Source organism: Lytechinus variegatus, chromosome 4 (genome assembly GCF_018143015.1).
Source record: "Lytechinus variegatus isolate NC3 chromosome 4, Lvar_3.0, whole genome shotgun sequence".
Taxonomy (NCBI): Eukaryota; Metazoa; Echinodermata; class Echinoidea; order Temnopleuroida; family Toxopneustidae; genus Lytechinus; species Lytechinus variegatus.
The window spans coordinates 36,740,389-36,803,237 of NC_054743.1; the positions used below are offsets into that span (position 1 = coordinate 36,740,389).

General features: G+C 37.3%; 3 protein-coding genes and 4 non-coding genes across 9 annotated transcripts; all 7 read left to right on the top strand.

Annotated features, from left to right (window-relative positions):
* Positions 1–6,233: 6,233 nt before the first annotated feature.
* LOC121413971 (acidic repeat-containing protein-like) lies at positions 6,234–7,193 on the top strand (the record flags this gene model as incomplete). The annotated part of the gene is made up of 2 exons (XM_041606999.1): positions 6,234–6,974; positions 7,137–7,193. Coding segments are annotated over 2 exons (798 nt in total), but the record flags the coding sequence as incomplete, so codon positions are not given.
* A 4,376-nt stretch (positions 7,194–11,569) lies between these two features.
* LOC121413964 (frizzled-4-like) lies at positions 11,570–17,326 on the top strand. The gene has a single exon (XM_041606988.1). The coding sequence runs from the start codon at positions 13,176–13,178 to the stop codon at positions 14,913–14,915; it is 1,740 nt and encodes a 579-aa protein (XP_041462922.1). The 5' UTR covers positions 11,570–13,175; the 3' UTR covers positions 14,916–17,326.
* Positions 17,327–25,210: 7,884 nt separating this feature from the next.
* On the top strand, positions 25,211–25,292 carry TRNAS-UGA. The gene has a single exon. It is a non-coding gene; the product is annotated as a tRNA-Ser (tRNA).
* A 272-nt stretch (positions 25,293–25,564) lies between these two features.
* TRNAS-UGA lies at positions 25,565–25,646 on the top strand. The gene has a single exon. It is a non-coding gene; the product is annotated as a tRNA-Ser (tRNA).
* Positions 25,647–30,558: 4,912 nt separating this feature from the next.
* Positions 30,559–30,640, top strand: TRNAS-UGA. The gene has a single exon. It is a non-coding gene; the product is annotated as a tRNA-Ser (tRNA).
* A 263-nt stretch (positions 30,641–30,903) lies between these two features.
* TRNAS-UGA lies at positions 30,904–30,985 on the top strand. The gene has a single exon. It is a non-coding gene; the product is annotated as a tRNA-Ser (tRNA).
* Positions 30,986–45,762: 14,777 nt separating this feature from the next.
* LOC121412679 (transmembrane protein 135-like) lies at positions 45,763–62,649 on the top strand. Of its 3 annotated transcripts, none has more exons than XM_041605454.1 (6): positions 45,763–45,926; positions 53,271–53,413; positions 55,726–55,815; positions 57,278–57,311; positions 58,221–58,286; positions 62,529–62,647. In XM_041605454.1, exons 1-6 carry the CDS (start codon positions 45,783–45,785, stop codon positions 62,577–62,579), a joined length of 528 nt encoding a protein of 175 aa, XP_041461388.1. In that variant the 5' UTR covers positions 45,763–45,782; the 3' UTR covers positions 62,580–62,647. The 3 variants fall into 3 exon arrangements, with proteins under 3 accessions (XP_041461388.1, XP_041461389.1, XP_041461390.1); XM_041605455.1 differs by lacking the exon at positions 53,271–53,413 and adding an exon at positions 54,273–54,400 and having other exon boundaries at positions 62,529–62,646; XM_041605456.1 differs by lacking the exons at positions 45,763–45,926; positions 53,271–53,413 and adding exons at positions 52,178–52,588; positions 54,273–54,400 and having other exon boundaries at positions 62,529–62,649.
* The last annotated feature ends 200 nt before the right edge of the window (positions 62,650–62,849 follow it).

Consider the following 62,849-nt stretch of genomic DNA (forward strand, 5'->3'; position numbering starts at 1 on the left):
TCAGATTTTGATGAAAATTCAGCGTTTACCTCGGTGAAATTTACTGTAATATGGTTTACTCTATTCTATTTATATGCTTACATAATCTTCCGGTATATGAATAAATTCAATTCGAATAACAAATTCTTTTCTTCCATTTCATTACATTTTTCGTAAAAAACATAAATTCATAAATAAAACAATTTGTTATGAAAAATATAAATATATACATGTTGGGTTTAAGAAGAAGGCGTATACCCTAAAAGCTGAGGCTTGTGGCGGGATACGACTAGACAAAAATACAATAAATATCAATCATACGATTTGGAGTGCTTGGTTTAATTTTATCCGGATTACAAGATGGCCATGATATATAACTAACATATCTTGGAATGGCCAATCCATGATATCAGCACACTAGTCAATGGTACCTACATATATAATACAGTGAATTGATATATGTAATGTATATCACAAGGGGAAGAGCCTGCATGGGATCTGAAGAAAGATCCAAGTCTCAATATTTGGTCTGATTCTTGGTTCCTTTATGTCGGGGGTACTATACAAACCAATAGGCATACAATAGCAGATCGTGCACCAAGGTGTATGCCACGAGTAAACGTTCCTCTTTGAAAAAAGTGACAGAAAAATACAGGGCGGGGGGAGGGGGTAGTGAGAGACAGGGAAAGAGTTAGGACAGACAGAGAAAGAACGGATACAACGCAAATATATGGAAGTTGTACATCCAGCGAATCGTAAATTCCCTGGTACTTCCATGATCGTCAAAGTGTTTTTATTTTAATTAGCAATCAGATCTTTCAAACAAAAGTTTTGAATAAGATGATTTCTAATTCATATTTACTAAATTTAGTATGTCCTTTTTTGAGTTTTTTCATGTCATTGCGAAACAAAACATGGCTTCAATTTCCATTGAATACGGTGTGTGATTGCTTAGTTTCTCCTATGGTGGCCCTGAAGGGACATCGCAAATAGACCAAATCGCGAATATTCACGACGAAATTGGCAACGAAATTCATGACGTCGCCAATTTCGTCGCCAATTTGAATATTGACGACGAAATTCACGACATCGTGAATTTCGTCGCCAATTTTGTCGTGAATATTCGCGATTTGGTCTACTTGCGATGTCCCTTCATGGCCACCATATTCTCCTTCATCATGTTCATAGTGAGAAGATGGAAGAACGTTCACACGACTCGCAAGATACAGATGCTGTACTTGGGCATCGTGCACACTGGCGAATCATATATTGGTCCAGATCCAGTGTGAATGTTCTTGAGATTCCACCGAGCCCCGGTCGGTGTCCCGAGTGACCACGCCCTACTCCCTTACACCCCAACACCAGACCAAGGCTCAAATCCGGGAGGAAAACAACATGTTTGCATTGGAATATAAAGAAAATTTTATTCCCTCGTCGGAACTTTTGCCAATATTCTGTTTTGTTCTATGTTTATCCCCACTGCTTACTCAGTCCCTAATCTGAGCCAGGAGCGAAGGGATTACCATTCAAACTTCTTCCGGTTGAGGAAAGGCTGCCCAAGAAGGTCTGGAAAAGATGAACATTTCTGAACCCCTAACCCCCCCCCACCCTCCCCTCCCCCAAAACGGAGAGATGAAAGTTTAAAGATTTTGCATCTTGGTCTGTTTTGGAACAACATGCTTTTTGCCTGTAATACACTATTAGCTTTTACATATAAAACTCAGATAGAAACCATTAAGTTACCATGGCAACAGAAACATTAACCCCCCCCTCCCCCCTCTTTCCAAATATTATCAGTTTTATGTCTGATAAAGTAAAAACAAGGATGAAGCGCCAATAGAATGACGGGGGCAGGAAAGTACGACTTACTTACAAATCAAACTTAGTTTGATTTGTATTAAAAAGGGGGAAATTACATAGTTAAGTAACCAAAAGTGAATCAATCACTTAAACATATACTCTGTGTATGACATGACTTTAAAAAATCAAATGGAAAAAAGGTAGTTAAAGCCTTGCTTTGCGTGTGATTTGATGAATAATTAATTATTCATTGATATATTCATAGTCAATTCAAAAGCTGCATCATTCTTTAAATGGTTATCAATCAAACAATTAACGAAGAAGCTACTACAATCATTGACAAAGAAATTACCTGATATTTTATTTCTACTGACCCCAAATATAGTTGCGGGTAAACGGTATACCAGTAACTTTGAACGAGGCGAAGACGGGACAGACAAACTGGCAACAATGAAGGTGGATTAATTTTATTCTCGAGTCAAGGCGCCAACATGTACTTTGCTGATTATTATTTTTTGTTTGCTGTCGTTGTTTATTTTTTTTGGAAACCTATTCAGGGAACCATTGCAAAAACGAATTATGCAAAAATGTGAGCTTCTGACTGTCGTAATCACCCAAGAACGGTTGAACTTTTCAAACTATTTAAACCTTGATGTAGTTATTTTACATTTATATTATTAACATGATTCAGTGAATACCCATTGATCATGTTTTTGTTTGTTTTTCGTTTTTTTTATCTCTTTCTTTTTTTGCAAAGAGAACAAATTAACAACAGGAACCGGGGATCCGACTTCGTATCGAAAGTAACAATCTGCCTGACACCCTGTCAACTTGTTTGTATGTGGAACGGGGGTCACGTGAGGTATTCCTGACATATCAAGTCCTCGGTGTCTACTCAAAAGACAGATTAAAGCTGCACTTCATATCTACTGGTTAATCCATGGAGATACATGTATAGATAATCCCATGATTTTTTTTATCTGAAATGCGGATACTCGTTAAAGAGAATACTGACGTTTACATGTTTTAAGTTGGTTTGAATAAAAGTATAAAAATAACAAACATGCATTAATGATCACAGTTAGATGGTTTTGTGAAATTTTTAAAACGTAATTCGCTGCACGATCAATAATCTTTTTTTTGTTGTTGTTGTTGTCATTCTCCCCACCCCTTATATTAATATCGATGGCGATATTCCAAGGCTGAATAGTCCAAATTGGTTCCGAGTATTTTGCGCAGATTTCACCACGACCACGGCAATTCCTGAAGTAGTATTGAACCTTTAATTTGAACTGCATGAGATATATCATCAGGTCTAATTGAGATATAACACTATACGCGTGAAGATGGCATACCTGACATAGGTTTCGTGACATCTAGCATTGTAACGTAACATATAGCATTACATGCACCAATGACTCACGATTCTCCTCTCTTGATGTAGATAAGAAGAGATGAGTGAGATGGGGTGTAAGAGAGAAGGGAGGAGAGAGAGATATGGAGAGGGGTAGGTAGATGAGTGGGGCTGACTTGTCATTGAAAGAATGTATCTCTTAATATTGGTAAAATAATTCTTGTTAATCAGTGGGGATATTTGAAATCTCCATTTCTCAGCGATCAATAATCGTCTCATCTGTCCGAAAAAGATGTGGATCATTGGGGGATGCGCGCAGTGAATTTTAGAAATTATACAGAAATTCGCCAGAAAACATGCGTGAAATGTTAAATGATCTTAAAGATATTCAATACAGAAAGCTTGATTCATTAAAATTCAGATTGATATCAATATTGTAACTAAGCATGGACATAAGCTTTACCCTCTAGACCTCCATCCAATGTTGCAATTCTGAGATCCGTTTCACAGAGAGTTGCAGCCATCTCAGCAATTACCATGGTAACCATGCGGTGGCTCAGCATGCAACCAGTCCATGGAAGTTACAATATCATAGCAAATTTTCAATAGTTTTATGTAAGTTTTGAGCGACTGAAACCTTTGGAACAAGTTCGCTTTTGTGGAAACAGAAAACTCAAAGAAGAGGATCAAAGCAAGTTTGAGAAAAATTGGACAAATAATGAGAAGATATGAGCATTTGAATATTGTGATCACTAATGCTATGGAGATCCTCCTATTGGCAATGCGACAGATATTTTTGATGTCACATCACATATGAACAACTTTCCCATTTATGGACTATAAAATACCCCCAAAATGTTTTTTTTTCTTAGGGTAAAACAAACTCTTTATCCGTAAAGTATTCTTTGAAAATCTGTATTACATGCCCTCCTTTAGAAAGAATAAATAATCTACTGATAGACGTGATAAAAGAGACATTTTAAGTGAAATATATAGAAAGGTAATGGGAAAGTTGTTCACATGTGACATCACTCATCTTTGTCGCATTGCCAATAGAAGGACCTACATTACAATAATGTTCTAAACTCCAAATGCTCACTGCTCTCTTATTATTCATTCAATTTTTCTAAAACTTTTGTTCATCTCCTTCTTTCATTTTTCTGTTTTTGCACAAGCTATTCTGTTTCAAGGGTTTCATTTTTCTTTAAGAACGACTGGCGATCCTTTCTTGTGATAAATGGTACTGTATACTTGTGACGATTTAGCGCCCAAGAAAATATCGCTAGTGCGTTCAAAGTCGCTAGTAACTAATATGAACATCAGATATGAAGCACCTACCAGGTCCAGATATTCCCTGATGGAACAGGGAACCTTTATGATTTATGATCCGTTTTGACAGAAATGATTCTGAATGAAGACGACGTCCAATATCTGTTTGTAAAGGGTTCTATCTTATGAATGTTACGAGGCGCGACGTGACACGCACCATCATACCCTAAAGATGAAATTAATCTTGAACTGGATGAACCAACGCCTCTCAGTTCAAATCCACCAAACCCACGCTTTTTTGGCGGACAATAATGTGATACGAAGGTTTTACCTTTCCATAATCTGCATCACATATCTTCTTTTTTTTAACCGTCGAACAATTATGACGAATGATTTCCCCGGTGTTGACCATCATGCCCGTTTTGTTGTATCATGCGCCTTCAAAGAACATGGACCAACCTCAGGCCTACCTACAACATTTCTCAGTTCAAATCCACCAAGCCCATTTTTTATTGGGGGGGGGGGCGGACAATAATGAGATACGAATGTTCGTACCTGAAATCTCCATCACATATTTTTGACCGTCGAACAGTTATGACGAATGCTTTACCCGGAGTATTTCACTTGACAATCATGCCTATGTTGTCATTTTCACATCTCTAGTAGGTCCATGGTCACATACACCAACTACACGAACTCCAAACCGAACGATGGCGTGGATGGTATGTCATTGAAAATACTTTTGATCGTTCTAGAGTCGATTGCTTGGTGTGAGTGGGTGAAGCTCTACCTGACCTCAGTCATCATGGTCATAATCATAACATTCAATTTTACACATTTAAATTAGGACTATACCGATCAAACTATAAAAGACAGTGTATCGATTGTTGAGGGGGGGGGGGAGTTCCATTCCAAATAAATATTCATCATATATAGGGGACATCGCGGTAACAGGTAGATGACGATATTTTCTCTATGTCACAAATCATGTATTTGACGGCATTTTTCTCTATGTCGTAAATTAACTATTATACGACAGAGACATCTTTTATACTCTATATATTTTTTGTTTCGTTGTTATTCTTCCAACCACTCCCCCCCCAAAAAAAAAGAGAACACACACACATATGGGCGGTCGCCCTAGCCTTTTCTAGTGGCGCCACCCTGTCTACATGGTCTAGAGTGATTCTTTTACATTATCATTACCAAAACATGATTCTGCTAAACCCAATCCTAACAAAAGAATGTTTTTGTTTACTCTCTCTCCCACACCTCCCGCTCCCCTCCCCCTGTTTCTCCCTTCACCATCTTTCTCTTTTCCCTCCCCCTTTCTGCCCCTGGCTTTCACCTGAAGTCAATGTGCAGACCCTCGTCGAAATTGAAAATCATTGAGCGATAGACCCTCCCGCCTGGGGATTGAAGGCAGCGATCCTTTCATTATGACTGGGATCAGACTGTCACTATCAAGTTCAACCCTTCAAAAAGGCAGTTCTTAAGTTATTTCTGGAATGAAAATGACGGATAAACCGCCCTGTCTCGTGCTCTTGAACATGTCTTAACGGTTCCAAACATACATGGACCATGGATGGCGAAAGAAAAGCATAAACAATTAATGTGATGGTCACTATCTTGAGTCGAAGGGCCGAAGGAAGGAGGGGGGGGGGGGGGGAGACGATATTGATGTTGATTATGATGACGATGGCTATAACGACGACGACGACGATGATGATGATGGCAATGGTGGTCGATGAAGATGACGAAGAAGAGGATGATAAGAGTGATAGATGGTGATGATGATTGTGAGGAGGAGGAGGATGGTAATGATGATGATGATGATGATGATGATGATGATGATGGTGATAATGATGATTGTAAGGAGGATGATTATGGTAATGATGATGATGATGATGATTGTAAGGAGGAGGAGGATGGTGGTGATGACGATGATGATGGTGATGATGATGATGGTGATGATGATTGTAAGGAGGATGATGGTGATGATGATGATGATGATGGTGATGATGATGATGATGATGATGATGATGGTGATGATGATGATGATGATGATGGTGATGATGATGGTGGTGATGATGATGATGATGATGATGATGATGATGGTGATGATGATGATGATGGTGATGATGATGATGATGGTGATGATGATTGTAAGGAGGAGGATGATGGTAATGATGATGATGATGATGATTGTAAGGAGGAGGAGGATGGTGGTGGTGATGATGATGATGATGATGATGATGATGATGATGATGATGGTGATGATGATTGTAAGGAGGAGGATGATGGTAATGATGGTGATGATGATGATGATGGTGGTGGTGGTGATGATGATGATGATGGTGATGATGATGATGATGATGATGATGGTGATGATGATGATGATGGTGATGATGATGATGATGATGATGGTGATGATGATTGTAAGGAGGAGGATGATGGTAATGATGATAATGATGATGATGATGATGATGTTGATCTTGATGGCAGGGAGGGTAGTGATGACGGTGACGATGATGATGGTGATGATGATGATGATGATGATGATGATGATGATGCTGCTGTTGTTGATGATGATGATGTTGATCTTGATGGCAGGGAGGGTAGTGATGACGGTGACGATGATAATGATGATGGTGGTGGTGATGATGATGATGATGATGATGACGATCTCGATGGCAGCAAGGGTAGTGATGACGGTGGCGATGATGATGGTGAGGATGATGATGTTGATGATGATGATGATGATGATGACGATGACGACGACGACGATGATGATGATGGTGGTGGTGGTGGTGATGAGAAGATGATGATTAAGATGATGATGAAGATGAAACGAAGATAGTAATAAAGGTGGTAATGAAGACGATGGCGGTGAATGCCTTTTAGAGACATTCAGACCACTTATTTTCCTACCATTTGATTATGATCATTATAATTGGATGGGTAAAACTATTACCCCTGACTGGAGACGACATGACTGATAAAAGTTTATTCATCATACTTCCGACTATTACATTTAATTTCTGAGATCTCTGATTGTTGTTGCTTTAAATAACATGCACGAGGTGTTCGCAAAATATACATGTATTTGTAGTCCTAGATGATAGAACAGGTAAATAATATTTATAAGGTTTCATAATTATGGATACGAATAATAAAAGAGAGGTCTTTCAAGTTCGTCAAGCACGGTACCGGTGCCATTCATGGCTCCAGTGCAATGAACTAAGGTCCATTTTGATCAGAAAAAAGGAATGAAGTCTAAAAATTCACAGAAATAGAGATACCTGTTAATAATTAAGTGGTCAACGAATCAAAAACTGCTTGCTTAATATAACCGCTGTAAGTTTTATCATCTCCATTTAGATTCATCTGTATTGTTTTTACCACTTTTGCTCACTATTAGAAAATAAGCCAATTAGGATTAATTCCACGAATAATTCTCTACATCTTATTTCGCAAATGAGCATCATGTTTCTGTATGAGATTGTTTAACGAAACATCATAATTCTTCATGATAAACACACAAAGCATAAATAAAATACTTATGAAATGGTACTTGACACGTTCGAGGCGAATTGACTATGATATGTGATATCTATTATTTGACATATCAATTATTTTTCTTCAATGACATGTAGTCGAAGCGAACATCTTCATTTATATTGGCATACACGATATTTTTAGTTTTAAAAAAAGGTCTTGTATACCATATGCTGCACCCAGATGATGAATAGATCATAATAAAAATCCATAATTCATTGTTCGAAATAGACATGAAATTAAATACTCTGGAAATTTGCTTTGCCCAATTGATCGTGGGCCCGGCAGCCACCGTGCAGCGCCAGATCGACGAGGCTCTATCCCTTTAATTGTTGAACGCCAAACAGGGTAATCACAATCACAATAAAACAGAATTATACATTTTAAAAATCATGTATTCGATACATCTGCATCACGAGTAATTTTAATGTAACTTTTTATAAAACAATACCTGGAAAATATGACCTTTAAAGTTCTCTATCTCTTCTACAAAACCATAATCATTATTTCGCTATCATTATCTGACACATGGCAATCATTTCATTCTTTATTATTTACAAAGCAACATTTTTAGTCACCTCTTCAATAAAGAAAGGTTCAAACGTCTGTGTCAAAACCACAAATGAACTTACCGTTTTTGCTTCGATTTGACAAACACCACGTCACCTTTCCCTTGCCATTATGGTGTTCTCAAAACCTTAACACGGAATCACTCTGGCCCTTTCTATAAATAAGTGGATGAACTTGGACGACCCCCTCCATAATGGTGATTAAACAGTCCTTTGTCAAGCAAAGCCCAAGCTATAAGAATAATACATTTCGCTACATGTGGATCTCTCGTTTTATTTCATCGTTAAATTTCTAGCAGATCATTTTATCATTTTGCTGAAAGAACACCAAAAAACCTAACCACCTTTGATTTCACGAATCGCAGAAAAAAAATGCAATTGTCCGCATTCTATCAGTTCTTTTTTTTCTTTTACAAATCTAATTCTATCATGCTTCTGCATGATAGCTATTTAGTTTTATCAATCACTTCACCGAGAATTAAGGTATTTTCTGGAGAAAAATACAGACCTACAATTTTCACGAATTCAATTTCCAAATGTGCTTTTGCCTATTATTATCATTAGAAGTAGCATTGTTTAAAACATATATTCAATGTGCACACTCGCACATCGTCTGATTATTTGTTTGTCTCCAAATTTTCTCTTAAAACTATTTCGAACAAGGGGTAAGTTCTTTCCAAGATTGAATGTACTAGTCGTGCATGACCTTTCTACCTGACATACTTAAACTCTAACATCCTCTGACACAATAATACGACTATGGGGTTTACCTTCCTTCCCTCCGGTTATGGAGCTAAATATGGATGTGGGATGATGGGAGAGAGAGGGCAAAGACCAGATGAACGAACTCGAGGAGATGGAGAAAGAGGATAGTAGGAGGGAAGAATTTTGATAGGAGAGAGGGGGAGAGGGGGAGAGGGGAGGACGGGAGGGGTCGAGGGGACTATTTTTAGTTTCATTATTCAATAATTCATTTAATGTTGTATTATATTTTATAGTCTTGTAAGACTCTCTTTATGGCATGATTAGCCTATAGTTGCAAAAATGTCATTATATCAGATATTTTCAGTTTTCACCAAGAGTTGCATGGGCTCACTCCCTTTATTTCTTCCCAATTTTGTACACATTTTCATGCTCTCTTTTTAAGGTATTTTTACATCATTATCTTTATTACTAAATCATAATTTATTATTTCATTGTGATTATCACAATCTATCATCATCATCAACATCATCATCATCATCATCATCAACATCATCATCATCATCAACATCATCATCATCATCACCACCATCATCATCATCGTCATCATCATCAACATCATCATCATCATCACCACCATCATCATCGTCGTCATCATCAACATCATCATCGTCGTCGTCTTCATCATCATCACCACCGCCATCATCATCATCATCATCATCATAATCATCGTCATCATCATCACCACCACCACTATTTATTTGATAATTTCTAGTTTTTGGATAGTTGATGTGCATAATTATGCATATTGTGATATTGTTATTTTCAATATATATATATATATATATATATATACACATGAGAAAATGAATTGCTAAGAAAGTGTCTCGGACCTTGTAGTGAAATTATATGAGGTCCATGAACTTTAAGAAAAGACTAATGCCACCCCCCCCATCCATCAGCGCCCATAGGCAATAATTCCTTTCATAGCTTATCCTCATTTCATCTACTACATCATACAAGCAATCTAAACTGGAAACAATAACACACAAACCTATGGCCATTGTGTGACCTACAATGGATTCCATGGGCACAAATTGTTCCCGAATAATTCGTCACGGTTTGGGGATTAACAGTTCCCAATTTTCCACGCCTTTCCTATTTCAGGAACGACATTTCATGCAGAATTGCACCCTTTTTTCTTCCCTTTTCCTTTCTCAGTCTTTTATGTTTTGCAAACAAGCCGTGACTTTTGAAAATGGTGAACAAACTTCCGCAAGAAAATGCGATTTTGAAACAACAGAAATGCATACATGAATTATGATGTGAAGTGACTAAGTGCGTACAGTTTGACTTCTCTATGCCATAAACGCAAAGAATGACAAGAAAATTAATCAATGCAACAACAATGGAAAATAGTAAACGAAGACAGCTATTTTATTTTATTTTTGTTTACATGAAGTACAACGGTGACTCTTAACTTTGATCTGAAAAGGCCCTCCCTTACGTTATTGTCTTTGTTGTTTCTGTTGTTTTTCGGAAAATTGTTTTTAACGACTGGAAAACAAGTAAGTGAATCATTATGATTGTAATTCCAAAACTCTACGCAGAAATAAATACTCATTTACATGTTACTGAAAGTGATTTGGTAAGGATTGAAGCAAAATATTCGACTAATACCAACCGAACACTTTTGTGTAATGTTTCATATTCCAGCCTCCATCTCCCCATTCTTCTAGGCTAGTTGTTATTTGCATTCCTTTAAATGCCACTAAATAATTCAGCTGATCCTTTCTACGCCTAATCACATTGATTTGTTTCAATTGTGTATACTGGGATTATAAACCTAATTTTCGATTTCTTTCTATTTTCTCTTTGCTGTCCATTTTCAGTTTTGTCTCTTTTTGGTCACGGTAAGCCGCATCTTCTGTCAGGGGCATCCGACCACTTCACAACTTCCTTAATATGTGTTTTCAGACCCTGTTAGTGAGCGTAGACTAGATATGAAATGTTATATGATTCTAAAATCTATAAGATAGCAAATTTGTGAGACGACAAATATTGTCAGATGATTTCGTGGTAGAAAAATTATGTTGAATTCATCTTCGCTTTGCAATATAGTTTTGTATGGATTTATTTTCCTGACACCCGTCTCAAATAACCAAACAGCGTCTGAATGACTAAAGAATAATGATAACTGGGGACCAAGGGGTATGCGCTTTGACCAATCACGACGCGTTTCTAGTAAGTGCCAATCACGGATTAGTCGGTTGGCATATCATGGGCGGAGCTTCACGCACGAGCAAAACAATGAGTAGCGGTCGTCTGCTAGCCGTAACGTGCAGCATTTGATGCGATTTGACGCCGCTAAAAAAGGGAAAGCCAGATAAATGTTGAAAGGCACTTTACTACAAAATTACGTCTATTGTGTAGGAGACTTTTGTGGCAAGACCATCGTAATTTGCTGGATGGTTTCTAAACGAGTTCCCGCTGATGCTCACTTGGGAGAGCGAGAGGGGCAGACATTAATACTTGAGGAGAATTATCATAGAGAAACGGCAAGAGGAAATTTGTGATTCTATATTTCCAACGCACTTTGGATGAAACAATTTCTGCTGTGCTGTCGCATTCCAGAAGGTGCATATCCTTGGGATATAGCCAGGCGGACCGCTGCCCGTGTGTGACTAGCTAACAAAGGTGGAGAAGGAGAAAAGGGCTTTACTTGATTCGTGATATGCACCACATGTTGTGTCAATATTCGTTGATTACACGGGAGAATCTGTGGCGACGAGATTATGCGAAAAGTGCAAGAGCAAATGTTGTCATCCTAGCCCTTTTTTTCTGCTCGCCACTAATAACATTATCACACACTCTTCAGTATTGTGAGTGGTGCCGCATGTGGACTGACTGACTTGCCGTATGTTTACGCTCTAATGAGAACAAGTACCGGATTATTAATAAAGCATAGCAGGTTCTCTTTACGCTGTTCTGATGGATTAATAATAACTTCTGGTTGCTAAAAGCTAACACAATATTCGCTTATCGTTCGCTCTGTTGATACTCTTCTCTTGCGAATGTGTTTTGGGGACAAAAGCGACTTGGACGGAGGGTTTTAGCTCGGATCAAAGGTCTACACGTGTTAGCATTGTGTCCTCCTTTACCCCAAGCTCCATAAGCCTAGCATCGATTAGCCTTCCCTTCAACATCTGTGCTTTGGAAAACCCAACCCCTTATCCACATCTCCTAGGCCTAGATGATCAAGAATATAAACCTTGTGATTGGATTTGTAAATTGATTTTACCGTGTGCTTTACGGCGATTTAGACGAGTCTACCGTGGATCTTATTGGTGTGAAATGTGTGATTGGAGAGCTCAATAGCCCGAAAGGCGCCGTGATTACCAGGGGATTGCGAGCGGGAGCCCGACTTCACTCAGCGGAGGACTAGCCGTATGGAACCCCAGTAGGATTACCAACGGAATATAGTTTTTGTGCACGAGTTCACCCCCATATCTTCTTGTATCACCTGTCTTTTCCGACTGAGCATGGCCTAAATCCAACAGCAATGTGCAGTTAATTACGTTATGTAGCCTTCATGAGCCGCGCCTCTTCGCCGCAGCTGAAACCATACGGAGCGAAGAAAAACACTGAAGAAGGGAGGGAATTGTGCTCAGGGGTAACTTTTTCCTTCTCTCTCTCTCGAGCTCTCAGCCAGATCTACCTCTCCATAAAAAAAACTTCAGGGATTCAACTTTCATGTGTCTTTGTATTCAAAGGATGCGTGTAGTGAACTCGGTTTACGCCGACGACGTTAGATATCCATAAAACGGAGCGAATTTTGTTACCAAGTTTATTCATCACCAGTGTGAGTTCACTTTTTTTAAGTGGAAGGTTTACATTAGCTTCTGATTTGTGATCCTGTCATAAGATAAACATCTTTCGCCATCATGTGGAGAACAGAGATTAAAAACATACAATGTGCATCAGGAGGTCACATTAAAGGTCACAGACATTGTTTCAATCAACATCCGAAATGTTGGAGGAAGACCATGAGCTATGGAGGCACGTTATTACACACATGTGTTGTGATGTTGATGGCGATGGTTTTAGTACCAACCGGTGGTTTATCTCAACCAATACCAGATGTAGACTTTGATGAGTTCGACCCTCAAACTGCGCAGTGCGAACCGATTACCATCAAACTATGTAAAGGAGTGGGTTACAACATGACGCGGATGCCTAATCTTGTGGGTCACGAACTTCAACAAGATGCCGAACTTCAACTTCAAACTTTTACCCCTCTAATCCAGTATGGTTGTTCTCCGTACCTTCGTTTCTTCCTCTGTTCCGTCTACGCACCGTACTGTACGGATAAAATTGATGTTCCGATTAGTGTTTGTCGACCGCTGTGTGAACGCGTCCGAGCCAGTTGCAATCCTGTACTGAGCAAGTTTGGATTCAAGTGGGCAGAAGCTTTGAATTGTTCACAGTTTCTTGAGCGAAGTGACGGAAATGATATTTGTATGGGACCACCACCAGGTGAAGGGGACACGAACGGCATAAGTAACCCCGACGGCGACGTCGTAACCGCGATCGTACCGCAGGAGCCAGGCGAACCGGACTGTCAACACCACCGCGAACCTCTGAAATGGCATTACGTGAAGCGTTACGAAAAATGTGCGTTGCGTTGTGACGCAGACTTTCTGTTCAGCCAGAGCGAGAAAAAGTTTACCGAAATATGGATGGCCATTTGGGCTGGATTGTGTTTCTTGACCACCACGATGACAGTGCTGACATTCGCCATAGACACAGTACGTTTCAGGTACCCAGAGCGACCTATCATATTTCTATCCATTTGCTATAATGTATTCAGTATCGCGTACATCGTCCGGTTAATCGCCGGTCGTTCGGTCATCGCCTGTGATGATGACGGTGTGGCCGAATTCTTAATCCAGGAGGGCTTGGAGAACACCGGATGCGCCGTGACGTTCCTCATCTTGTACTTCTTCGGTATGGCAAGCTCTATCTGGTGGGTCATCCTAGCCTTCACCTGGTTCCTCGCTGCGGGACTAAAGTGGGGTCACGAGGCCATCCAAATGAACAGCAGTTACTTCCATGTCGCAGCATGGGGAATCCCCTTCGTCAAAACCGTCATCATCCTCGTCATGCGCGTCGTCGATGCCGACGAACTCACGGGAATGTGTTTCGTGGGTAATTCAAGTCTGGAGGCACTCACCGGGTTCGTCATCGCGCCGTTGTTCACATACCTCGCCGTTGGGACCCTCTTCCTCCTCGGGGGATTCATTTCGTTGTTCAAGATTCGATCCGTCATGAAAAACGACGGCACCAAGACTGATAAGTTAGAGCGACTCATGGTCAAAATAGGACTCTTCTCTGTACTCTATACCGTTCCTGCAACGATCGTGGTAGCGTGTTTCTTTTATGAGCATTCGAACAGGATTGTTTGGATGGATGGTGAAGCTTCACCTAACATTGAGGTGTTCATGCTTAAGTTATTCATGTCGCTCGTAGTTGGTATAACAAGCGGGATGTGGATTATGTCGGCGAAGACGATGCGATCGTGGAGGCGATTTCTGGAAAGAATGGCCCCTGCTTTAGTGTGTTGTGCGCCATTGGGCGACGAAAAGAACGGACGTCATAGAAACGGCGACGAAACGGCGGTATAATCCAAGGCCATTAAGATGGTCGTGGCGATTTCGAACACAAGTCAAATGATGTTTTTTTTATATTATTAATCATATATAACTGAAAATAGTATACATTCAATGCCATGTACATGTATAACACTATCACCTGTACATGTAACTGACAAATCTGCGACAAAATCTGAAGAGAAATCTATGAACGCTGAAAACGTTACAGGTACAATTGACGTGATGTATGGTATTATCATTATGTATTTTGAAAACTTCTTTATTCAAGCAACTCCAAAGATGTAAAGTGAAGTACAGTACGCACATCGAATTCCCACTTCACGTTTTTTAAATATTATCGGGAAAGGACCGTGCTGGTTGTTACAGTACATGTATCTTTTATTATGACTGAATTTTTCATGTGTTTTCTATGTTTCATTGTTATCTGTATTTTGCCCATCTTCGTCTTATTAGAATGTATGAAGACGGCAAAACCTTGCTTCCAAACTTGATAGCCACCAATGAATGTTGGCAGCCTGCATGTATAACAAAGGCGAAGTGTATTGATATGGTATACATGTTTATAGAAATATTCTGTCAGAGCTTATCTATAGTTGTGTATCTGCGTTATGTTTCATGAAACAGGTAAATACTACCAGTACATGTGTCGAATTAACAATGTACATTTCTAAGATGAGATATTTAGAAAGCGAATTGAATTATGTCTTCCTATCAAAATAGTTATTGATTCTATTGTCAGATACTAAAAATATAAGTAATTTCGTATTCATCCCAAAAGAGGCGAACAGATACTGTCATAATTTAAGTCCCACGTATATTTCAGAAAAGTGTTCTCTGATGTCTGACCAAGGAGATGTATCTCCTTGGTCTGACCCGAAATGAGAGTGTTTATTCTACTCTTGAAAGTTCGAGAGAAGTTGCGATTTTTTATGACAACAATCAGAATACGATGACGGTTGATTGTCCTGGTGTAACAAAAGTAAATTTAAAGCGATTTTACGAGCTGTGAATTGGTGCTATTTTGACGATCGAACGCTTTTAGAAAGTGTTTCCTTTGGGGAAATTTGATGACGAAAACATGAAGGCCAAGACGGCTGCCTCGTTAGTCTCTGAATTCAGACCTGGCTAATGCCTGACAAGTTGGCGTGATATTCCACTGCAGCTTTTGCTCTAGTTATGTCAGGGTAAAATAACGTTTTAGCTGTGAAATCATACACTGTAAAAACGCTATTTAACTTTTAAGCATGCTGTTTAAGGCGTCCCTCTTAGAACTATTGTTTAAACTTTTTAAAAAGTGTTTTAAACTTTTAAACAACTGTTTAAACTTAAAAAATTAAAGAATTTATTGTTTAAGTGCACAGGTTTAAACAATGTGCTATATTTTTTACTGTGTAATGGAAGTATCTTCACAATATTGTTAAAAGGGCATGTAAAACGTAAAATCGATTAATCATTATGAAATGAAAATGATTTGAGAAAGAAAAATGAACTGAAAATGAGAGTCCATATTTGATTCAATAGGTTCGAAACAGAAATCGCAAAGATATTCCTACTCACTTTCAGCTATAATATATGGGGGAATGAAGCAAATACTATATACCCCTTTTGAATTTCCATGTGTATTCCTACAAAAACAATCTGTCATTTTTATGACTGTCTGATCTTCGTTTATTCTTAGCTCATAAGGCTGCCGGTAGTTAATTACACACAGCGGATCCATGCTCAATGACAAGGAGTTATTAATTGATCAATTTTTTTCTTCTAAATTCTACGTTTTTCGTCGGATCGGAGTTATTTATTAATGAGCGCAGTGTTTCAATGGCAAATGTCTGTTGAGTAGATGCATGTCATGCATGTGTATAAGACCATTTCATACACATGTGAGCGAAGGGTGGGTTGTCTATTTAAATTCTTCCATGAACTTTGGACATTTCAATCATCATTCCCCCCCCCCCCCCGGATTCGCCAGTGCCCTCTTCAATCATCTTAACGTATTATGACGTCATGAGCCGTGTAGTAAACACCAGAAACGTGTTAATCATTGTTTATATCTCAATTAAAACGGATCTACCACGCAGCCTGAAATTCACAGGCCGACAAATTAATGAATTTGATAATACATGTGTCATGGGCCTTCTGATATTTGACAAAGTTGTACGCATAATGAACTGAATATGCAATAAGTGTTCTGCTTATGTCACGTCCAATCTCCTTACTATGTTATCATGTTGAAACAACGATTATTTTTTGCTGCGCCAATATCATTCTAAAACAAACTTATTTCACATTAATTTTGAACTTCGTTGTTAGATCATTGCTGTTCAGTGTAACTTGCTTTGTTACCGGGAGATTTTTTATCATCCGTAAGGATTTAAGGGATTAACAGAATTGAATAATCCTTGATTCCAAATTACAAGTAACCTACAAATTAGACCGAAATATTTGGATGTGACCTTACACTCATTGCATTAGGTCTACACGATGAGCGTACGGCGCAATTTCTATTAAGAAAATCATTCGAACTTTGAAATGTTTTCACTGTATTTTTAATCCGATTGGATTTAACCGAAGGTACAGTGTTCATTTTACAGTTATTTCACGCTTGTGTACCCCTTTAATTTCATGATAACCACACCTGATCCAGAAACGAGTGGCTCATTGCAAGGAGCTTGCTTATTGTTTTGTTTTGATTTATTTGAAAAATAAGTTGTTTTTTAAAGGAAATATAATCATCGTAGAAATATACTATGCGGATTATTTTGATAGCAATGATATGATTATGATAGCCTCATCATGTTTGTCATTACAACTTTTAGTAGACTCACATAACTTAAAAAGTAAGGAATCACTTTTGAATCTGGTTGAGTATTAAAACAAAGGTCTGAATGTATGAGACTAGACGTGAAGAGGTCGTGTTCCTCACCGAGGGGCTGTGAGACTGGAGAAGGAGTGAATTGCATTTCTTGAATGTAAAAATCTTCCTTACTCCTTCACGATGGGGGTAATACCAGTACCCCGCCCAGGGCGTCGGCAGCAGTGGTAGGGGTATTGGTTACACCCCCTTTTCAGGAGCTATAGAAGTAAAACCCAGCATGATGCGATGATTTCTCCTCCATCCCATCATCTTTCTCGTCTTCACTGTGCTCTTATAACAGACAATACCAATAAAAGCCAGTTGAAGTGAAGGAGGTACTATAGGCCTACATTCTGAAAGATAAAGTGCTAAAATCAGCACTTGGAGATAAGAGCTCGTGTATATAGTGACTACACTTCTTAAAACTGCAAGTGACGTGCTATATTGAGCACCCAAGGTTCTGTAGCACCCCGACCCAAGGTGCTTTTCACCTTCCCAAGTGCAAGAAATCAACATCACGAAATGCAGTCACACGCTATACGAGCCCTGAAAGTGTTAGATTTAGCACTTTTCTTTTCAGATGTTAATTTGAAACATTAAAATGGTTGCCACGGAATGACTCGATAGGAGCACCTTTTGAGCTGCCCCTTTAATAGTGGTGTTGGTGCACTCTGGTGCAGAAAGGTGCAATATTTGTTACAAGATGCGCCTAGTGTGGTATCAATAAAGGTGCTTAGCTGAACCATGCATTTTTCTTGTACCTTTTTTTTACCTCCTATAACTAATTGGTTCTCATATCAATGTCATTTTGGTGAAGATGGGAAAGATGAATTAGGATGAGTCACTGGATACTATTATCCGATATAGTAAGGAGTAGATTAGAGCCTATAGGAGGACAATGACTGATGTTTTCGCGCCTCTATCATACACTGTATACATCATGCATGTATATGCATAACTGTCCACGTATAATACCCTACGAATACTTTCAATATTTAATCAGTGAATACATACATATGATGAGCACCCACTCATACAGCATTTCTATGAATTATCGAAAACAATTTCATCGCCGTCAAAACTGTGAAATGTTGTTACGACGTCGTACAATGTTTGAAGGTGGCTGTCGGAAATGAGTGCTGAATTACCAATCGAAATCTTTCATCTCTTGGCATAAAAACAAAAAGGAAATATGTATGAGTCATGTATTGCATATCATGGTGGCTAATTTGTTTTATTTACTGGTATGGTATTGTTTACGGTCCGATGAAACTTTGTGAGTACAATTGTCCGGCGCTGAAACATGTTTATTTCCCCAATACGTTGTGCATGCTCTTGTCCTCGTATAGGCACAATATCATGTTTTAAATTTTGTTGAATCATTTTATTTTGAATGGACGGGGGAACTTATGATTTGCAAAAAATTTGTTGAATATCTCACACATGGGGCAAAATTTACTTTATTGTACTATTGACTGAGTATATAGGTAGATTTATTTCAAAGCTGTGATCGCTTATTTTTTGTTATTTAAATCAATTAATCCGGCGATACTAATCAAGTAGGAACAACAAGGACAAATATACAATCATAATTCTTGAATCATTGTGCTTTATGATATTCCAGATATTCACAAATGTCCCCTTATTATGTAATCTGATTCGTCCCTTGAGTGCGGTCACAGGGAAAAGTTCCATCAAAACATGAAATGAATATTATCTTTTTGGTCTGTTTTTAACCTTGTTTAATTGTTCCGTTATTTGGCGTCATGTGCGATAATGATATGTGATTGTTATTGCAGTTTCAAGGGACATAGTTGCCATCCAAATTACAATGTAGAACCGAACGCAAATCTTTCTCTTTTTTTGAAAAGGTTTAATATAAACATATTTTACGAACAGTTTATATACATATTTTTTGCTTGTTTTGTTATGAAGTCATTGGTTTATCAGTGACCATTTCGCCTTACTATAATCTGTGTGGACAGATTTTCAGACTGTTGATATTATTTATGTAAAATTATGAGTTATGATATAAAAGTACTGACTATTATTATTATCATCCTCATGAACAGTACCACCAATCCTATGTATCAATTGTCTTTGTTCTATGCCAATGAATAAAATATGCATATTAAATAATATGTTTAATTGAGTACAAAATGTAGATTTGAAAGTGTATATGTTCTGCATATCTTAATGGGGGTATCTGGCTGAAAATGATATGATTTGAAGGTTTATTTTCATTTGGTCCAATGCCAATTCGTCCAATTGCCAACTCGCCTAATATCATTTGGTCTATGATCATCGGTTCGTCCAATATCTACATGGTATAATTGCCAGTTTGTCCACTCATTTTTTTTGTCTAATAATCAGCTGGTCCAATAGCCCCTTAGTCAATATCCCATTTGGTCTAATTAGATTAAGTGTTAATTTGGCAAAATTATTGAAAATAAAACGAGTATTAGACCAACTGAGACGAAATGGTCACAATAGACCAACTGGCGATTAGACGAAGTGATGATTGGACCCAATCGTTGTAAGGCGAAATGTTGATGGACAGACTGGCATGAGACTAAATGAAGGTATACCATGTTGTGAGTGGACGAATTGGCAATTTACGAATTGGCAATTTACCGATTTGAACAAGCTATGCGTAAAATATGACAAACAAAACATCAAAGATTTCATCAAATCAGAGGAGTAACGAAGTTATGAAATTTGAAAGTTTTTGCATTATTTTGGTTAAATAGTTCCATGCTTGTCTTATGATGTTATATCCCTAGTATTTTGCATTTCATTATATTACATAATGAAATTTTTAAAAAGAAGAAGTGACAACAGATTTACAGTGTAAAAATGTGTAAGATAATGATCGTTACAACTTTTTTTTTGTTACAACGGAGACATAATTATGACAAACGGTCATACGCATATTGTGAAAATATTAAATGATTTGATGATAAGGAAGAGGAGAGTGCGGCCATGCCATCATGACACATGCGTATAACTGTCTTAACATAATAATGCAATACTATAGTTCATGAATCAATAACTTTGTTATTTGTTATCAGATTTTGATGAAATTTTCAGCATTTTGCACGATGAATTTTTCTCTATTGGGACATCATATTTCCAGCCATTGATACCCAGAGTAGTGGAATCGTGGGTCCACTATACTGCATTAGCTCCATGCACAGGAATGGTGATACATAGGGTTACCCAGGTTCATAAAAAATCACTTGTGCCCCACCCTCTTTCATTTTGTCCGATCTATTGTATAAAAAAAGCACTACTGGGGTACAGATGGGGGGGGGTCTTTTCACGACCAAGAATAAAAAAGAAAGAGAGAAGGGTGAAATATGATACTATTTTCTGATTATTTTATCAAAATCTATCACACAATTTTATTCTTGTAATTTAAGTGTCAAAATTTGGTCGCTTGCTTCACTTGCTCGCAACTTTGTGTATAGATTTTACGCAATACGCCTTATCTAGCGCCCCTCAAAATTGTTGGCTCATTACGCCACTGGGATTCGGGATGGTGGTGTGTGGGGTGGGTTAGTATGAATGATAAATAACACCCAAGCCTGTGTGAATCAATTTCATCTAATTTTTACGGTTTCACTGTGTTCAGTCTACACCACCATAATCATCAATTTTATAAACTGTGTAATCGCTGTCCTTGATAAAATCTGCACCGGGATACTAATTGCGTCGGGCCAGGGTCCCACCTATTTATTCTCTTGTCGGGTTTCCTTTGGTTCGACCAAGAAACCACTTGATTCAAATTGATGTTTAAAAGAGGTGTTTGCAGTAAGGGGATCGGACAACTTAAAATAATCTTGTAAAAAGATTTGGTCCAAAAATCGCCCAACGTGTTTCAAACTTAGCCATCTACATATAAGCATTCATAGGTTTGTATATAACTGAGCACAAATACCTACTCCCTGAAAGACGGTTTTCTAATATGATTAGAATTCGAAGGAACATAGAATGTATGTTGGATCAAAAAATAAACTTTACTCAGAAAAATTATCAAGTTAAAAAAAAAAAAATTGGTCAAATTGACTAGATCAGCCCGGTGCAACTGATATGTCTAGTCACATTGCTGACTACATTCTAGTAAAAAATAACTATGTTCTAGTAAAATAAGACTAGAAAATAGTCAAATATGACGAGAACAATAGTTGCACCCAGCTGACCCGTTTAACTAGTCATTTTCTACTGTACCAAAAAAAAATTGTATATCAGTTAGGTTTTAATCCCCCTCATGATTTATCGAAAGACTTTTTTTTTAATTGGAATTAGTTTTTTAGTGTACTCATTGTGCATTCAGAAAGAACGAAAAGAGGGTGCGGAAGAAGAAGGGGGAAGGGCAAAAGAGAAGATGCTTGAAGAGGAGATTCGAACTGGGAGAGGGGCAGGGCGGGGGTGATGTTGTATTCGGTCAGACCGGCGAGACCAACACCAGATCGATCACATCAAAATGACATACCATTGGTAGGTTTGGAGTCGGTTTCGTTGGTGTAACTGTGCTTGGGAGAAAATAGAGGAGAGAGAATAGATAAAACACCGATTGGAATATATTTTCAGAAATAATAAAGAGAGAAAACTTTATAAAGAGAGACAAAGGGATCGTGGGGTTTGTGTAGGGCCATCTTATCACGTACGTGTTAAATGCCATCTTCTTTGTTGGGTTGTTTTGCCTGTTGGAGGTTTGTTGACGAATAGCCTTTACTTTCCATTAATTAAAGACAGCAATGGTTGACCTATCCTTTCAAAATACATGTTAATCCTTGGGATATTAAGTGACTTATTGTGCCTTGATCGCAGCCACATAAACATGTAAAAAGTTGCATATTTTCGTTTTTAGTCAGAGGCTGTACAAGGCACCTATGACAGGGGACCTCTACCCCTGATGATCCCCGATAGAGATTATGTTGTAAAAATACTAGAATGATAAAAAGAAGATATCATTAAAGGTTTGAGGCAAATCCATAAAAAAATAAGATAGTTATCAGCATTCTAAGCTTTTTCATTTGTTAGAGAGTCAAAAGGGGCCTAAGCTTTCGATCTTTGCAGAATCTTCGTCGGAGGCAAAAATGTCATTTGTGACATTATAATGTGAGCAACTGTCCCATTACGTCATGTAATATCAAGTATATGAGTTTCAATTTGTAATAAATCATTAGGAGCATTTTTCTCTGATTTTTTCATATTGATAAACTGAAAGTACATTAATAACCATTTTCATTTTTTTTTAGAGAATGGCATTTCATTGCTTTTTACAACGCGATACATGGGGTAAGTTATTCGCGAATTACGTCACACATAAAAAAATTAGATACTATTACCTTTTCTTTTTTTTTTTATCTTTGATGGATTTTCCTAGGACCTTCACCAATATTCATTATCATTGCTATCTATATAGTAACATGTAGGTCATACATGAATATAGTATTAATTGCTGAGGTGATGAATATATATATATATATATATATATATATATATACTAGCAGCCATCACTGATTGGTGAAAAAATGGCCAAAATATACCATTGCACGGTGTTGCCAAAGTTGGATGGGATCCCCTATGCACGAAGCGGGAATTATTGGAGTATAACGCCTTTGTGTGTGAAAGAATTGAACTGTAAACACAAGTGGATCCAAAGTAGGAGGTCATTATAGATTTCAGACTGGACTAATGGGTTTGTAATGCCTAAGCACAACTTCCAAACGAAGTTCTTTATCAAGATAAGGGGCAAACAAACGGAGTTGATTGTTTATCGTGAAATTAGCACAAGGGCTCGTTTTGAATTTTAATGGGGGACTTATGCAAGTGGCTCTATAGAAAAGCCATAAAAACTCTCGTGGCTTTGCTTGGCGAGGTGATTACGCTAATGCTTTTGTGCACACCTTTCCTCCCTGCTTTTCGTGTCGGGTTAAACGGTGGGAAGATGATCCCCTTTTCATTGCTTTTTGAAGTTTGGGGATAAGAAATACCTGTAAGCTTTTTTGTGGGGTTTCCAAGACCTTGCTCCATTTGGTAGGCCTATAGCTGTAGAATATTTTGTTAATGGGCGGGGGGTGCAGAAGAAGCTCGTGTGGAGTGTACTGGTAATTTGCCAAATCGTCCACTGTCAACTAGTCCACTCACCACATGACCTACCTTCGTTTAGCCTAATGCCATTCGGTCCATCAACATTTCGTCTAACAACCGTTTGGTCCAATAATCACTTCGTCTAATCACCAGTTCGTCTATTACCATTTCGTCTAATAACCAATCGGTCTAATACCCATTTTCTTTCCTTCATTTTGCACAATTAACACTTACGTTTAATTAGACCAAATGGTATAATCCATTGGACCTAATGGTTATTGGACGGAATGGCATTAGACCAAATGATAGTAGACGGGTTGGCAATTGGACGAATTGGCATTAGACGAATTGGAAACAAACCGATTTTATCCATTTATTTTTTTGTGGGGGGTGGATCCTAATTGGTCTTTTTTTCATGTTTGTTTCTTTTCAATCTACTGTTTTGCTGATTAATTCTAAAGACAGTAAAAAAATTATAGCAGGGAGTTGGGAGTCCTGAGATATATATATAGGGAACTTCAATGTGATCACAATTGATACAAGTAAAAGTAACGTAGTAACTTTTGGGCCACTGGTTCCGTCCCTCTGGCCTTCAGTTGGTTTTACCCTGGTTTTGTTGACGTTGTACTTTTCAAACCCAGGGTAAAAACATCTATTAATGCCCATACAAAAACATATTTTTTCGGTTGCATGTGCGAGAAAATTTTGAACGACCTTCCCCAAATCTGGCTTGACAAGTGTTTTCCGCAATATGGCCAGCAGGGTATATATAAGCCGCAGCCACTCTTGACATACCGGGCATTTTCTCCCCAGCTCCCACGCCGGTCCGCCGGGGACGCGAGCAGACAGACGGCCGCTAGCGATGGGTTTCAACATGAAGAAGCAAGAGATGGGGTTTGTTATTGTAAAACTCAATTTTATGTGGATTTTGCTAGAGGAAAGTACGTGGGAGTGGAGTATACATATTGTTTAGTTCTAACCAGTATGCAAGGAACCGTATATAACCATGTAAGGTTTTCCACCTAAGTTCTGAAGATGTGACTGAAGTTGCATGATCCCCCATTCATCTATCCCTTCTTCCACCCCTGCCCTTTCCAACCCGCTCCGTCCTCTTTCTCTCCTTTCATCTCTTTCCCTCTCACACCCCCTCTTTTATTCTCATGTTAGTTTTACTGTTTCTGCACCCATACCCCCCCCCCCCATGCGGATATCGACCGAAAACTATATCCTGTCGTAGATGGCGCTATTGCAAATAGAAAAGAATCTGACAGGAAATCATCTTTAATTTGATAAAGAAAAAGAAAAGGGAAAATTGAAGAAATAGCATCGGTCCATCGGACATACTTATCATGGAGCTACTATGGCCGAGTGGTTAAGGCGTTGGACTTGAAATCCAATGGGATCTTCCCGCGTAGGTTCGAACCCTACTCGCAGCGTAATTTATTGGATTTCCTATTTTTAGAGTTATAAGTCATGACAGTCAAATGCTCCGTCAAAGCACTGACATTTTGCTGATGGAATTAAATGTGTCAAGTTCGTAAGGTGCATGTGACATGGAGTAATGGTCGATTTTGTTCCATGTCTCATCCACAATAAATTCAGTCTGAAATTACTTGGTTGCTTTTTATCTATTTTTTTGCATGCCGATTAATTATTTTGATCAGAGAGTGGAAACGGAAGAAACAACAGACAATTAGCACATCATGGAGCTGCGATGGCCGAGTGGTTAAGGCGTTGGACTTGAAATCCAATGGGATCTTCCCGCGTAGGTTCGAACCCTACTCGCAGCGATTATCCTTTTTCGAGTCTAAAACTATGGCCAAGGAAGTTATGGTCTAGCGATTTTGTGTTACTCTTTTTAAAAAGTAAAATATCATCCGCTCGAAATATTTTCCGTCTGATATTGATAGATACCTACTTTTGCATCGTTTGATTATAATTTGGCCGCAATAATGTAAATAATACCACACCCAATAAACATATTTCTCTCTTAACAAGCTAAAATGGAAAATTCTCTGTCAAGTTTGTATCAAAAATACTTGCGGGATCCAACATGAAGAACAGAAAAGCCATGTTGATTCCACCCGTGCATACGAATTTGGAATCAATTATTCATTACTCCACAACCCAGTTTACTTCATTCAGATCACCAGAATGTTTATCCCTTTTTCACTTTACTGTTTTTTTTTATAAAGGAAAGGCTATTTTCATACGAAACACTATTTTTTTAATTTGCTTTGGTGATTTCATACTGAAAAATATTTAAAAATGTGAATTTCTCATTGTTAAAAGAAAAATCACTTGAAATGGTTTATGGACATGATGGGGGGAATGATTCCTCCATTATTAAGGGTGGATATCTCAAACTGACGATTCATGTTAAAATCGAACTTGCAAAGTATATTTATGCCGTAATCTGATTGCGTCTTGAAATATAATCGCATGTTATGATATTTCTGGTGCTATATAGGCCTAGGTGATCCATGTTTTCATAAATGAGGAAGATATGGTCTGAAGAAAAATATTACAATAAAAAGATCTTCCTTGGCACAAACATGCGATGTACAAAGGAGTCATTAAAAAGAGTTTCTTGATCAAACAGAAGCTGTATACAAAATGGGTCGGTTTTTCTTTATTTATTCGATTGCAATGATCAAGTATTTTTTATGATCATATAATATATAATATGATGATAATCATATGAAACTAACTTAATCAAAATATCATATTTGAATGTTTAATTTGGTTTAGCATCCAGACAGTAAAAAATCATGAAACAACAACCACATGTTTTTGGTTTGAACTTGCTGTTTAGACCACAGAAAGAAAATTTACGAGTTTAATTTTGTCCTATAATTTCCCCTGACGAAATGATGAAAATGGAATGGTGAAGACGGATGATATTATATCTTTGATCATGAGAGAGAGAGAGAAAGAAAAAAAGAGTTGCAGAATAGGAAAACTGGAAGGGCGCAGGGCATGAAGATGGAAGGAAATATGATAGGAGGGAATGAAAGATGGAGGATCGTTACCATGGTAACAAATTGCAAGCAAGACACGAGTAAATCAAACAGTGAAGTCTACACAGGATTCAAGTTTAGTCTGCTTCTTGTTCTATTGATCTCCTTTCTCTCTGCTTTCTCCTGTGCAATTTTCCACTTTTCGGTAAGGGTAGTCTTTCATCCTCTCCCTATTTCATACCCCCTCACCCGTTTCTATCTTTCTCATCCCAACCCCCCCCCCCCCCTACTCTTAACATTAAAAGTTCTTATTTGGTCGTCCATCTCCCTTGTTTCAAATAATAACATCTCCCACTCCCTTTCGTGTCACGTTCTTTTTCATGATCACGCCCCCGGCCCCCTTCCCCTCATCAATACAGTCTTCATTTTGGTCGCCCTTCCCCATTATATAAAAGATAATTCCCCCCTCTTCCCTTATTCTCTCCTTTATATCTCCCGCCCCCCTCTCTCTCTCTCCTTCCCTCCCTCTCTCTTTGTATATCTTTCATCTCATATTCTCATCTCTCCTCTCCACTGTCTTCCCTGGCGCCTGCACATCTCAATGACCACCCAACAAGGAGGGAGAGAAAATATTTACGAACAAGAAACATAGCACAACAAGACATCCCCTGAAACTTGAAACGAGAGTTGAGAGAATCCCTGCCCCGAGACGCTGGCGTGGTGTCTTGAGAGGCTCCCGCTCTGTCATCTCCGTCGTGGCTTCCCTGTGGACAAGTCTTTGCCCTGATAACCAAAATAAACAACATGAATAACTAACCCTTTTAGCTTCAAAAAAATAATATAAGATCAAAATAATATAAATTACCGTAAGCAAACCCCAACCGATTTTTCAAGAATTTGCGCTGGTTCTCTTTTCGTGTATAATAGTGGCTGCTACCTTATAGGTCTATGCTTATAAATTCTTCCTAAATCTGCAATTGGTCTGGCGTTTGAATATTTCTTTAACATTTTCATGAATAGGCCTATACTAAGTAGTGATCTCACCGTTTTGTGTTATAGGGGCCTACTTCTAAAGTTTACGGTCAAGAGTCTATTCAGGCATATGAAATCACAGCAGAGAATATCAATTTTTTAAGAAAACCCCCTCTCAGCCCCCCCCCCCCAAAAAAAAAACTTTCAATACTGTTCCGCGGCTTCCGATTCTCCCATTCATTGTACATTTGCCACCACTCCCCCCCCCCCTCCGTTTGGTTTATTTTCATTTGGTCCAATACCAATTCGTCCAATTGCCAACTCGTCTACTATCGTTTGGTCTACCATCAGTTCGTCCAATATCCACATGGTCTAATTGCCATTTCATCCACTCACACCCGGTCCAATAGCCATTTAGTCCATATACCATTTGGTCTAATGAGACTAAATATTAATTGGGCAAAATAAATGAAAAAAAAACGAATATTAGACCAAGTGGTTATGAGACGAAATGGTCATAGACAAACTGGTGATTAGACGAAGTGATGATTGGACCAAATGGTTGTTGGACCAAATGTTGATGGGTGGAATGGCATTAGACTAAATGAAGGTAGACCATGTGGTGAGTGGACGAGTTGGCAGTGGACGAACTGTCACTTTACCATCCGTTTGATATAAGTTTTTTTCGGTCGTTCTGGAGACGCTACCTCACAACACACCCACACCACCCGATCCTATGTCAATCAAGCTTCCTACTATAGACAACCCCGTCTTCATTCCTGGTCCTGTTTCAAAGTGATGACATCTCGTTACCATGGCAACCATGATATACAATCTTTCCGATACATCTAGGTCAGTATGTTCCTTTTCCTTCAAGTCTCGTCAAAACACGATATGAGACGGGACATATTGGCATGTTTCCACAGCATGAGAGCAATAACGTGGGATGAAATCAATCAAATCATGAATAAAATTTGGTGTTTTCTTTTCATTAATATACAGGAGGTATTCCGTTCACCCAATGAATGCTCCCAGTTTTCTACCGATAACGTCTTCATTGTTCCAAATCATCATCGTCTATCTTTAGTATTATCGAATAATCGCGCACTGGTTGAATGTTTTGAAGTTCTGATGCGTTTTTCATGAGGCCACAACGCAGACGAAGGCTCGGAGTAAAACAGTTTGCGGTGCAAACCTTTAACTCGAGGAAAGTGGTCTGAATATGCAGCCTAAGGTCCCTGTCATCGAATTATGCACAGCAAATTATATATGTGCTAGTCTTGTGTGAAGACCTACTTTTATACAAGTTTCAATCACGCTGTGTGTCTGAAGACCACTGTCAAATCTGAATTCAGATCAGTGCTTCAGACATATGGGAATGGGATGACGAAACAAGACGAAATTTGGACGAAACACACAACGTTAGACATTGTTAAGGTCGTTCAAAGGTCCACATAAATTTACGAGGAGATTCAAACGTGTGCATTTGAATTTAAAATACCGAAGATTATAATGAAATATAATTATATCATAGAAATCTAGTATGTTAATAACTAACAAATAAAGTGGACATGATAAATGAAATGTGTGTGTATGAACACAATGATTACGGATTAAAGCAAATGGAAGACGTGCAGAAGTATGCCTGGATTGGACGAGAGGCTGGCTGTACATGATGGTGACGACGGGATGGCCGGTGCTTGAGATGGAATAGAATCTCCGACACGCGCATATCAGGAAGGTCTGAAGATCAGTAAGAAAAACACGATGGTTTTCTTTCTAAATGATTAGGATTACAGACAGATAACACAAACTCATTGATACTATCTGCCGACAGCTATGTGCGGTGATGGTGAGAGAGGAGGGATGGTAGAGAGGCGGAGAAACGGAGGAGGGGCGTCAGAACGATTTAATGAGGGGCATTCAAAATTTATCCACGTATGGCGTAAAAGGGTTTTGTAATAATAGTTTGCTATATTGTGCCAGCCTCAATTTATTTTTATTTTTTGGTATAAGTTTCATTTGCAACTGTTATTGTTATTATATTCGACCAAATTGTTATGTTCTGTTGAAAATTAAATAAGACAATTTGAAAACGGCAGATTGAATGGTTAACAACTTAACGGGTGAGGAAAAATATTCAAAATGTGCTCCCCGACACCCCACCCCATTTAATGAATAAGAAATTTTGGGCCCCATATTTACAATTTTGATATGGTAATATTGTCAATATTACTGATAAAATCGTAATCAAAATTATCATATAAACCGGTTGGGAATGGAGGAGGCTGATATGAACTTGAGCGGAGCTTGTAGGGTGCTGGAGCCTCCTAATAAAAATATTCTTGTAGATCGTATGGACAAAAATGACAACTTGAACATAAAACCAGGTAAATGAAATAAAATGGGGAAATGAAAATAGAAAGAGAAAAATTTGGAAAGATAAGATTTAAGGTCTCCAGAAGCTTGACCCGGCACTCACAAACGGATCTCGCTGATCAACAGGACAACGAAATGTATAAAAAGTGTGCGTATAGGGATATCCATGTCGCAGTAAAAAGTGTGAGAGTTGAAGTGATGAAGAGTTAAAACAGTGAGCGAAATTACATCATATTTCAATTAAACTGCCAGTGAATGCAATTCAATATATATTCCGTTTATTTGTTCATTCACGTCAACTTTCCGATTGTATGAGTTTGACATTTCAAACGATTAAAAAAAAACATATTGGGAGAAAGAAAGAAACAAAATAATATTCACATTTCATGGAGCTGCGATGGCCGAGTGGTTAAGGCGTTGGACTTGAAATCCAATGGGATCTTCCCGCGTAGGTTCGAACCCTACTCGCAGCGTTATTTATTATTTTCCCCTATTTTAGAGTAATAAGTCATGACAGTAAAATCCTCCGTCAAAGCACTGATATTTCGACGAGTGTGTCAATTCCGTAAGGTGCATGTGACATGGAGTTATGGTCGATTTTGTTCGACGTCTCATCCACAATAATTTCAGTCTGAAATTACTTGGTTGCTTTTTGTCTATTTTTTGCATGTCGATTAATTATTTTGATCAGAAGAGCGGAAAAGGAAGAAACAACAGAAAATTAGCATACCATGGAGCTGCGATGGCCGAGTGGTTAAGGCGTTGGACTTGAAATCCAATGGGATCTTCCCGCGTAGGTTCGAACCCTACTCGCAGCGTATCGCTTTTTTTAGTCAAAGTCTTGACGGTCAAACATTCCGTCTTGGCGCCGCGGCGCCCCCACATGTTTGATTTTCAGATGATCTATTGTAAATCCTCTGTTTACAGAGGACAGTTTTGTTTAGTATGGAAATTATCATTGTATCAATTGATAACTTGCTCTTGGTTTTGACAGTCGGTAAGATTGGTGACGAGTTTCATTCCCTTGCTTTTCATCTATCATTTTCTCATATTTATCATTCTCGTTTAACACAGATGGATTCACCAGGTAGCCTATACCGGGGGAAATTAACATATCTGGATTTATATAAACTGTGCAAGGGGCGGGGCATATGATTAAAATGTTTATTTTCAAGCTGTCTTGCTATATACGCTCCATAACTTACATACAAATCATTGAACTTTTTTTTTCTTTGGCAAGGGGGAGGGGCTGACGTCCCGTGGCTATTCCCCACCCCTGCCGGCCAATTTCCAGAAATTTTCAGGCTTACAGGACAGGATCAGGATGAGAAGAGAAACATTTTGATCTTTTTTTTCTGATATTGTTTGACATTTTAAACATTCCAAAAGACAGAATAATACGAAATGGTCGCATTTAAAATCTGAAATGTTCGGATTTTTTTTTTTAGGTTAGACGGTTCTTTCCTACATCATCTTTTGTCTGATCCGTTTATTCTGATATTATCAGTTAAAACATTCGATGGAGGTGGAAAGACCAGCGAGTACTAATCCGTTTCGACATGCAGTCTGACAATGATACTATCTGATTGTATAGAGTAATAACAATATATTATCACTTCTGTTCCTGTCGTGTTTACATCTAGTCCATTCCAACTTCTATGTCGCCTGAAAACCTGTCCCTCGGTTATTCGTCGTCCACTGGGAAGGCTGTTGCTGAAATAACGTAACCCTCCCAAAAAAAAAATGGATGGATGGTTGTTTATGGAAGCAGCGATGAAAGGTCGAACTAATTAGAATCTTACCTCTCTGGATAAATAGTATAGAATGCCGAAGTGTGACGTCATTAATTTTCCGATTTTGCCTTTCATCATATTTTGTTATAGAGCATGATGAAATACCTCCACTACCAAAGTTTGGTGCAAAACGGTATATGGGGGCCTGAGATACGACCTCATGAATACATAATTAGCTTCAATGATGTATTATTGGCCTGGTTCCGAACTTTTAGAACCGGCCCAATAATACACTTTTGACTTTTGTGACGTCTTCACTTCGGTAGGCCTACTCCATTTCTCCATGATAGAACTCTTTCTCCTCGGATGTACCTCTAGGAATTGCCAGCCTGGTCATGGCCGTACGCATGTTTTTTCGGTGGTGGGGGGGGGGGGGGCAAGAAGCGAAGGCAAGGGGACGAAGCGACTGAGCTTGACATGGGAGCGCATTAGGACAGTATTTTTGGTGGACATGAATTTCATGTGACCATTGAGATGGAGTGGAGGTTGTTATCTCTGCGTTGCGTCTCGGTGATGAAGTTTGTTTGACTTAGCTTTCTTGTTGATTTATCATAGAATATATTCAAGGTTCGTGTCCCCCATTTATCATTAAAGACACCAATCTCACACCTTAAACATCCTACTAACACCATGTTGGCCGAAGAAGCATGACTGCAAATAAAATGTATTTTGAAGTTCACTGATTTCATTGCCGATCGATTTTTAGAGAATCATTACTTTTGTGTAGTAATCTAAAAATTTTCCACAATATTTCCGCTCCATGCACGAATATGAACATGACGACAGTTGCTAAATGAAGGCTACGCTTTCAAATTCCCTACACTCTAAAAAGGGTTTTCCCAGTATTGGGTAAAATGGGAACATGCATGATTGTTGGTTAAAAAAGTACCAAATATTTTGTAAATTTTACGCAATGTTACGTTGAAGTTAACACATAATATGCATTTTCCCCTAAATTGAGGGAAAATTTACCCAGCAAACATGCATGTTCCCTTTTAACCCAATATTCGGTATTTTTTTACTCTCTGTTTTAGAGTGTAGAATTTAACAAGAAATGGCGATGTTATTCAAAGATCTCTAAATTGCAAAAATAATTCAAGAAAATAATCTTGGAGTGCATAAGGCATAATTGAAATCTCCATGCACTTCTTACATGTAAAATGTTTTGGCTGTACCAAGAGCATCAGGTTTAAGATATAACGACTTTGATTTTTGTCAACAAAAACAAACTTTTAAAGAAAAATCAATCTCTGCCAGTATATAAGAGAAGTTTGTATGTTGTTTTTCTCTCGCTCTTCCCTTTTTAAACCGATGTTCACATAACATCACGCCTTTTAGACATAAAACATTCGTGTTGAAACGTTCTGATCTGTCATCGTAACTCACATCTCAATGTTCCACCGTCACTTTTCCCGACTGTTTGCACATTAATCATGTTAAACATGATTCATGTAACGGCCGGTGTACATAGCGTAAAGAAATGAACAATTTTTTGTTGTATGTGTTGTTTTGTTAGTTTGTTACAAATGATTCTTGGTGTTTGTCATCTTTCGTCATGGTACACTTTTCGGGAGTGAATTATCAATACGCACACACCCTCACCGACCATTGCGCACTCTAAAAAAAAAGGTTTACCCAACATTGTGTAAAATGGGAACATACATTTTTGTTGGGTAAAAAGATACAAAATATGTTGTAAATTTTACGCAATGTTGCGTTGGAATTTGCCCTTTAACTATGCATTTCGCCCAATATTGAGGGGAAAAAAATACCCAGCAAACATGCATGTTCTCTTTCTACCCAATATTGGGTAATTTTTAACTCTGTTTTTAGAGTGCATGAAAGTATACCATTCCAATTGTTTTTTCATTTATTGCAAAAAAAGGAATTGATACAGGAGATTGAGACAAGAAGAGAGATAACAAATGTAGGGAGGGAAAGGGAGGAGAGTCATTAAAATAGAGAAAAATTGGGAAATAAAGTAGGAAAGAAAAAGGGAGGGAGATGGGTCGGTAGAAGAAAATTCCGATAATGTTTATGACGGATGACTCTGAGAGCTGCATACATTTCTGAATCATTAATGGACCTACTGGCGGATCCAGGGGGGGGGGGCACAGCCGGCCCGTGCCCCCTTGAGAGGCACAATTAAAATTTGTAATGTAAAACAGTTAATAGAACGTTAACAGAAGTGTGCCTCTCCCCCCCCCTTCGAAAGTGAAGATCTTTTATTTTTTGCTTGTCAAATTTTTCCTTGGGAAAATGTGCCCCCTCCCTTTCGAAAAATCCTGGATCCGCCCCTAGCTGGATGGGCCCACCTCGGCTGTACTTTAGACCAGCCGAATGTATACCTCAAAGAATTAAATTTGAATTATTTTAGATTAAATACATGTTTAGGATTCAAAATAAAATCTCACTGGTCAGAAGCCACATCCGAAGGAGTCACTTTTTAGCGTATAGGGAGTTTTTTTTTATTGTTATAATTTAGACATCACAATTATGATGAATATCTCTGATTTGATACAAACACAACAAATGGAACCTATGACAATCATTTTTAACTCACAAAGTATAAGAGACAGATGAAAATCGGCCATTATATTGATACCACGGTTGTGATGCCTTCTTATATAGGAAGAATAAGAAAATCTGATAGAGAAATATTTCATGAAAAAAAAAACTATTCTTTTCTTTTAAATAGGCAATGTCATTCAATAAGGCGAACGCACGAACCAACAACTTATTTTTTTTTTTAAATATAATTATGGACATGATGGATGTATCTGTCTATTCTGTACTATGACTCAAGAGTTCAACTATGTACGAAGAATGCAAGACTCACTCGAAGTTCCCAAGAATCATAGGTCCAGACCGTCGCGCAGCTCTGGATGCGTGAAGTGTTATATTTGCGTTTGGCGTTTTTAGATAAATATCAAATATTTCCATCCCGCTTTAAAAGTAGATTAGTTTGTGTACTGAGACGGATTAATGCTTATAGAAAACGATTCCCTCTCTTCATAGTAATCACATTAGCATCCGTGCAGTGTTAATGGAATGTTTAACTGGTTTAGTCAATTGGTGATTCAGTCGCTTGTTTCTGTTGAATTACATTTTCATAAAACGGTGAAAATACAGCTTCCACCATTCTGTTCAAATCTTATCTGAATATTTTTTTTACCCCTTCTGCTATATATTTCTGCCCACCTGGACAGACATGTAGATGGGGGTCTTGGGCACTGAGGACCCCCCCAAAAAAAAAAAAAGGATAAATAAATAAGTAAAAAAAAATCGACGACAAAGGGGAATGAATAAAGAAGGGGGAAAAAGGAAAAGGAGATGAAGAAAAGGGTGAAATATTTTTTTTTCAATAGGAGTATAATTTCAAAATCTATCACGATATTAGGTCTTCATTATAAAAGTTTTTTTTAAAGAACTCTCGCTCGCTTTTCAATATGGTTGGGCTCATTACCCCCACAGTCCACGCGCATCTTCTATTCTCCTAACACCCTCAACTTCATCTTCCTCTGTTTATGCCTTTCTTCCAATCTCCTCCACCACCCCTCTAGCACTAAAAAAGTCACATGGCTATCCCGAGAAAATAGTAAAAAAACATCTCAATAGTTTAGATTATTGAAGATGATATTGGACAAAATCGAATATGCAATAATGTCATAAAAGATTATCAATAAGTCTTCAATTGTGTGTATTTCATGAACTAATTTTTTTTAATTCCTTTTAATGTGGAAAATGTTTAATTCTTGAGAAAAAAAATCAAATGTCCACACATTGTTTTTTTTAAATAATTTATATCATAGCATAGCCACATTATAACCATGGTATAACCATGAAGTTCATTTAGTCCCATAGGTCCATGCATGCAGTAACTCAATAAGGCTCTCTTGCCTCACATGTCGTCACGATAGTTAGAGCAATGCACTGATCAAAGATGACACGTGAAATGGGAGGAAGGGGTCCCTACGAGACAGGCCGGGGGACCAAACATCGCTGCTAATTTCCAAAATGTTCACTCATTCCTGTTTGCTTTCTAAAAAACAACAGAAGTGTATTCTAACCCAAATACGGAAATAACCATTCCCCAATAAAACCGCATTTCACGATCGAAATATTTTGCATAAATCACACGGGGCGCATACTTCCATATCACGCAATACTCATGTGAAAAACAAGGTAAAGTTCATATTTCTAAATCTGGAAAAAAAAAAAAGTATCTGAAATGAAACATTGAGATTCAAAGTAAAAAACCCACTAATCTTTTCCTTCGAAAAGAATAAAGTAAAGACATAATGTGCTGAAAATGAAGACAGTCTGCCAATAGGCTATGAAATTCGTTTTCAGCACTTATTTATAGATGTGAGAAATTGAATTGTAATATGTGATACAAATACCACTTTAAAAGTTGTCTTTCCTAAGCCATATAAGTTGGTTAGATGCAACCAATTGTCCCCCACCCCACCCCAGCCCCTCTCGACCCGCCAATCTGTCTACCCCCCCCCCTCCGCATTCTTCCTTTGAACTCACATTAAATTCATATTCATTTCATATGCACTTCTTTGCAATAGTCATGATTCCCGTACGATGTATTCGTACCCATTCTCCCCTTTCTTACATGCAGTTGCAGACAAGATCTTTGCGAGATTTGAATTCCGAATCAGTGCATCTATATTCGAAACGTCTGCATCACACTTGCGTGCCATTAATACAGGCGATGGGATCCAAGGGATGGATGAACCAATGGAAGAATATGCTGGTTTAAATTGATTTGTGTCCAATGTTGATCGTTAATATCCCCCACGAGGTCCGGGGATGCGGATGGTATGACAACCATAGTCTGGTATTTAATATGATGTTCATCATTTATATAGACGCTTTAATGCAATTAAAGTATGACTCCGCGTGCATATCATGCATGTATTTTCTTTATTCAAATGCTCAAATGTTGTGTCAATGCTGTTATTGGTCTATTTGGATGAACATGGCATCATTCGTTTTTATAAAAGCATTTTAAACTCACGCTGGATTATAATAAAGACTTAATATGAATAAAACCTACACTTAAAGGGGAATGAAACCTTTGGAACAAATAGGCTTGTGTAGAAACAGAAAAATCAAAGAATAAGAATAAAGAAAGTTTGAGAAAAATCGGACAAATAGTGAGAAAGTTATGAGCATTTGAATATTGCAATCACTAATGCTATGGTGATCCTCACTTTGGCAATGCGACAAGGATGTGTGATGTCACTGATGAACAACTTTCCCTTTGGTGGACTATAAAATACCCTCAAAATGTCTCTTTTTGCTTTTTCTTATGATGATACAAACTCTTTATCCATGATGTATTCTTAAAAAATATGTATTACATGCCCTCATGTAAACAGAACACATTATTTATGGATAGATGTGATAAAAGAGGCAATTCTAGTGAAATATATACTAAAGTAATGGGAGAGTTGTTCACAAGTGACATCACACATCTTTGTCGCATTGCCAATTTGCTATCTCCATAGCATTAGTGGTCGCAATATTCAAATGCCCATAACTTTCTCATAATTTGTCTGATTTTTCTCAAACTTTCGTTGATCTGTTTCTTTGATTTTTCTGTTTTTACACAAGCTATCTTGTTTCAATGGTTTCATTCTCCTTTAAAAACAAAATATTGCATGTCGTGATGTTAAAAAAGAAAATAGAAAAAAGGAATGGAATAGAACAGAATGAAAAGAATATTAGAATACAAAATAATACAACTCTTACAGCAAGAGTATAAACCCCCTCCTCACAACATAATTATTTTTGTTTCTTTGCAACGGATACAAATACTTATGTTTATATATGGTATACAATTTGTTTTTGTTTGATGGAAGTGAAATAAATAAATTTGAATTTGAAATTTGAATTTGAACCAAGAATCAAAGAATCATCCTACTCGTACACTAAAATGTACTATTCATTTCTAGTCGAAACATGGAGTTGGACGTATACCGTTATGTTACACATAAATCAGATCCGATTCTTCGCTGATGGGACGCATGCGAGTGACGGCGACATCGGGTGACGAACAAAAATGGCGCATTCTTGGGATGCCCCGACCAATGGAAGCAGGAAAGGTGCCGAAACGAACGTGTAAACATCGTAAACAACGCCCATGTCAACGGCTTCCGTGTAAATTAATCAATTATCAAATTAGTCAATGCGAATGACACATGAACAGTTAGATGAATTACATGTTATGTAGATGTAAAACACGCCGGGCGACGTTTGGAGGTGACGAAATACATGCAAAATGGTGCTGCCTATTAAAGTATTGTGTAATTTACTCTCATCATCTGGGCCCCATTTCATAAAAAGTTACTATCATGACGATGATGGTAACCCTTTCAGGAAATGTCAACTTTTATTCGAAGAGCCAATCAGAAAGCGGAATTATCACTGTTGTCATGGTAGTTGACAATCCAACAAGAGTTGCTGTCATATCAACTTTTTTTTTAATGGAATGGGGCCCCGGTTATAATACATAAGTTATGCATGAACCATGACCGCATTCCAGAGGGACATGAAAAACTTCATTCATTCATTCGTTCGTTCGTTCATTCATTCATTCACTCATTCATTCATTCATTCGTTCATTCGTTCATTCATTCATTCATTCATTCATTCATTCATTCGTTCGTTCGTTCGTTCGTTCGTTCGTTCATTCATTCATTCATTCATTCGTTCGGTCATTCATTCATTCGTCCATTCGTTCATTCATTCATTCATTCATTCGTTCATTCATTTATTCAGGCATTCATGGACAATCCTAATTAACTTGTCAACCTTGTGGGGAAACTGGAATTTAGACATATATTTTGTATATGTATAATAATAATAATAAGAAGAAGAAGAATACTAATAATACCAATAATAATAATGATAATGCTAATAATCATGATAACAATGATTACAATATAATAAGTTCTTGTACGCACAATTATAGTCTCTATGCATGTGGAAGAATTATTATTTTACATAGGGCTAATAGTTATTAGCCCTTAAAATGTATGTTTTTAACATAGATTTGAATCTGTTGAAATCTGTTATTGATCTTATATTATCAGGTAGGTTAATTAAAACCAATTAATGTACATGCAGGTAGAGCAGAAATTAACACTTCATTAAAAAAAATATAATGAACGAACGAGCAACCAATAGCCTATGCCATGACCATCACTTTGGTAATGCGTGGCAGTTTGGGAAGTTCTACCTGTCTATAACATCTTCATCATCTTCATTAACATAGTAATTAGTATAATAGTCGTTACGCTCGCATCCTTTCTTTATTTTTTTATACTTGTATTAAATTTTCCTTTAAGCATGTTCAGTGTTGGTAGCAAAGACAAAATGATCGAAAACTACTTACATGAATATTATCCCTATTTAAAAAAAAAAATGAAAATACATTTCGGTATTCCGGTCGGGTCAAACCGAACTTGGTATTTTAAAAACTACTTCATCCCAGTAATATCAAAGGACCAAACTCTCTGAAGTCAATAGCTCTCTGATTACAGTCCGACCTAATTATTCTACTTCTCGTTATTGTATTTGTGACTACGAAACCAAGACCACCTCCATCCATGAGAATATAATATCCAAAACCTCCCACAATTAACCAATATGAACCTCCGACTATAAATTAAATTACACAACAAACGTCATGGCAACTGTCAGTTTCTTTTGTCGAGCAATCAAACATCAGGGGATCTTTTACCAAATGATTACAGCTCCTCCTTTCTTTTTAGTGCCCATTCTTTTCGTCCTATTTTAAGGGTATTATCGGCACTATATAGACCAGGCATAAATAGTTTTTAGAGCCCGTTTCATAAACACAACTATTATTAATTTGGAGACCTTGATTTTGATTGGCTGCTGAGCCGTGTTGCCATGGTAGTTGCCATAAAGCTAAAGTTACAATGGTTGTAGCCCTTTATGAAGTGGGTCTCTGGATGTATTTTATTAGGGTTCTGGGTTATTTTTCATTCCATAAAGCCGACAATAGACGCGAGGGAGGGAGAGCCGGAGGGTAACCTAGATATTTTTGGGTGTATTCATTTGGGTCGCATCGAGAAGGCACAAGTTCAAAAGCACGGTGCACGAATGAACGAAAGATATGTTTGATTGGAAATTACAGAAAAAAAGATGCAAAAATATTTTTAACTTCTACACACGTAGATAATCTACTTTTCAAAATCTTTTTCATTAATATTGATTGTGTTTGAAAATGCATAGGCCTGCCTTTAGCGTTTTAGTTTTGAGTTGAACTTGAACATCTTGTGCCATAAAAGACAATAAAAAGGCTGGGATATCTTCAGACAGTCATGACAGTAGCTGAAAGTTATTTTAAAAAGTGAAATCTATAAAAACGCGGCCCAACTGAATCTCGTTTTCATGTTGTTCGTTTGGATGTGTTTCTTGGTAACCTTATGGCGACTGAAACTTCATTAATGTTGGAACTGTTTGTATTTGTTGTACACAAAAAGTTAAAATGAAAAATAACCAGAATCAAGGGACCGGGCCATGGAGGATTATCATTCTGTTGTTACTGGGGGCGCTCTGACAATGCTCAGTACCCCGCGCGAGATAATCCTCTGTGGCCAGGTCCGTGTGAGAAAAACGGGCATAGCCTATTGCTGTAATACAAAACAAGATAAAATTATATTTAAAGAAAATACACCTCATTAATTCAACCTTTATCCATTGAATGATAATGATTTCAATGACAAGATACTAGAGATTTTTCGCATTTACTATAGAGACACTCTCTACAACGCATTGATTCCTTTAAAGATGCAATTAAAATCACAGAGAGCTGAGAGGCTTTTGTCGAAAGTTGCCGGACTGGGACAGCAGATCATCCGAAGATTTGCACCAGACGAACAATTGCAAATATTATGTCGTTGTCCAGAGTCAAGAGATTCCGATGCTGTCCTAGTCCACCAACTTTTGTCAAGAGCCTCTCGGGTCCTCATTGTGATTTGACTTGCATTTATTTTACATGAATTGGGGTGTTGTAGAGAGTGTCTCCGTCGTAAATGCGAAAAGCCCGAATTATCAAAGAGTTTAACAGATGTCATGATCTCGACTGTTGAATGTGTTCTCGTATGAGGTGCACTGCAGGGAAGACTTGAGGGTCATGTTCATCGTTTACTTTCACCCCAATCCGTCTCTCTACTTCATCTCCATCTTCTTTTATTCTATTTTAAGACAGGAAATGAGCTCTCGATTTGTGGAGATGTTCACCCCAAGCCCCGGATAATCCAGGCACACTTCATCGAGAGGACGGCGAGAAAGGAAACGGTATTCCAGGGATCGGTGGAGAGGGGAGTGAAGATGGGTGGGGGGGTGGAGACGGGAGTTGAGGGGTGCAGCTGCATTGGAAGAGGGGTAGGGTTCTCAAGCTCCAACAAATAAAACAGAAAGCCATCCGTAAAAAAAGATATTACGCATTAACTCTCTATTTACTATACATTGCAAAAACTCTGGTGTTGATTTAACACCAGCCCGGAATCTATATGTCCACACCAGAGAAGTATTGAAACAACACCAGTTTGGAATCAAACCGATGCTGTTTTAATATAATATGGTGTCGTATAAACACCTATCTGGTGTCAGACCTAAACGAAACTGGTGTTTAACACTTCTCTGGAGTGGAAATATATAGTTTCCTGGCTGTGTTAAATCAACACCAGAGTTTTTGCAGTGTACACTATACAATGAAATTATATCAGATTTAATAGATCATTTTGAAATCCCGGAAAAGCAAGACTTATTAAGAAAAGCGGCCATCAAATTGAAATACGTATATAACAGGACCTATATATACCAAATAATTCAGAGAAACGTTGGTAGTACACTGCAAAAACTTAGGTGTTGATTTAACACCAGCTCGGAATCTATATATGTCCACACCAGAGAAGTATTGAAGCAACACCAGTTTGGAATTAAACCCATGCTGTTTTAATACTAATTGGTGTTGTATAACACCTATATGGTGTTAGACCAAAACCAAACTGGTGTAGTTTAACACTTCTTTGGTGTGGACATTATATATTCCGGGCTGGTGTTAAATCAACACCGGTGTTTTTGCAGTGTAATTTATTGATTTTTATTAAGAACGTGATGAATAAGAAATCAATCTAAAATACAATTCTTGAAAGGAATCAGTAGTCAAAGATAAGCAAAGCTTTGATTAAATTATATCTGACCAAAATATTGGTAAAAAATAAAATTTTGTCCGACAGAATATTCAACACATGAATTATTTTGAGCAAACTTTTTTAAGACTGTACCTACCAAAGCATGCCCATTGAAATACATATGTTTCTATATCCATGATATCGGGGAATAGTTAATTCCCTGCTTTTCTCTTCGAAGCTCCTTTATAGTAATACATTACTATTTTGAAGGGCTGTGTTTCTTGTTGTATTCCCCCACGTAGGTTACCTACACTTTTTCATTTTCATCTCTTACCTAAACATTCGAGGAGGGGGCACGTGTCTCCTTGCCCCATTCGCGGAGGGGATACGCCAGCAGCCGTCTTCAAAACAGAACACTCCAAAATCTGTCTGTGACCTTTGGGTAATTTTCATGGACGATTATTAGGGGCATCGATAGGCACATAATGGATCTCTGTTGCTTGATTTACTTTGCGCTTTAATACGAGACGATACTTGCATATAATTGGAGCAGACGATTAAAATCATGAAAAATAAATAATCTTGCCCAACTGATGAAATGAATGGAAGATTTGTGAATATGTAATTAAAAATGAGACACAAAAGGTTAAAATGAAGACAAAAATAGTACATGTGGTGATGCGATGATGAAAAAAAGGCAAGACTGATGAAGGAAAGATGGGGGGGGGGGACGGGGTCGAAGTAGATAGAAATAGAAAGAAAATCGGAGGATATGGAGATCATGGGGATGGGAGAGGGAGAAAGAGGGACAGGAAGAAAGAGAGAGGTGGGGCGGCGGAGGGGGGGGGGACATGATGGCGATAATATATAGGCCTAGTGATGATGGTAGTGGTGATGATGATGTTTAATGATGATGATGTTTAATGATGATAATGATGATGATGATGATGATGATGAAGATGAAGAAGAAGATGATGATGATGATGAAGATAGTGATGACGAGTCGCATGAGTAAGCCTAATAATGGGACAAAAGTAAATAGTGAAATCAAGAAATCTAAACGAATATATATTTTAAGCCAAAAATATTACAATATTACAAAATAAAATTGCGTCGCGAGGCTTAGGAGAAATGTACGAAGGACACACTCTAATATAAACTAACGAATTTCTACTGATAAATTATATTGTATAAATGCCTCCAGAAATCAGAATATTAAAAAAAAATACAAGTCAGGTTAGACCGTCATAACAGTAGCCATGTCTTGTGCAACCAAACAGGACCAAAATTTCTGGATATCATAGCGAAGAAAAAGAACACGGATGCCCAATGTAATGATCGGTCACACCCAATAAAAATTATTCCTAACCGACCGACGGCTTGTCATCGAAAATAAGGGAATACTCTTGATCGATCTGGGTTCGGTTTTATCAGTGTGGCTGTACCCTTACTGAAGAGAATTCCTTATGTATCCAATCTCGAATCCTTCTACATCCCATCTCTCATCACAAGTATTTCTCTTTTCTTGAACATTATTCTTCCTTCTATCGATATAAATCACTCCCAGTGCTGAGGATCTCGGAGTAGATCGACTGGATGAGCACGATATAGCTCAGGGCTATCGTGATGAATAGGCGGCGGAAGCGGGGGGGGGGACGTGTCTACCCTAAATTTGAAGTGGGGAGACGATCCCCCCCCCCTAAATTTTTTTCCGATGACTTTTTTTTTTTGCTTGTCAGTATTTTTTGCCCGTGTCCCCCCTTAAATTTTTGGCTAACGCCGCCAATGTCGTGATGTATAGGGTACTTAGGGGCTGCCTTCATCATAGCTCACCATCACGATTCTGAAGTTGCTCCAGGTCTTCTATCCATTTAAAGTGAGTGTTTAAGGTCGCGTTCGCTCCTAAAAGTTGATTTAGTTAAAATAGAGTAAAATCAAACAAGCAATACACCGATATATCCATCAAAATCGGGAGTTAATAAAGATATTAATTATGAAAGTTTGATAAGTTTTGTCTTAATTCTCAAAACAGTTACACGCATATATGAATCTAGTTGTAAAAAAAATTAGGCCTAGTAATTTGTGATATTTGGGTTTTTCCCCGATATATTTCCCAGGCTACATGTGGAATAAAATATTATGTAATTTAATATGGCCATTTGTGGTATTTGATAAGTACGCCTCAGCTACCAATTCAGAGCCATTGAGGGCATTATTACGGATGAGGGATTATTAAACTTTATATTTTGTAAATATATTTCTTTCCCTAGCTGCAAATCGTGAGAATTTTAAATCTAAAGCTAAAAAAAGTAGACTTAAAATAAAATGCAATAAATTTCTCATTTCATATTAAATATCCAATTCGATAAAATTTGAAATGATGTATATCCAATTTTTCTTGTCTAATTTGTGAAATTCAATTCATAATTGGGATTGACTTGGTGGTTGGTGGGGGGGGGGGGGGTGCCTTCAGGGGCCCGTTTCATAAAGGACTTGCACTGTTGTAACTTTGCCATAATGACAACTACCATGGTAACATGGCTCAGCAGCCAATCAGAATCAAGGTTTCCATGGTAGTTGCCATAATGGCAATGTACTGAGTTGCAAGTCCTTTATGAAACGGGCCCCAGGTCATCTGTTGATTGTGGATTGTGAAGACTGATATAACAATATTGGATTTAATTGACATGTTTTCATTTATTGCTTCATTCCCGGCTTCATTCCTTCACAGCAAAAACTGTGGTGTTAACCGGTGAACATAGAGGACCACACCAATTATTTCACACCGGTGTTAAATTGGTGGTGTTAGTTTTACACCTATAGGTGTTATTACAACACCTATGGTTGTTACATTTACACTCTTTGGTGTTATGTTCAATCTCTAAGGTGTTATTATAACAACCTCAGGGTGTGGTCCTCTATTAACACCAATTATTGGTGTCAGTTTTAACAGTTTTCACCGTGTTGTTTTATAGGCTTTATTATGATTGAGGAATTAGAAATGATTAGGATTCGGTCCTCCTTTAAAATAAAGAGGTTGAATCAAATGAATCTGAATGAAATAGAACAAGCATCGAGTAAATGAACTATTTTGAGGGAAACTGGGCCCAAACGCACGAAAATTTGTTTCGAATTTACTCAAGATTATAGCAACATTAATAGTCAGTTATAGCGCATAACACATTATGAATAACGTCTCTATGCGATTCCAAAGGACTTAGATATTATTACCATGGCTGTAGCTCAAGCAGCTAGCTTCCAGCGCTCGGCAATTCAAGGAATAAATTCCTGCTAGGTACCCATTCACCTCACCTGGGTTGAGTGCAGCACAATGTGGATCAATTTCTTGCTGAAGGAAACTATGCCATTATGGGTGGGATTTTAATCCACGACCCTCTGTTTCAAAGTCCGGAGACTAATCCACCGGGCCACAACGTTCCACCTTATACTGAACATCCACTCATTTGATGATTAAGAATTAATGTTCCTCCTGATTTTATTTCGTTTAATTATTTTTTTTTTGAGTCGCGCTTGGAGATATTCTTTCTGCAGCTGCTGCAGCTGCAACTGGCACGTCGAAGTCAGTAGTTACACGCCCTCTCGTGTTTCATTTCTTAAATGTTATCATTTTTGTCAAGATGGCAGCCCCCAGCAAACTCTGGGAGATTGCGACCTGTTATGAACTTGGTCATTGTTGGACCCCTAGTTGCGTAGCAGCTACTTTATCTGTAGGAAAGGCATCGGTGAAATATTCTCTGAAATTGTATACTGCATTCTACTTAGTAAGTATGGTTAATGGGAAAATAACGGAGAGATAACACGTTGGTCTAAGTAGGCTAATCCTTTTTGTATGGGCGGTGTGCATGTGAGCGATGTGGGGGCGGAGACCGCGACAGGGCCCGAGACCCTGGCCTTGGGTGCCTCGCAGAAATTTCCCGTGCTCCGCGGCGTGATCTCGCAGTCGCAGTAGCCAGGGGCGTTGTGGGGAGTGAAAGTTATATAGTGTACGTAGCTCACTCCCCACTAACGCCAGGAATCACCGTACATGCCTTTGCGTATCAGACAGGATTACCCATGGTGAACCTAGACCTAAATCACCAATTTTAGTTATAGTTTTTCGCCCAAAGTTATGTACATGGGCAAGTTTTATGTTTACCCCCATTTGATTCTATTTCTTTTATTTTTCATTAAATAAATAGTCGTAAAATTGAAAGAAATTAAGAGCAACAGCGTTCACTTACCCCCGTCTGTTTACGAAGCCATTTTGATTTCTTTTGTTATGATACCTAGATACACACGCGTGCAGAGCTGCAACTTAGATTTAAAAAATACTTGCATTTGTCAATAAAAATCACGATTTGTAAAATATTTGTTTCGGTTGAAAAATATCATGAAATAATTTATATATTTATCGATAAAAAAAAATATTTTGCGATTCCTGATATCTATCGGCAGATGCAAATATTTTTTTAATTCAAGTTGGCGGTTTGACTGCCAACTTGAATTAAAAAAATATTTGCATCTGCCGATAGATATCAGGAATCGCAAAATATTTTTTTTTATCGATAAATATCATATAAATTATTTCATGATATTTTTCAACCGAAACAAATATTTTACAAATCGTGATTTTTATTGACAAATGCAAGTATTTTTTAAATCTAAGTTGCAGCTCTGCACGCGTGTGTATCTAGGTATCATAACAAAAGAAATCAAAATGGCTTCGTAAACAGACGGGGGTAAGTGAACGCTATTGCTCTTAATTTCTTTCAATTTTACGACTATTTATTTAATGAAAAATAAAAGAAATAGAATCAAATGGGGGTAAACATAAAACTTGCCCATGTACATAACTTTGGGCGAAAAACTATAACTAAAATTGGTGATTTAGGTCTAGGTTCACCATGGGTAATCCTGTCCGATACGCAAAGGCATGTACGGTGATTCCTGGCGTTAGTGGGGAGTGAGCTACGTACAGTATATAACTTTCACTCCCCACAACGCCCCTGGCTAAGTCGCAGGAGATTGTTTCGCCTCCGAGTAAGTTAGTCTCATTCATAAGGCAGGGCTCGGCGCTAATGCAGTTTCGCACCGGTCGATTACTAGCACACCTAATCACCAATACTTGTTCCCAAATGTCATGACAAGTCTCTCAGTCACATTTTGATGTCAATATATCCACCACTTTTCAAAATATTGTGATCGGGAATGGCTGTATTTCGGCTTCGATCTCAACGTCGTTGATCGACACGGCGTAGACATCGCTTCGCGGATCGCTTGGATTCACCGTGCATGCACCGTAATGTTGATATGAACTGAAGTTAGCAACCTAATCATGCGAAAATGTGGCGAACAAACTGCCAGCATGCCGCATGCGAATCTATGTTTGCATGATTTGGTTGCTAACTTCAGTTCATATCAACATTACTTGCATGCACGGTGAATCCAAGCGATCCGCGAAGCGATGTCTACGCCGTGTCGATCAACGACGTTGAGATCGAAGCCGAAATACAGCCATTCCCGATCACGATATTTTGAAAAGTGGTGGATATATTGACATCGAAATGTGACTGAGAGACTTGTCATGACATTTGGGAACAAATATTGGTGATGAGGTATGCTGGTAACCGGCCGGTGCGAAACTGCATTAGCGCCCAGGGCTCCACACTAACCCATTTTTTCTGCTGGTCCAACCTTTTCATGTCGGACCAGTAGATACCCAGTTTTTCAAATTTTTACTGGTCCTAACCTAAAATCTACTGGTCCTGAAAAATAAAGAAAACATAAAAAAAGGCACAAGTTTATTTGTCTAGCCTTTCGTTAACCCCCCCCAAATAAAATGAAGGAATGAAGACAAAAAGAAAGCAAGACAGAAACGAAGAAGGAAGGAAAGACAGGAAGGAAGGAAGGAGGAAGGAAGGAAGGAAAAGAAAGAATAAGAGAAAGGAAGGAAGGAAAAGAAAGAATAAGAGAAAGGAAGGAAGGAAAAGAAAAAATAAGAGAAAGGAAGGAAAGAAAGAATAAAAAAGGAAGGAAGAAAAAAGAACAGGTAAAGAAAGGATAGATGTGAGGAAAAAAGAAGAACTAAAGAAGGAAAGGAATGAAGAAGGAACAAAAATAAGAAAGAAAGAAAAAAAAGAAATGAAGGAAAGAAAGAAATGAAGCAAGCAATTCAGAAAGAAAGAAATCCAGAAAGTAGTAGGCCGTAAAGGAAAGAAAGAAGAAGCAATAAAAAAAGAAAGGGTTAAAGGAGAGATGGAAAGAAGGACAAAAGAAAGAAAGAGAGGAAGGAAAGATTGAAAGAAGGAAGAAAGGAATTAAGGAACAAATAAAGAAAAGGTAAAATGATAGATAGATAGAAATAAAGGGAAGGAAGGAAAGCAAGCAATATAAAAAAAAGAAAAGGTAAAAGAATAGATTGAAAGGAAGAAAAAAAGAAAGACTGAGAGACAAAGAAAGGAAGTAATACAAAAAAGGTAAATAAATGATGGAAGGAAGAAATAAAGAAAGTAACGAAGAATGAAGGAAAGAAATGGGTAAAAGGAAGAAGAGAAGAGATGAATATACGATGGATGGACTAAAGAATCAAAGAAAGAAAAATATCAAAAAGAAAGGAAGGAAGAAAGAAAGAAAAAAAGACGGAAAGAAAAAGAAATAGAGAAAAATATTTTTTTAAAGCATAGAAAGAATGAAAGAACGAATAAAGAAAAAAGGGAAAATAAAAAAGAAAGACAGTAACAAAAAACAGAAGAGAGGGAAAAAACAAAGAAAGATTGAAAAGAAAGAAGGAAAGAAAGATAGGAAGAAAGCTAAAACTGTCATCATAAATAATTCATCAATTTCTTTTTGGCTCAATTAAAATAGCTACGAAAGAAAGTCAGAAACCAAGTGTATCAACACACACATGAATGCATATGTGGGGCTCATATGTATTCAGACGATATCGCCCAAAACCCGATCTGTTTGAACCAAACAGAAGTGAAAATTTATCCTTTTACTGCTTACAAATGACAGAGTTACTCCAATTTTTAGGAAATATGGACATCATAAGAGCCTTTCATGAGTATGAACCATGAATTTTGACAGTTCTGTGAGAGATTTCTGCCAGAGTTTAGCCAAGCTTCGTTCGTGCAGCCAGTAGAAAATTTACCACGTAGGGTGTGTTGCTGGCTACATGTACACTGTATCTACTCTAGTAGCAATTACGTGCGATTCATTCTGTGTGTATTCTGTGTGTGGATGACAGAATTTATCGGGGGGAAATGGTTTGCAGCGAATTTGATCATTTCTGGAAAAGTTATTGGTCCAACAATGGTTTTTATTACTTGTCATGTCGGACCCTTAAAATCTTGCTATTTTTGGAAAAATTACTGGCCAGACAATGACATTTTTTTACTGGTCATGTCAGACCAGTAAATCTTCCTATTTCTGAAAATCTACTGGCCCGACAGCGATTTTTACCGGTCTGGGACCGTCGGACCGCCGCTTGTGTCGAGCCCTGCATAAGGGGGGGGGGGCACAAGACATGCAAGAGGGCTGAGAGTGAGATGATAGTGCAGTTATTGCCAGACTTATAGAGAGCTGGCAGCCGTCTGTTTCAAGGAGTTTTTAAACATTTTTTATTTTTTAATTTCTCCTCGTACACAGACAGCTCGCTATTGACTGTGCAGCCACCATTAGGGGGTGAACAATGCAAAATTCTCCCGACGGGGCACATTGATTTTTGTCTTTATTTCATAAAAATATTGAAAAAGAATTGAACGGAAATGCAGATTATTATTCCATTTTGGCCTGAAATGCACCACAATGGGGAAAAATCAACTTAAAAGGGGAAAAACAGTGACTTAGATCTACTTCAGCTGTCGCACAACTTCACAGTCTTCACTCCCTCGTTTTATCCGAACGTAAGTATTTATAGCTTAATAAATAGAGTAGAATCCACTGAGCAAAATGCCGAAAATTTCATCAAAATTGGATAAGGAATAATAAAGTTATTTAAGTTTTAAGTTTAGCAATATTTTGTGAAAACAGTCGTCATGAATATTCATTAGGTGGGCTGATGATGTCACATCTCCACTTACTGTTTTGTTATGTTATTACATAAAATCATATTTTTTTCATTATTTCATATTTTGGTGAATAATATGTATCCCTTATTATGAAATAAGTTGCAGCAATAAATATCTAATGCGCTAAATCAGTTGTCAATCCAATTTGTCTAGTTCTTGGAGGAAAAAATTGAATAAACCTAATTTCATATAATGAAATACAAAAGAACAAGTGGAGATGTGACATCATCAGCCCACCTGATGAATATTCATGACGACTGTTTTCGCCAAATATTGTTAAACTTTAAAATTCAATAACTTTGTTATTTGTTATCCGATTTTTATGAAATTTTCAGCATTTTGCTCAGTGAATTCCACTCTATTTATTAAGCTATAAATACTTTCAGCCCGGACCACCCCTTTAAGTACATAAACATATGGCCATCGAGTCCCCTGTACAGATTGCGCTAGAACTTCGGTGTCTGTATTTGGTGAGTGGAGCCAACGTAGTTCAGTGGAACAACCAACAGAAACAGAGACCGAAGCTTTTGGTCTATGCCAGACTCTGAGTTACACAATCACAGCTGAGATCTAATCTCTTAATTGTAATTAGTCTTGGCCTTGGAGGAGTTTTTCCCACACTCTACAGATAAAAAAAGGAGTGCATTTAGTTTACTTTAGAATCCATATCCATATTTAGGGACAGTGATTTTCCGCGATCGCGGAAAACGGACGGAATTCATGGAAATGGCCTTTTGAAACGGAAAGTGGCATTTCAAACGGAAAATCACAGAAAACATATTTTTCCTCAAAATACACAGAACAGCAACATAAATTACTCAAAAATATCAACAAAATATGAATATTAAATGGCCACAAAACCTCACAAAACACGATCTCACTTGACCAAAATCAACATATCATGACTGCTCTTCACTCCTTCACACCAAATCGTACCCCTCACCCCGGTCCTTCCCGGCCGCTCTGGCAGTGTACGGTCGATCGGCCGTATCAAAATCATTCACATGCAGGTCGTGTTTTGCTGAATATGTACAGCACGATCTTGAATTCCAAAATGGCGGATAGAATGAAATCGTTGACTGCTCGAAACGATGTCCAAAACCCCCCCAAATTATCTATAAAAGTTCATTCAACAGTGAAATAATGCTAGAAATGTAAAAGGTGAGGATGTATTCATGTGAGATATATGTGTCAAAATATTTTTTTGTGCCCGCATAGATCCGATTAGAGCGGATTCTACTGTGTTGTTGGTACAGTGACAGATCCAAATTTTGACCAGCGCGAGCGTTAACTTGTGTTATTGCTACTGGATAGGTAAACGGAATTGTCACTTTTCCGTGTGTACAAAGTCTCTATAGGGAAACGGAATTTCCATTTTCTGACATGCCGAAACAGAATTTAAGATTTTCTGAAACGAAAAAGGCAATTTTTTGAAACGGAAAATCACTGTCCCTACATATTAATCAAACAACCTACTTAGCCTGACACGAGAAAGTAACTTTTTAGAACGAGACATCACACACCCTACATATGTAATTGATTCATGACATTTGATTGTAAGCCCCACTGTGAATTAAGTGAGATGTAGCTAACGTTAGTCCAGTTCCACATTGGAAAAATTCATGGATTAACAGAGACAAAAAATCTGAAAATGGGGTATACAAATTTTTATTTTTTGAAATTTCATTATTTTTTTTAAAATTTCATTTTCATTCTTTTTCATTTCATTTCATATCAGTTGTGAAACCATGTGGTCCAGTGCTAACTCACACTTACATAGCAATGAGAGGTTTATATGTTAACTTTATACAGGGATTATAGACTAGTGCTGCAAGTCAGGCGGCATGTTCGGGTTCGGTTCGGCAGGGTTCGGCAATTTTTTCTGAACTTTGGTTCGGTTCGGGGTTTGGCAATAAATGACAAATTAAATTTAAGGTTGGCCTTGAGTCTGGCCTGGGATTAGCTTGGTCACAGTCCATGGTCACAAAGCCCAATATTATTTAATTATGTAATCTAAAGACCCTGATAATGTTCTACTAGATATAAATTTTACAAATGACTCTATTTACAATTTCATGAGCTATACCATAATTTTGTTGATCTCAGCAGAACTGAGGATGCATCAATTTGCTTTTGCTTTTGGTGAGTTCTGCAGTTGTCATTTGCAGTTGGACATTAACTTTTGGTGATAAATTCTCAATCTGAAGTACAGATTTTTATTCAGATTGAAAATGGCAGAAATGAGTAGATTTTGGCAGCAGTGTACTTGTTATGAATTTCTTCACTGTTGGTCCCCATCATGTTCAGGAGCTGTTTTTTCGATTGTGAATGCAGTGACAAAGTACTCTATTAGGATGCATGCAATTTTTTATGTGGTATGTATCAGTATGTCAATCTGGGGCCGATTGCACGAAAGGGTCTTTCCAAGGACCATCTTTCGTGTCGCCCACCTTTTATGATACGCTGTATGCAGGATATTTCTCAAATTTATGATAAGCAAATAAAATTTGTTAGCTAGCTTTTAAATCAATTTTTACACAATTTCACTACATGTAGTTTTCTTTAAAGTGCATAAAGTGTGCTCCTTCAGTTTAATATACAGAGTGAGGTTTATGATTTTTTTTATTAATACACCTCAGAAATTGCTAATTCAATTAGAGGGATTGCCAATCTCACGAAAGAGTCCTTTCTCCCAAATAATTTGATGCAATTTTAGATGTACATTTGGATGATCAGGAAGTATTCTTTGCTGTGATGTAAAATTTGATTCGTGCCTATAAAGTGAGGCATGTCTGCAATGAATGAATTTTGATGTCCATGAAATCAAGAGTTGCAGTAAAATAGTTTGCAAAATTTATTGATTTTAAATAAACAAACCAACATCAGAATGAGAATCATTTCAGAAACATTTTTGTTAATCAAGAAAAAAAATGAAGAAGATTGTTTGACCTATTTTCTTTAGGGGAGGGGGGGGGGGGGTTGCAGAAGCATTGAAATGGTTCTATCTTTCGTTGTCCATGCCCTACCTACTTCATTCCATCCATCCATCCTTTACAGGTCTCACACACATACGGACGTCTGAAAAAGAAACAGAGATTGACTTGGTCACGCCTGGTGCCTTTCTTTCGTGACGTCTTCCAGTCGACATTGTTTCTTTCTAGCAATGTCTCAATGGTCATATCTGCATTCTGTGTATTTAGGTACCTTCCAAAGTGCATGTGAATCGGAGTCGTATAGTGACGACAATCACAAGGCAGCACACTTCCAATGTATTCATCTTTTGTTCAACGGATGATTTCAAAGTGGGAGAAAAACAATTATGAAAAACCAGTATACTTTTATATACAGTAGAGGAAATATATTTTTTTTAAAACTCAAATGGAAGCTGAATTTCTGTTAACAAAGAATGTAATACATAGGCTTTGTGTTCCCTTCTTGTTCACAAATTCTGGCTTGCCTTATGATTGAAATTGATTTTGGTACAATGTATGCGTAAAAGAATTTTTTTTAACGTCATTGACATCTTTTTGTTGTATTTCGATCATTCATGGTTTCACTAATCTCACTTCTGTGCAGAGTTCAGAAGAGTCCTCTCTAATTCTTTTTTTCATCAACTTCAATTATCAATTCCTCTTTTCCAACTGACAAATTTTGATTAGTTTTTTAATCTGATTATGTGTGTTATTTCATACTTCTTACTCCATGTATTTGTTCATGTACCACTAATTATACTTGGCAAGCCAGAATTTGCAGTCTAGTTTATGAGTATGCTATTATGTTATGCTTGAAATCGCATCTTGTTGAAAAAAAACGCGTTCATTGTAATATGAACAAGCTTTCAGAAGCAGCCAAGGCTTTTTCTTTGTTTCATATTTTCAAACTAGATCACTACTAGTGAGTTTTATTTTGCAAAGTTTTTACTTGCATCAACTATCTAGCACTTTCAGTAGGGCATTTCATAATAGCTTTCTCATATTCTTTCAGGCTCCCCACTGCATTTTTTTCTTCAAAAATTCTTTCCTGTAAAAAAAATGTCTTTGTGTTTGTTGTGTATTACAGATATCCGCCTTAGTTCGAAAACGAAGTTGGCCGTATTTTCAAAAGGGTCTGCCTGTGGAAATCCTGCAGTCTACCGCTTTTTTGTCCACCAATGCCGCCCTCTTCATGAATTTTATTTGTGTTTATAGGTACTGTAAAATGTAAATCACCATGGGGGAAAAAATTAGAAGACATTTAGAGTTGGGAACTTGGGATTGGGATGATTGTGTCAAAAAATAAATGATTGTTTATCTTTAGTTACATGTATCAAATAGACGGTGGACCTTTTAATTACAATTTTACAATTCAATAGTTTACTTCTTTTCATTCCCAAATATATTTTATAAATTATACGGTACATTTATTTCCAGGGTTTGGGCAAATCTTTTCATCTTATTTATTTAATTTTTATTTTCAGGTTTTTGTTTTAGTTCACTTAGATAATTTGCACCATCACTTTAGTGACCATCAACATGATCTGCACCTTTTCCTATTTTTAGTATAAAATATTTTTAATTTCATGATAACCAGCAGAGATAAACAGTTAAAGAATGATGCTTCTTGTCATGCTTAAGAAAGAAAAGCGAAATTGCACCCTTCATCCGATACATGTTATTTTTCTTTATTAATCCAATTAACTACATATTGATGTTTAAATAAATGTATGAAGAGTATTGCACCCATACTTATGTTCTCTTTTTATCAATGAGGTACTGGTTTACAATGTTTTGAAGTTAAATCCAACTATTTCAAGTTTTCCAACATTCCAACTATTTTCAATTCTATCAGAAATCTTAATTTGTACTTTGTATGCTTCAGTATTATTTGTACGAGATGTCCTTAAAAAATAATATTTTTATCAAATAATCTCTATTTCCCCTAGAATTGATTAAAAACTTTTTACAAAAAAATTATTGTGCGGAGACTTTGAGATTATGTCATTTATTATCGCAAGTAAATTCATTTTTATATTCAAAACTTTAAATCAGTACCTTAAATATTCTATTTGTTTTGCATAAAGTTTACCTCAAACTAATTTTGATTCTCTTGAATACAAACTTTGTTTAATGTTGAGCTTACAAAAAAAGAATAAAACCCATATTTTTTTCTGTTCAAACTTCTTTCACATTCCTGTAATTATCAGGTACTTGAATTTCAATGATTTATGCCAGTGGGGAAAAATGTTATTAATAAAAAAAGACATTCTGAAATACCAATAGAAGTCTATGACTTATAAGAAGAAGAACTATTCAAATTCATGGCAGAATTATTAATATCATAATGAATACTATCAGCACAATATCTTGTATTTTTTTTTACTTCAAAATCTATAATGCATATACATATAGGGGATAGTGACAGAAGTGACTGTTATCTCCTACATTTTTTTGCATATTTCTACAAAAATAAATCAATTGACCATTGTACCCATTTCTAGCTTAATATGTCCTTTATTTTTTCCTTTTTTTTTCAGACATTTATTTGGAGGTTTTTATACTGGATTTGGTTTTATTTCTTCATTTCCTGCCTGCTTTATTGCCATATTGACTGAAAGAAAAAGCAGGTGAGTTGATGACGATGATGATGGAAATTTATTGAAACAGTGATGATGATTGTGACGGTGGGGATAGTTAGGAATGTGAGAGGATGTTGGTCGTGCTATTGAAGGTGATGGTAGGTTTGATGGTGATTTTTCTGCTGATGATGTTGGTAAGGATGTGTAGATGAAAGAAAATTGGTAACACTGATAACGATGGCAGTGATGATTGTGAAGAAGGTGATGATGGTGATGTTGATGATGATGATGATGATGGTGATGTTGGTGATGATAATGATGATGATGATGATGGTGATGATGGTGATGATAATGATGATGATGATGATGATAATGATGATGATGATGGTGATGATGATAGTGGTGATGTTGATGATGATGATGGTGATGATGGTGATGATGATGGTGATAATGATAATGATGTTGATGATGGTGATGATTATGATGATTCATGATGATGATGGTGATGATGATGGTGGTGATGGTGATGATGATGGTGATGATGATGCTGATGGTGGTAGTCATTAAAAATTATGAAAACATTAGGTGGTTTCAAACCGCCTCGATCACAAGAATCCCCGTTAAATTACGAGAACCTTTTAAGGCTAAAAAATACCCGTTAATTATTCCTGCATTCACACCGCCCCGAAACACATCCTTCGGGATAAGTTCCCGAAGTTACGAGCATGCGCAGTATGGTCTGATAAGCAGGCAAGGCGCGAGATTCAAAATCACTATCCCAGCAGCCGCCCACGCCGCCGCGCCCAACGACTCGCTGGGCTAAAAGTTCCCGTAATTTGCTTTCACATCGCCAAAATACCTGCGACCTTGGAAAAATCCCCATGAAAGTTCTCGTAATTTCGCCAAGTACCTACTATTTAGCGGGTATTTTCTTTCGGGGAAATTACGCGTAGTTTGCTTTCACATTACCAAAATACCTGGTATTTTCTGATCGGGGTAAATTTCCCGATCAGAGAATACCTGGAACTGGCGAACTTCGAGGCGGTCTGAAACCACCTAATAATGGCAGGGATAGTTCTGAAGGTGAAAGGAGTATCTAAAGTAATCTTGATGGTGAAGATAGGTTTGGTGATAGCGTTGGTAATAATGATGATGTGTAGATTAAAGAACATTAGGAAACAAAATAATGATGATGATGATGGAATTATGGAAACAATATGACAGTAGTGATGGTGAGGATATTTATGAAGTTGAAAGGAGTAATGTTGTTCGTGCTATTGAAGGTGATGATACATGTAGGTTTGATGGTGATTTTGCGGTTGATGTTGGTAACGATGATAATTAAATAACTTTGGTACAGTAAACTCAATAATGATGGTAATGATGACCATGATGGTGGTGATGATGGTAATGATAATGCTGCTGATGATGATGATGAAGATGAATGAAGATGATGGTGGTGATGATGATGATTTATTTACATTACTATACTTTTGTCATTGTATTTCAGGAGATCAATGCTAGCACTCTATACAATGAATCTTGTAAGTAGCCTACATCTCTGTGACATCATTATTCCTATTCATTCCTCGCAGTGATTTTCATTTATAATTTTTTTACAATTGTGTGCACCATTGGTAAAATGTTCAGATTTTGTTTTGTTTTGTATTTTTGCTTTTCTCTTCTTGATCGTTTCACTATGAAATTTTTGTTGATTAAAATGTAAACTATCAAGAAAGTTTAGAAACAAACATACCTTTACAATTACTTCTTCCTTGCTTGTTAGTTATTCCACTTTAAAATGTCAGGAAACCAAATCCATGTCCTTTATATTAAAGCAGGTCGTCCTCCTCCTGTTCGGCTGGTCTATAAAGCATTTTGGACTGTACATAATAAAAATAAGGAACATTCGTTCAGAATATTTTGAACTTCTTTGTATTGTTTTCCCCATCAGGAAGTAGTATTTAACATTTATCTTTTGGTTGTACTTTGTTCATTCATGGTTTTACAGCTGCACAGAAGTGAGACTCGTGAAAGTTTCACTAATCTCACTTCTGTGCAGATTATCCCTCTCTTATTTTTTTTCATCATCTTCAATTATAAACTCCTGGTTTCCAACTGACAGATTTTGATCAATTTTGAATTTGATGATTTGCTGTATTTCATTTTACTATTGCTTCATGTACGTACCACTAATTATACATGGCAGGCCTTAATTTGTGGTCTAGGTTACGAGTGTATTATATTATGCTTAAAATCGCACTTTGTTAAAAAAGTTTTTAAAAATATGAAGAAAAAAAATCAGCATTCATTGTAACACAAACCATCTCTTCAAAGCAACCAGGGATTTTGCTTTAGTTAGTTATTTTCAAACTATCTCTAAGTTTTATTTTGCATAGTTATTAATTCAAAATATTGTTAAATGCATATTCTGTGTAATGTTTTCCCATCAGGCCATGGAAGTAGTATTCAACATGTGTAAGCAGAGGAATTATGTCTCACCAATCAAGAATGGAGAAGTAAGTTCTATTTACTTTGTCCAAAGTTTCTGTTTCTGTTTGTGGTAACTCCCGTAGGAACTCGGCAGGACAGCATTTTTTGCTGGTAAATGCCAAGCTGGCATATAACCAATTACCTATGAAACGTTTTACGTCTAGGTTAATGAGTCATAGTGGCTGACGTTATAGAAGACAGATATCACTCTCGGGCCTTTTTATCAAAGTGAAGACAATGGCAGAGTTGGGATTCGAACTCACAACCTTGCGATTATGAGTCCAACGCTCTAACCACTACCCTTTGTAACTACTGGACCACACGACCCTTATTAAGTAGATTTAATAATTTTTTATGGCAATATGAGAGGTATCTTTTCCTCGTGTATGATAATCAAGAACATTGAAAGTTTGAGATGAAATGGAAGTTCATCTCAGACGCGTTTTCGTGCAATTGTACTAATGTAATGCCAGCAATACAGGCTTTGAAAAACAATATTTAAAACGTCCCTTGTATTGTGTCAGTGGATCAATTTCTGATCATTCACGCCAAGCAAGGAATTTTTTTATCATCTTAGAGATAACAAAGAAAATATGAATTTGTGAATAATGTGAATTTTTATACACATTATAGGGGTCTACATGTACATGTATAGTACAAGACTATGTTGCCTGGTCAGAATGTTGCACTATGGGTAATGAACATGGCCAGATCTGGGTAATCGAGGACTTAAAGGACAAGCCCACCCCGACAAAAAGTTCATTTGGATAAGAAAAGAAAAATCCATCTAGAGTAACACTGAAAATTTCATCAAAATCGGATGTAAAATAAGAAAGTTATGACATTTTGAAATTTCGCTTAATTTCACAAAACAGTTATATGTACATCCTGGTCTGTATGCAAATGAGGAGACTGATGACATCATCCACTATTTTGTATTTTGTTATCTGAAATATTCTAATTTTCTTCCCTTTGTCAAATGACACACCGATTAATTCCTCCATGAACATGTAGAATTAGCGTTGTTTAATACTATATGGTTCAGTCAAGTTGGTCCTTATTGTCAAATCGGTAAAAAATGAAATGTTGAATATTTCAAACTATAGTAAACAAAAGAAATAATGAGTGAGGGACATCATCGACCATCTCATTTGCATGTCACTGAGATGTGCATATCACTGTTTTGTGAAAAATAAGCAAAACTTTAAAATGTCACAACTTTCTTATTTTACATCCGATTTTGATGAAATTTTCAGCATTATGCTTGTTTGATTTTTCTCTATTCATTCACATCAACATTTTTCTGGGGTGGACTTGACCTTTAAGGGTGGGCTAGATTAGGGCTGCTGGATCGTATGCCTTTAAAGGACAAGTCCACCCCAACAAAAACATGATTAATAAAAAGAGAAAAAATCAACAAGCATAACATTGAAAATTTCATCAAAATCGGATGTAAAATAATAAAGTTATGGCATTTTAAAGTTTCGCTTCATTTCACAAAACAGTTATATGCTCAACTATTTCTTTTGTATTTTATTATATGCAATATGAAATATTTTTATTTTCTCATCATTGTCATGTGAAATGAAGTTTCATTCCTCCCTGAACACATGGAATTCCATTATTTTAACATTTTGTGCTTCAGGCAAGGAGATCTTAATCATCAAATTCGTAAAAATTGAAATATTGTATAATTCAAACAATAAAAAACAAAAGAAATAGTGAGTGAGTGATATCATCAACTTTCTCATATTTGGATGTGACTGGCTCGTTAATGTAACTATTTTGTTAAAAATAAGCGAAACTTTGAAATGTCATAACTTTCTTATTTTACATCCGATTTTGATGACATTTTCAGCGTTATGCTAGTTTGATTTTTCTCTATTGATTCAAATCGACATTTTTCTGAGGTGGACTTGACCTTTAAATGTATACTGGGAGCATACATTAAGAGCTAGAGGGGAAAGGAGGGGGGGGGGGGGGGGGGTTATGATCACAAGTAAATTGTAATTGTTGATTATTTATACAAAGCGGTTCCCCCATGACCTCAAAAGGCATATACACACTGCACATTAGTACCTCTTTTTTGGTTTAGAATTGTATTCAACTGTAATAATTAGTATATTCATTGATTGTATGTATGAAGTAATTAGTCGGTTAGAACAAATATGTCGAGATTAGCAGATTTTCGTGTTACTATCAAGGGACATGCTCATAACCTTGCTGGTATCTCGTCTCTGTTTATTCATTTTATCATGGTGAACCTGCATGATGTCCAATGTCTACATTTTTGCTGGAAAAACCTGCTGGTTGTTGGACAAGTGCATACAGGATGGCCAGCTTTAGTAGTGAAATATGCGTTTACAACGTTGTTTGTACATATGGAAACAAATTAATTTGAGATGTTTAGCTTTGGTTTGCTTCTTGTTGGCCAAGCCTTGTTTTAACCTTAAAAGGCCCAAGGGAAGGGGGGGGGGGTATGGGAAATGATCTGCCCCCTCACACTTCACATTTTTGCGATAAATCTATTAAAACTTGGAATGCTCTTGCAACGTTTTTTATGTGTTCTTTTTTGTCAAGTCTCGTGCAACTCTTGAGACCAAATTTGCGACCCCCAGGTAAATGGTTCTGAAATTACATAACATTTTGTGTATGTCAGACAAAAAAGAAAAAATGAAGGATTTCATGCATACTTTTGGTAAATTTTGTGAAAATTTATAGTTAAAAATGTAAGTTTTAAGATTTTCTAGGAGCACAAGGATTCTAATTTCTTTCTGTCAAGTCTCATGCAACTTTTGAGACCAAATTTGCGATTCCTGGGTACACGGTTCTGGAATTTACGCATCATTTCGTGAATGTCAGAAAAAAATGAAGGATTTCATGCACACTTTTGATGAATTTTGTGAAAATTTATAGTTAAAAATTTAAGTTTTCAAAATTTCTGGGGGGCAATTTTCTCCCAAACCACCACCCCCTGCCTCCCCCGGCATACAGCTATGATAGTAATTTTAACTTGAGAGCCTCATTCTGGACCCTTGCTTCTTTAGGAGCCCCCAAAGAATGAATAACCCTCACTCGTTTAGATTTTTGTGAAAGTGTGTCATCTTGATCTGATGTATGTTTGTGAATGTTTGTGAATGAATTATCCTCCAATACACATTTCAAGGAAATTACCTGAATGCAACTTACCCTCTACTCCCTGGTACATAAAGCTCAGCAATCGATCATTGGAGTAGCTTTTTACGATTGATCATACGCACTAATCAATGCAGTCGATTGCAGAAATCAGTCTCATGATCATTCATTGCGCTTTGTGTGACAGGGCCCTGGAGTGGACTGGTCATTATCTAGACATTCTATGATGACCTGAGGGAATCATTTCAAGGGTCATCTTCACTCTTGGATTAATTCCTTTTGATTTTTGATTGGCATTTGTTATGATTTAGATGCCTGGAGTGTGATAAGAAGCATGTATATTCAGGGTCAGTCTATTCTTAGGGGTAAACTCCACTTCACCGCTTATCAAGACTGATCGTGTCAATTTATTCTGAAATGATAAGATATAAACCATTTGAAGTGGCAGGATTCGGACTATAAATAATATTTGATTGCAATAGGTTTTATATATTTTCATTAATCAGAAAAAAAAGGAAGCTTGTGTCAAACAAGCATTCGATCAAGGATATTTTAAAGGATATTTTTACCATAGTACATGTAGGTCCATGTTTTAACTGAGCTTTCATCAGGGGACCGTTTCATCAACATTTTTGTCCGACAAGTTGTCAGATCTGACATCTTTCCTTGATTCTGATTGGCTGAGAGGAACTGTTACTATAGTAACTGTCGGATAAAACGGGACTTGTCGGATAAAACGTCTGACAAGTCCTTTCATGAAACGCTCCCCAGAAGTGTATTTTGTCTGCAGTTCAGTTCATACTGAAAATTGTTATGTAATTTGTATGAAATCAGTTTGTAAATATCCTAACTTCCCCTTTACTTTGAGTCTCGTTTTCCTGCGCACTCTTGAACCAAATTGATGATTTCAGGATAGTTCTGTTGGTGTATCAGTGATCTCTGCGTTGGAGTTTTTAGTCCTTTATGACCAGACGACTATACCCTTTATGACCAGACCACCAGAGAGAAAGATATGCACAGTGCTATCAATATTTGATCACATATTTCAGAATTGTCGGTGCAATGGCCTGGTGAAAAATATGTTATGATGATTTAATTTTATAATCATTCTCTCAATTGACCTCTCATTTCAGGTTTTGATATTTGCAGCTGCCTCAGCAATCATCTTCTGTATGCTCCGGTAAGACCCCTAAAATCTTTATTTTATCATTTCCAAAGTTTTTGGATTGTGAAGCTGAAAGGGAGAGGGAAAATCACAAACTTTAATTGAATTGTTAATTTCTACCTCATTTGTTTAGAGGTTTAATTTTTAGATGATCATCATGAGAGTCACTTGAAGTCTTGATGTTGAATGAATGTAGTGATCAGTACAAGAGATTTAGTTCTTTTCACCAACTGATACACTACAGCTATGATTGGAGAAAAGGGAAAGCATCAATGTAGAATAATGAAAG

What these genes read in the sequence shown, in the direction of transcription:
- LOC121413964 (XM_041606988.1), top strand. Translation starts at nt 13,176, where the DNA reads ATGTGGAGAACAGAGATTAAAAACATACAATGTGCATCAGGAGGTCAC.
- LOC121412679 (XM_041605454.1), top strand. Translation starts at nt 45,783, where the DNA reads ATGGCAGCCCCCAGCAAACTCTGGGAGATTGCGACCTGTTATGAACTT. An exon ending in TGTATACTGCATTCTACTTA is followed by an intron (nt 45,927 to 53,270) that starts GTAAGTATGGTT and finishes CATCCTTTACAG; the next exon opens with GTCTCACACACATACGGACG. An exon ending in CACCAATCAAGAATGGAGAA is followed by an intron (nt 58,287 to 62,528) that starts GTAAGTTCTATT and finishes CTCTCATTTCAG; the next exon opens with GTTTTGATATTTGCAGCTGC.